At 36.3% G+C, this 72,089-nt stretch overlaps 2 protein-coding genes across 4 annotated transcripts; both read right to left on the bottom strand.

The window, feature by feature from the left end:
- Positions 1 to 7,466: 7,466 nt before the first annotated feature.
- Positions 7,467 to 11,202, bottom strand: LRL3 (LJRHL1-like 3). 2 transcript variants are annotated; one of them, XM_010277464.3, is made up of 8 exons: positions 10,939 to 11,202; positions 10,086 to 10,786; positions 9,899 to 9,997; positions 9,649 to 9,810; positions 9,413 to 9,478; positions 8,805 to 8,870; positions 8,542 to 8,610; positions 7,467 to 8,188 (listed from the first exon to the last, which is right to left on the bottom strand). In XM_010277464.3, the coding sequence occupies exons 2-8, from the start codon at positions 10,776 to 10,778 to the stop codon at positions 7,820 to 7,822; spliced, it is 1,524 nt and encodes a 507-aa protein (XP_010275766.1). In that variant the 5' UTR covers positions 10,779 to 10,786; positions 10,939 to 11,202; the 3' UTR covers positions 7,467 to 7,819. The 2 variants fall into 2 exon arrangements, with proteins under 2 accessions (XP_010275766.1, XP_019055536.1); XM_019199991.2 differs by having other exon boundaries at positions 10,086 to 10,847; positions 10,939 to 11,150.
- Positions 11,203 to 34,884: 23,682 nt separating this feature from the next.
- On the bottom strand, positions 34,885 to 62,658 carry LOC104610712 (sister chromatid cohesion protein PDS5 homolog C-like). Of its 2 annotated transcripts, XM_088892793.1 has the most exons (16): positions 62,503 to 62,643; positions 62,138 to 62,302; positions 61,807 to 61,980; positions 59,338 to 59,541; positions 58,972 to 59,153; positions 52,283 to 52,409; positions 51,984 to 52,181; positions 44,185 to 44,239; positions 43,091 to 44,076; positions 42,805 to 42,918; positions 39,119 to 39,204; positions 38,070 to 38,121; positions 37,904 to 37,987; positions 37,778 to 37,818; positions 35,808 to 35,882; positions 34,885 to 35,724 (listed from the first exon to the last, which is right to left on the bottom strand). In XM_088892793.1, exons 3-16 carry the CDS (start codon positions 61,906 to 61,908, stop codon positions 35,259 to 35,261), a joined length of 2,772 nt encoding a protein of 923 aa, XP_088748919.1. In that variant the 5' UTR covers positions 61,909 to 61,980; positions 62,138 to 62,302; positions 62,503 to 62,643; the 3' UTR covers positions 34,885 to 35,258. The 2 variants fall into 2 exon arrangements, with proteins under 2 accessions (XP_088748919.1, XP_088748920.1); XM_088892794.1 differs by having other exon boundaries at positions 62,138 to 62,658.
- Positions 62,659 to 72,089: the final 9,431 nt, after the last annotated feature.

Raw genomic sequence — 72,089 nt, 5'->3', positions numbered from 1 at the left:
ACTGCAATCAAATAAAATAAGATAAAATTTGAAACAAAATCAAAATCTGCACTCAAATCTTTTGCACTACCATAATTGTGCATTGGTGCAAATAAATTTGCATTGCACACAAACACAGCTTACGGCTCAATTTGGAATGAGTACAAATACCAATATGTACAGTATAAATGCATGCAAAATAAAATAAAATATAAGACTTTGCACTGTATTGTTTGTATTTGTACTCTTTCCCAAAACAAAATATGATTGAACTAGAAAATTTGTAAGGGGGAATATAAACCAGCAGAGTGGGCAAGCATGATTTGACGGAACGCATGTTCAATTTTTAGACTTGTGCATTCTCCGGCCCATATCAGTCCCAGAATTGGCCCAGCCCAAGGAGTATGGATCTATAATACATAAATCTAATATACAAACGACTGGTCAAGTAGTCATTAGTGTTGGCCCAAATAAGACGTTCATACTTCATACCTCTAGGTTTAGTTCTACTTCAAAACCGACCATCACTGGGATTCCTTCGGCCACTCTTTTGCCTTTTGAGTACTGTGGCTAGGATATAATTCAGTCTCAGAGTGCGGATCTGCTACCCACATGACACCAGAATCAGTGATGATTTAGTCTTGAGTCGCTACCTGCAAGATGCTATCAGCCGCACATCTAGAATCAGTCCCATCAATCAAAATGAATCGGGATCACCTTTAGACTCAGTTTGGGAAAAAATATAAATAGAAAGAAAGGTCTAAAAATACATTATACAAAATTTTGTATTGTACATATTTATATTTGTATTTATGTTGCTAACTGCCACCTTTCATGTAGTGAATATTAGAACAACGACAATCCCAGTTCAAGTCTCAGATAAGTAACTACCAGTAAATAATGAATAAAGCTCAGTTTAGAAGAAGTACAAAAGTAAATATGTAGAGTGCAAAATCTTATATATTGTATTATTTTACATATGTTTATACTGTATATATTTGCTTTTGTACTCTTTCCTGAGCCTTCAGTAACCACGAGGAATACATTATTAGAAGTTAGAAGCAAATTGGGCTACTTTTTTTAAATTGTACTTATTATTACTGTTTATCATTATTTTGTAATATATATATATATATATATATATATATATATATATATATATATATATTACTATTTTCATAAAAGGCACCCAATGCATGAGACTCTTGCCAATGTGGGTGTCTAGGGAGGGATAGATGTACATAGCCTTACCCTGCATATGTAGGGAGGTTGTTTTTAAAACTTCAAAAAATTCCGAGAGATTTTCAATATAAATTAATACCCGTTTTGGAGGGCTTTCACGCAGCAGCTTATGGCTTTGCTAAATGGGTTCTCTAAGAAAAAGCCTATTAGCTATGTTTGATGAAAAACTAGAAGTGTCCAAGTACTATTGGGTTAAGAAAATGAGTTTTCCGTTAAGCTAGTTTTACTAGTTTCTTCAAGGCAGCTTAATGAAAGCAGTTCAACCGAAGCTTAAGCCCTCCCAAACGAGCATAGTTCTTTTGCAAGTAAGAACTTTGCTCACATAGCATCCAACCACACATTGGGATTATCTCCCATACATTTATGTTAAATTCATCTGGAGATGTTCCCAATGTATGGTTGGGTTCCCATGTTTAAGAGTTTGTACAGAAATTTTGCCTACAAGGAATTCTGTCACCTCCCAAATGAGTTCAAGCTTAATTCCAATAGACAATTGAGTAAGGTGAATTCGATTTAGTTCTAAGGCAGAAGTTGCACCTACCTTTGTAGGGGTCAATTCTAGGTTTTTGGAACCAAAACCTATGGAACATATTCTTTCTTTATCACTACCCCCCTAACTATTAGTATTACTCAAGGTTCAAATATCGATACGCTTGATACGTTGGTAGGGGCGTATCAGGTGATATCTGTACTTTTTTTCTTTTTTTCAAAACTGGTTTAGGGGGCCGATTTAAGGCTCCTCCACCCCCTGAACCGGTTGAACCTTGACACACCCACTGTAGGGGTGTATCGGGGAGGTCCTGGAACAATACATATCAGCCGATACGTGTCGATACATTGAACCTTGGTATTACTACAACAACAATATGGTTCAAAACTTGTCAGAATAATTTAAATTTTGTAAATTTTACCTGTCAGAATAATATTACTACAACAACAATCATATTACTAAGACCGATGGTCAAACGATACATCGTCATTATAATCATAAGTGCTTGGATTCAAATTTTTACATCACCAAAATATTTTAAGAATTATTTCAAGATAATTTTTCCCAGACCCATTCAACCATGGCCAATTCCACTAAGACCGAAGAAGATTGATTCTCGAATCAATTTGGGTAAAATTAATCCCTAGGCCCTGAAACTAATGATCAAAATTTTGTTACCTATCGATCGATATGTATCATATTGAAACCTTCCCGTTATACTTTTATAAAGAATTTTTCAGATCACCAAGTGGTTCAAAGAATAAACCGGTCTTAAACCAATCCCTCTGAATCAGTTTCGAAAAATAAAAATATAAAAACAATACCGATACAAGAATCGATTATCCAAACCCTACACTACGTGGTTCGGTATCAGTTTCATTCGATTGCGGGTAGAATCTATTCTTTTACTCATCCCAGCAATTCGAGGGACAGTCCAAAACCTAATCCAATTATAATGTTTGCATGCACACGTTGAAGTTGAATGGTGCATAGTGCATACGATAGGTTGACGAGACGCTGGCGTCATGCGAAGAACATATAACCAAAAGGATACAATGCCCACCTCAATTACTCAATCTATCCAATCTGCTCCCGACCCCACTCTTCAGTAACCAGTGTACTTCCCGTAGTGGGACCCCTTGAAACTCTGTACATACAAAAAAAAAAAGAAAAAAACAAAACAATAGATATGATGCTTCCTGTCTCATCATGCCTTAACCTACTCAGATTTCAGAAATCGATTTAGAATATATTGATACTAGCGGAGAGGGCCTGATTCGTAGATGCTGGAATGGAACCGTCGACCTGTTGATTCGTTGATTTAGTCTCTGTTAAAAAATTGTTGAATTGGTTAATGATTAATTGACTTGAGTGGTGGAATCGTTAACTTGTTTAATGATTTTTGGCTATTTTTATATTTTTTTAATTGGGAATCATCTAGACAATCGGTTCTATTTTATCCTAATCTTAGTCCATGGCCAAAAATTGTTGAATCAGTCAATAATCCATTGACCTAGACGATTGAACCGTTGATTCGTTTAATGGTTTTTTCTTATTTTTTTATTTTTTTAATTTTTGTTGCTAGAACGGGCCATCTGTTCGAACCGAGCAATCAAATTGTCAACCCGAAAACAGGTGATAGGAACGGTTCCGTTTTCAAGTCATATGAGTCACACGCTCGAATGACATAACATGTATGGTATTGCTTAATGGACCTCATACACTCAATTTTTTGTTTGTACTTCTTTTTGTTAGAACAGGTTGTTCGTTTTTTATTTTTTAATTGAGAACCGTCTAGGCAATTAGTTCCATTTTACCCCAATCCCAGTCCCTGGCCAAAAACCATTGAATCGATCAATGACCCATTGACCCGAGTGATCGAATCGTTAACTTGTTGACCCGTTCAATGGTTTTTGGCTTTTTTTATTTTTTTTTATTTTTTTATTTTTGTTGTCAGAACGGGCCGTCCATTCGAAACGGACAGTTGAACCGTCAACCTGAAAACCGATGGTCGGAACAATTCCATTTTCAGGTTGTATGACTCACACGCTCGAATGGCATAACACGTATGGTACTACTTAATGGACCTCACATGCTCAATTTTTTCTTGTAATTTTTGTTGTCATAATGGGTTGTCCGTTCGAACCGGACGATTGAACTGTCGACCCGAAAACCGGTGGCCAGAATGGTTCTGTAATTTTTTGCTTGTAATTTTTTGTTATCAGAACAGGCTGTCCGTTCGAACCGAATGGTCGAACCGTTGACCCAAAAATCAGTGGCCAGAACAGTTCCATTTTTAGGTCGTATGACTCATGCTCGAATGACATAACACGTATAATACTACTTAATGGACCTCACAAACTCAATTTTTTGCCTATAATTTTTGTTGTCAGAACAAACCGTCCATTTGAATCGGACGATCAAACTGTCGACCCAAAAATCGGTGGCCAAAATGGTTCCGTAACTTTTTTGCTTGTAATTTTTGTTGTCAACATGGGCCATCCGTTCAAACCGGACGGTCGAACCGTTGGTTGTCAAAATGTTATTAGCAACAATTATCAATAATAGTAAGTAATTATAGTATTTAATTAAATAATCATTAATGATAGTTTTAATAATATTATTTAGTTATTTTTAATATAATAATAAATATTAAATTTATGAATAGGATTTATTAACATTAACAATATTCATTAAATTAATAATTACCAAAATTAAATTAAATTAACAATATTTATCAATAATAGTCAGTAATTATAATATTTTATTAAATAATCAATAACAATACTTTTAATAAAATTTTTAATTATTTTTAATATAACAATAATTACTAAATTTATTAATAACAATATTTATAATTTTAATTTTAAGTAAAATTAATGCAAATATCTATTTATTAACAACATTTATAATAATAGTAATTATTAATTATAATCATAATTATATATTTATTAAACTACTGTAATAATAAATAATTTATTAATATTTATAATTTTAAAATAAATATCTAGTTATTAACAATATTTATAATAACAGTAATTATTAATTTTAATCACTAATTATATATTTATTAAATTACTGTAATAATCAATAGATCTATTAATTGCTGTAATTAATAACAGGGTTGCTCTTATCTTAATCTTATATATATAGATAAGATAAGATTGTTTTATTTGGATTATACTGATTATATATATATATAGATAAGATTGTTTTATTTGGATTATACTGATTTCGGCGTATAAGTTGAATTAAAATCTACCGAATTTAGCAACTACTTTGTCTGGACTCTGGGAAAGATTATTGGAGCTGGAGAAATGTATCATGGGTTTTAGGTTTTTCCACAGAAATATCAGTACATGACTTAGCCTCTCTCTCTGTTTGGGGTGCCTGTATTTTAATGATTATTGAAAAAAGTGTTTATTTTAAGCTGAAACTACGATGCAACACTGATAAATACTTATATGAATTTAGCCCAAATAAGCACTTATTCAAGAAGTAAGCCCGGTTTGAATAAATTGAAGTTTTTGGTTTTTATTCAAAAAGAGGTTATTATGTTTTTAGTCCATCTTAGCCCGCGATATTATAAAAGTAATAAACAATCACGTTTTGATTTTCATCAAATTAATAAGTGTTGTGATTAACCAAAACATTTCTGGTATCATGTTTTTCGGGCATTATAGATTTTCTCCCATTTAGAAGAAATGCTTAATGATTTTTCACCAAACACTCATAAGCACTTATTAGGATAAGTACTTATTTATTCAATTAGTATTTCCAAATGGAGCTTAGAGAACATGTCATCAACAGTTTTTAATCTGATCTTTTTTTTTTTTCAAATCTCAAACTAACTTCCCACATGAATAATCTAAGTTTATATTTGGCATTCCTTATTTTAAGGACTTATCTACATTTTGCAATTAAAAATTAAGTTTTCATAGGAGCATTTTAACAGAAAAAAGAAAGGGTTCGACTATGATATGGAAAAGATATGATATAGGAAAAATAACTTACCAATAAACTGAAACCACAAATGTAAGAGCAAATAAGATGTTATTTATCAAAATTCATAGATGACTTTTGATTGGTCAAAACTCTTTTCATACCATATCTTTTCTGCATCGTAGATTTTCCCAAAAAAAAGATAAATCCTTACAATAAAGAATGCCAAATGCAGCCTAAATACAACCTAAGTAAAGGGATGCCAATCGACCGGACTAATCTCAGTCCAACCCGACCCAACCTGAAACGGGACTTGGGATCATGGAATGTCAAACCCAACTCATCAATAGACAGGGTTTAGCACGGGTCCACTTCAACTCAAACGCGACTATAACCTCCTGATAAGATCGGGTCAGTGTGGATTTACCACTTAATCCGACCCACTGACATCTCTATTTTGGAAAGCTCATTATTCATTACACAACTCCACCAGCAGACTTTTCCCAATATAATTAAAAGCAAAAGCCACAGGAATGCATGACTAATTGATGCACCAGAGGACCAGATCTGGTTCACTACACACGGGCCTCGTTGGCATGGGCCAGATGAAATTGATATAATGATTTAAAAATAAGTTTTCTAGCTAGGTTTTTCCAAATGGGTATTGGTTCAACAAGTTGCAGTTGGTTAAGGGGACCACGAGAAGAGACTTGTTAAAAAAAGAAGGCCAATATCTGAAATTGGTCCAATTCATCTGGGGTCTTAGGAGGGCTAGACCAGATGTGAACTTGATTTTTGGCATTTTTCACCGTCCACAGTCGACACAAAGTGACCCTTTTCACACTCGTATTTGTCAGCCCAAGATTGTACTATTATATCAAACAATTAATAGTAAAAATTCATTATTAGTTACAGTAAATATGCTAATTAAGTGGCACAGCAAAGAAAAAGAAAGGGTAAAGATGCAAAATATGGAATCAGGGTAGGGCTTCCAATAAGAAGCTCCCAACAAGCCATTGCACCCGTACATTAGGAGCATCTCCATCTCGCCATGTCATGTCATGGGGGAGATGTTCCCAATGTGCGGCTGCAGTGGCCGGTTGGGACATGTTGGCAGAGATGAAATCATCATCGAATACTGGTGGGCAATGGATTTTCATGAAGCAGCACATCCTCCTAACAAGTCTCAACAACATACTCTTTCTTAGGAGTTTTCTTTACCCTCAAGTCAAATGCAAGAAACGCGTTGACGTTATCCACCGCCCATTACCATCTTTAGATCTTCAGATCTTGTTACCACATTAATGCCCCAGGATGACCCCAAGTGTGTCAACGTCTTTGCTCCCAAATCTCAATTGCTCAACCACACCACCAAATACTAGTTTTTCAATTTTTTTTTTTTTCTGCTTAGATTGCACATGTTCTCCGCCGCATGCCCCGCATCATGCTTCTCCCACGACCAACCAACCAATCTTTTCCCCTTGGCAAAGGCCCAAAGGCCAATGCATCGGCACTGCAACAATAACAGTAACATATGGGATGGGCCGACGGGCCGGGCCCCCATTCACCGTCCTCATAACAGCAGGTTCCACCACGAAAATAGGACCCACACACATCATTGCCATGGCCCACGCGATGCGGCTAAAAGGGGTACTATCGTAGACGGCCCGTGCAGGGCACCCTTTCCCCATTTGGCCAACGCTCCCACCCCACTACGCATTATTTTATAGGTTTTCCACAGTTCTGGCAAGTACTGCACACCAGACACCACTTTCTTTAGCCCCCAACAACTCTTTTTCTAGTCATCATTATCTAATTTTAATCATCGCCATAATTATCATTTTATTTAGATTAAACATTTCACTTCATAATAAAACGACAAAATTAAAATAAACAAAAATAAATTAATAAACAACTGAAGAAGCAGTAAGCAGAGAGAGAAGGATTAAAAATGGTTCTCGGGTTTGGGTGGAAGTTGTACTACAAAGCCAAGTCTATGTAAATACGGCGTCAAACACCAGAGACCACCTTATTTTAGTAGACTTGACGCCCCCCTTCAAACTTCCCTTTCCTTTTTCTCAACCTTTCTTTTTCTTTTCCCTTGGTTGTTCAGCACACGTTTCTCTCCTTCTGTGTCTGTCGGCCAGTCTTCTTTCCTTGTTCTTCTCACGGTTTTGAAACGGAGGTGGCGTCTTTAACGGAAGCCTCTCCCCCTCCGTTCCCCATAGTCGCCGACTGCACAGTCAGAACGGACAAGCTGGGTGACGAAGGGCCCTCGGCGTTGGAGGAGAGAAGAGGGTTGTTGCCATTGGTCGGGTTCCTGGTGTGACACGTGGCGGTTGAGATGGCGGTGGCAAGGGAGATTGGCATGAGACAGAGGCCTTTCCCTTGCAAGTATTGCATCGCCGACCCCATGTCCTCCTCCATTAGCTTCGCCACCTGATGCTCCGTCATCGTTAGGCTGTCGTTCGACGACGCCGTCTGGTTGCCGTTACCGCTCCGTCCTCCACTCGCCTGAATACAGTCACCTCCTCCCTACGACACAAAGAAAAATCAACATATATTAATATTTCCATTTCTACATATAAAAAATAAAAAATAAAAAACTATTTTTACGTTGAAAAGGAAGAGAAGAGGAGTAGAGGACAAAAGAGGAGGAAGGTTAGGGGCATTTTCGGAATCTGAAAAGCGTGCACGCACGCGTGCTCCTTTTCGTTTCGTCGTCTTCCTGAGTCCTGATTGAGAATTTGAGATGGGACCGACTCCTTGCTTTCTTACGAAAAAACGGAGAGATCATTGAATTCTTTCTGATTTTCCAGCATTGGTTTTAGACTTTAGAGCTCGAATTAGTTTAGTGGTAGTGGTGGTGGTGGAGACTGGAGTCTTACATCGGAGGAAATATCAGCCACGAGGGGAGCAACAGCTGCTGCACCGCCCAATCTGCTCATGCTCAGAACCTGCAAATCTCGAAGAAAAAATAAAAGAGAGGACGAACCCCAGAATCAGAGAAGCCCATAAAAACTGAAAGAATCAGAGAAGCAAAGGTGTCAGAGGGAATCTTTTCTGCTTTGAGAAAGAGAAAGGGAAGCCTAATGGAATCAAATTATAAGCTTTTAATTTCTCTGGGGTTTCGTTTAATATATATATTCACCTTGACTTGAAGCTGGAGGAATTTCACGTAGTCGATGATCTCGTCCAGCATCGATGCCTTGTCAGTCTGTCAACCCCCCACCATCACAGAGAAAATAATTTTAAAAATTAACGCGTAAAGACAAGCAAAAACATTAACGAGGACAGAAGAGAAATAATAATTAATAACTTGAACTCGAGCCAATGAAAAGACGAAAACAACCCTGCGGGTTTTAAGAATAGTACACGCTTGCTGGTATAAAGGATAGGGACGTTTTTGGCTTTCAAGTACGCACGGAAGAAAAGATGGACACCGAACGCTACCCTCTTTTCCCGGCGATACCTCTCGAATAAATGCATCTTTAAGGTTTCTTTATGACCAAAATAACCCTACCCATTTAGCCTTCAATATAAAATGGAAGATACAAATATTAAAGGAATTGACAGACATGCCCTCTTTGCGTATTAATTATCATTAAGAGGGGTATTTTGGTCTGTGCACAGGAAATTCATCAACCGGGAAACCTTGTTCCTGTGGTGACCAAATTACCCATTCCATTACGACTTGTCTTCATATAACATGGTAATTTCATTAATAAAAAAACGAGAGAAAAATAAAAAATGGAATACCTTATTGGCATTGGGCACAAGTTCCTGCAGAGCTTTCATTCTTTCTGCGATTCTCTCCCTCCGTAACTGCCACAAGCCACGCCCGCGTCCGAGTTCAGAAGAAGCGAATAGAAGCAAAAATAACGACACGGAAGAAAAAACCAAACACACCCTCCACTACCTGACTCCTGACATCCCCATTTATATATTTCTTATTTAAAAATAAACAAAATTTTGTTTTATTTTAATTAGCTTACTCTTTCGGCGATGCTGTGTGGGTCGGTAGCCTGGCCTCTCCTCGCCCTAACTCTCTGCCGCTGGGGAGCGGCGCCACCTGCTGGCGCCCCCGCCGCTGGCGGTGCTTGGTTCATTCCCGTCGCTGCCGGTGCACCGAAATTTTGTGTTGACATCGATCCGGTCTACATGAACTAAAAGAGTCAATTGAATATTTAACCAAACCGAGAAAGTAAAATTAAGTAAACAAGTGAATGAGTGCGTAGTGCAGACCTGAAGATGGTGGAAATGCTGCTGGTTTGGTGTCTGACCGGTTCGAGGCAGAGATCCGGCGAATCCGTTATAGAGCCCTTGAACAGAAGCCTCTCCGTTCTGAAATTCAAAGAAAAAAATTAAGAAAAAGAAAGAAATAGGCAGTTTTGTTCCATTTTTTTTCGAGTAGGGTTTTTGAGGGACTTACGGGGTTTGGTGATTTAAAGGAAGCATCGACAACATCGTCGCGGGATCGGTCGACGAGGAGGCGGGAATCAGAGGAATCAGCACTGCCTAAGCTTAATGGAAGCTGCAGAAGCCCCGACTCGGCGCCGAGAGAGGCAGCTCCGGGAACAGACGTCGGCAATCTCGGCATTCCAGCGCCACCGCCAACACCCCTCGAAAGAAGTAACTGTTGCTGAAAAGCCATCGATTTGGCTGCCGGAGAATTCCCGCTTATCTGGTGCTGACGGAGACGTGACGCGAGGAGCGTGGAGTCGTCGAAACCGTAGTGAAGGCTTTCCGGTTGCGACGACGACTGGTCTTCGGTTAAGTCTCTGGGTTTCCCGTTTGAAGCGCCGATTGGGATGTTAAAGAGCTTCTGATTGGTGGCAGTGTTATTGGTGCCGTTATTGTTGGGTGCGGCGTTGCCGTTAGGGTTTTGAGGGTTAAGGTCCCAGGGAGATTTAGGGTTTCCAGGAAGGTCAGTCCAAGGGAGATTAGAGAGCATTTGCTCGAGAAAATCATCGTGAGAGGAGTGATCGAAGTGGGAACCTTGAACCTGGTGCATCTGCTGCGGGTTGGGCATCTGCTGCTGCTGTTGCTGACCATTTTGGAGCTCCTGAAGAGCCATTTGAGATAGGGAAGCCATTCCTTGCATTTCTCTACTGCAAGGCTGCATGATCAAGTCTAAACAAAACCCAAAACACAAAATCCGATATCGATTCAATTCCTCTTCTCTACGTTCCTACTGCAATATGCGAATTGAAACGACACACAGAGATCATGAATTTCGTCTAGTACGTATAACTTTGAAAGCCAGTAAAAAATGGAGATCTCACCTAAAGTCTGCGTGAGATTAAGATGGATCTCTTCTTTCTTTCCTTCCTTTTCGAATTCAAACTTGGTAACAGATCTCGAATCTCCAAACCAGAGCTCTCATGGAGATTACAACTTACCAACAAGAAGAGCGACAAGATATCATCTCGTTCGATATTTTTATAGGCTCTACTCCACACAACACAATAAATAGCAAAAGCAAAGCTTCTCTCCTTCTCTCTCTCCCTTGATTGATTGATTAAATACTCTCTCTCTCTCTCTCTCTCAGAATGAGTGGACGCAGCCCTGGTTAAGACATCGACCTGACTATGGTTAACTCAAGGAGTTCGATTGGTCGGCCAGGCATGTTAGGTTTCGCTATCATTCCATTCTTCGTACAATGTCCGAAATACCCTGGGTAAGGAATCAATGCGATCCCTCTCGTCTAGTCCTTTTCTGTAATTTTCAGCATAGCTGCAACCTCAGCACTCACCTTGCTTTATCTTGGCCTTTTTCCCTTTATTAACGAAAATTGTTTTTTTTCCTTTTTATTTTTTTTTCCGTATGTGCGATATGGCGATGAGTATGACGATCGCAGGAGTTCGCGAATCGGGAGGCAGAGAGAGAAAAGAGTTTGAATTTCGAATTTCGAAGAAAAACAGAATTATTAGTACGTTATTTGCCAACCATAAAAGTCAACCTAGATAAGATAGATTATAGATAAACTTTTCCCTCCTCTTCTTTCACATTGAAAATCCACCGAATGCGGCGCATCGTTGACCGATGCTGATCGAACGCTTGTAGTTTGCGACAGATTTGCGAGAGGAGGAGGTGCTGCCCTTCGGAGATGTACCGTATAAATGCCTCGCCGATCCACGTGTGACTTGATCAAGCTGTCCTTTGGAGTCACGATCTTAGATCTGGGAGACTGGGGCCCACCACATTGCAGAAGTGGGTAAGCCTGAATTGGTATGATCAGATGATTACAACTATATGATATAATCATATGTTTGTGGGGAGGGGAGGTGGGGCCTATTTAATGATGAGGTATAAAAACTCCGGATGATGTGGCAAGATCCAGGCCGTTCGTTGGAATAGGCCATGGGCCAGATGGGTTTTGTTAAGAAGTGGCAAGGGAAGGGGAGGGAGTTGGGTCAGACTCTTGAAATGAAAGGCTAAAAGCAAAGCAACCCAAAGGCTAAAGCAGCTTTATGTGTTTGTCTTTCTTGTTTAAAGCTGGATTAGGAAAGCAAGCTCTACGGTTGAGGAGTTGTTTAATGTAGGAGTACCTAATACAGAATGAAAAGGGGGAAAAAAAATAAAAGAAAAAGAGAAACGTCGATGACCAGGCTTTGACTGGTGCCGTGAGCTTTAATCAGATCAACTAGAACAAAAGAGATAAAGATCACCATACTGTCTGTATGGATAGAAAAAACACTGCTCAAAGTGGTTTTATATGTAAACAGCAAAAAGGTTCCACGTCAGCCATATGGATTGCCCACATGGTCAATCCCAAAATCCACATCAGCCAATGGCCGACGTTGTATTGGTGCTTTTCACAACTAATATTAGTCATCAGCCAATGGCCGACGTTGCCCACACTGCTCAAATTTCTTTTTTTTTTTTTCCCCCATAAATAGAAGGTGAAAAGAGAGATTTAGACAATGGATATGGTATTGACAGAATGGGAATTACGGAATGACGCAATGGAATTCATATAACCAATCCCCATAGCCCATAGGAGCTCCAAATTAATTTTCCACATATAAACAACCCACTAGCAAACCACATTTATTTACAAGAGGTTAATAATCACTTTATTATGGCTAGCTTGTGAAACATTACAAGAAAATTTGGATAAAATATTAAACAGTACAATTCATATTTGTTTGGTTCTAAATATCTAACACATATTTTATCAACCTTGGCTCCATGGAATAGTGCAGATACAAATATATATAGTAATGTCCATATTGAGACATGACTAATATACTATTGCACTGCATTTTTCAATGATTAAAGAAATTTGTGGCTAGAGTATTTGTATTTATTATTCATTTTAATTCGTGACTAACCACAAATTTGTAGCTATAGAGTATTTGTATTTAATAGAAGAAATGAACCCTCCTCCGTTCTGGCATTTTCATGACTTTTTGCATCGTTTGCAGAGATTACTCAAGTTATTCTCTCCCGGTGTTCATGGTTCTTTTATGCAAGACTAGTCTGATTTATAATTTTGTATTTTTTAACATTTCTTGCTATATGATTTCTCTGGGTTGTAATCTGTGCATTTATTATATAATGAATTCTGCCTTATGGCTTAAAAAAAAACAAAAATAGAAGACTTCATGGAGTAGGCAATTGATATATGAGCAAAGAATGAATCTTATGTAAAAACTATTGAATTGAACACAATTTTTTTTTTTTTATTTTACTTTATTTTTTCTATATATAGAGAATGAAGCTACTTTTAAGGTCGTGTAGCTCTTACCTGAATAAGCTGCAAAAGCTATGTAAGTAGAGGTGTCAATTGGACTGGATTTGGTCCAATGTGAGTCCATTATAAATGGACCAGGTCCAATTCAATCTAATGAATGTTTTGAACCAATTTGGACTGCTCCAATTCAATGTCTGAACCATCCAATCTGTTCAAATTCATTTTAATTTAGATTGGTTTCAACCCCAACATCGGTCCATTCACAGGAAATCAGCACTTTGGCTTCCTTCTCTACAGTCTTTCTGAAATCTCCATTAGAGCTGCTGTCGCCTGGTTCCAAATTGAAATTATATATCTAATCAAGATTCAAGAGACAGATAGGAGTAAGACAAACAATGACATATTCATCTGGACCACAACAAAAGAAGACAATATTGCAATTGTTCTAGATTCTACATATATTCTCTGATCTCCAAGGAAATAATAGTTGAGAGCAATTATTTGGGCTTAAAACATTAAATAACCTAATTAACACATAGATATATAAATCGTATCAAGTTAAACCCATGAAAATCAAACAAATTTTCAATGTAATAGATAGAAAAAATTAATAAAATTACTAAAAAATATTGAAAAAAAAAAGTTAGAGGTTATATTTCAGTGAGGTGCGGCTAACTGCTGATGGACCAAAATGGGGTGCAATTTGTAATATTTTTTGAGCTATTGGAAAGTTTAGAAATTCTAAAAATCAAGAAGTATGAAAGCCAAGGTTTTCATTAAACCATGGTTCCATGCATCCGGATTATCCATATTCAATAAAGTGGCTATGGGTTTTTATCTCATTTTCACATTTTAATGGCCATAGATTTAGCAGAAATATCTCTTAAACATCTTTTTAGAAGTGTATAATATAAGATAAACAAATTACAAAGTTCGAACAATTGGGATGAATCTAAAGATCGATTCCCATTTAATTTGAAGAATAAAAATTGAGGTGAACAAAAAAAAAAAAAAGAAAAACTTAATTTCTAGACATTGTGATTCAGGTTTTGGGACTAAAGGGGTCCACATGTTTGGTCAGTCAATTAACCACCTGTCTACCTCTTCACTGACCAAATCTCATGTTGTGGGACCTCCTGGACATGACAAGAGAAGGGTCCCATCTCTCCCTGCTTTTTTTATTTCAAAGGAAACAAATTAACAGAATAAAAACACAAAACCCATTTGTCATTTAGATAGGACAACTTGAATACATGATAACCTGATAAGTTATGAAGCTGACTACTTGGTGAGAGCGAGAATGACCCAATAGACAAATCCGGAGTGTCTGGTAATGATAATTAATTTGATTGGCCACAGACAACCATAATGAAGAAAAACTTCGATTTTAGTGAGAGTTGAAGACAATTTCATCCAAAGAAAAGACATTTTCCCTTTCAATTTTGAAAAACTGCCACCAATAAAATAATGGAGATGATTGGTTGAAAAGAATACGTTATTGTTTGATACATAAAGAGGGACTGAGGGAGTACTTAACTAATGGACCTACTCGTGCAGAACCCTTGAATTATGAGGATAATATAGTCTCTAGACTAACTAGTCAATATAGCTTCTTTGATTTACTTTGACTCTTATATATTATTTCTCTTCCTAGACAAAATTAGGTAATAGCTAGGGTTTGATTCCTTAAATGACGTATGCCTTTCATTCAGGCCAAATCGTATGTATGGTCACTGAACCCACACAGAGAATAAATAGACCTCTACACCAAATTTTTGCTATAACAGAATAAATAGACCTCTTCTATACTAGTTTTATTGAATTTTCTGGCCCTCCAAATTGAAGAAATCAACGAGTTGGGAAGTCAAATAATTGGGTTATTGTTCTCATGGTAGCCCGGCAAATCTCATGCATGGGGCCTGGATATTTGCACTCTTTTGTGCTGTAATTTGCTAAGCTTTTGCACTCTTAATGTACCCATGTGCGCCCAAACAAGTATTGCTCAGATTTATTGCTGCTTCGTTCAGAGTGAACCAGCTTTGATGCCCTTAAAAAATACACAACCCAAGAGCTTCAGACATTCAATCTTGCTATTGATGATTTTATACCTGGAACAAAAAACCCAACTTGAAAATTGTGCTTCCGACAAGACCATTTTGTTATGTGAAATGATTCCTGCTTTTACTATTTTGAGAGGAGAGCTGGAGAATTGAATTAGATCTCCCTTTGAGTCTGCAGGTTCTTCCCTCATTTTGATTAAAAATTCAAGGCTGAAGCTACCCTCATATCATGTCACGATACCTATGTCTTAATTAATTAAGACCTAAAAATATGCAATGTATCTGAGCAGATTGAAAAGGGTCAGGTAGGAGATGGCCTAAACCGGATATGATCCAACCCGGAAAAGAATCATGGTTACAGGTAGACTTGTTCATGGGCCGGGTAGCCCGACGGCCCGGCCAGGCTTGGTCATATAATTAGGCCCGCGGGCCTGACCTCGGGCTTAACACAGTAAGCCCGACTGTGTTTCGGGCCGGGCTCGGGATTTGTCAAAAAATCCCGGCCCGGCCCGACTCAGTATTATATATTTTATAAAATATATAATATGTATTTTATATATTATATAAAATATATAAATAATATAATATTTATTAAAATATATATTTATAATTTAATATATATATATATATATATATATTATTCTTTTCTTTATAATTTCAATATATCTCTCTCTTTATTCAGCTGCTTCAACATTAATAATAATAATAATAATAATAATAATAATATAGGCTAAATTTCGGGCCCGGGCCCAGGCTCGGGCTTCAGGCTTTTTATGTGGGCCGGGCTCGGGCTCGGGCCTTAAAAAAATTTGTTAATACACAGTAAAAGCCCGGCCCGGCCCATGAACAGGTCTGGTTACAGGTCAGAAAATGTTTATCCAAACATGGCCCAACTTAAAGAGGATGTAAATGAACCAACCCATATCCAGATAAAACATTCGGATTGACTGGTCAAGAATGGCTACTACTTTTTCCAACTCTTTAGAGTTTGTCATGAAATGACCAGAGCATTATATATATGTTTTGACTGATATTTACGGTTAGAATATGACTGATAGTATGTTGGGGTTTCAACCAAAGAATGATTTGATGCAGTGATTCTAAAACTTTAAATTTCTTTCCAGTTTTTTCTTCCTGGGTGATCAGAATGAGATTTCATTTTTTTTCTTTAAATTTATTTTCAAGTTGTTTATGGTCTTGGTAGAAAGATGGAATTAACGCGCTCCAAATTGATGTATGCTTTTCTGCTTTGACTTAATTCTTTGAGAGTGTGGAGTTGTATTGTCTAATTCAAGTAGGGCCAGTATTGTTGTTTGGTATAATTTGAATTATAAGTCATCATTTTTGGGGTCTATTCATTCCATTATATGGAAAATGGAAAAACTAAAAGGAGTTTGAATTGTTATTTTATTGGGTTCTTTGGGAAGGTTCCTCTATCTTGTGAGAGGGTTTCATTATTTTTTCTGTAGAATTAATCTTTCTGAGTAATTTGAGGTTCCATTAAATCTAGATCTTGTTCAACTGGTAATTTTGTCTAATCTAGAGTAGGGGTCCTCAAATGACATGATGTTGATGATGACAATGATGATGTAGACAACCATGATGACAATGGCCATATTCTTGTCTATTCAGGTTCAGTTTAAAGCAAAAACTGAATTGAACCAAAGATTCTAGACCTTGTTCAAGGCTGGAAATTGATGGCTGGTATGGGTTTTCATTAGGTCAAGTTTCAAACATTTATTGGCTGGATGTGTATTTATCTGTTGTTGATGGGTCCTTACTCCTTAGTCCCTAGGTTGCACTTGCACCATAAGATTATCTAGATATCTGACTTCTACAAAGTGATCTCCTATATCAATTATCAATTTCTTATGATGGGTTTTCATTTGTTCTGTGTCAATTTTATCTTTGCAGTTTTGTGCCTAAATGCTTTTGCTTTATATAATAGTAGTTTGCTAATTGCTACTTCTGTTTTGGCTTGGTTTGTACTTGTACTAAATTTCTATGATAATCAATGAATCTTTCTCCATCTTTCATGAATAATTAGAGAATGATCCCCCCTATTAAGTATGGGGCCAATACTCTGATATTTTTTATTTATGTATTTTAATAAATTTTGTTTGACACTCATGGTGGCTGGATAAATAAGACTAACTTTAAGTCATGTAGTAATAAGATCCACTAGAACCATGATTTTAGCACTTTCTTACAACCACCCAATAAAGCACAGATATGCTAGTGATGAAATTCAAAAAATAAAATAAACCAATTGAAGCTTTGAATTTAAAACCATTTTCATGTTTAATTAGCATTGCAACAACCGGACTTGAAACCGGTTCAAATGAAACCAATTTACAAATTTGATATATTTGGAGCAGATTAGGTGATTAACTGATTATGCATTTAGGTTCAGTTTGGGAGGAGTGCAAATATAAATACCTACAATACAAATACAGATTTAGCAATACAAAATACAAGACTTTGTACTGTACATATTTGTATTTGCACTCCTCCCAAACTGAGACTTGCTCCATTTGGAAGGAGTGCAAATACAAATATGTAGAATGCAAAACCTTGTATTTTTGTATTATTTTGTATATATTTGCACTGTACATATTTGTATTTGTACTCTTTCCAAACTGAGCCTTAATTACACCTTATGGTGATTTCAAAAGCTATACACGCCCAAATAACCCTTTACCCAACCCATGGTTTGCTGAAATTTTACACCTAATGGTAAGGTGGGCTTGGACTGTGAAGCCCAGCCCAAAGAAGTTAGCTTAGGTTTGGTATTGATGATCCAACACTTGAGATTCCGGATGAGCTGCACTTGATGGCTTTCTTGGAAGCTGTTTAACCAATAATAAGGCCCCACGGATTGGAGTTGTATGGGGTATATATATACACTTGATGGATGACGTGGGGAGTTATTATTGGTTATAACAACCCCCAATTCAGCCATCTAAGTTTAGCTTATCCAGATTCCAGTAACATTATATTATAAATAAATAAATTGGTTTGGTGACCAAAGAATTTTAATGTGAACCATACAACTCTCTCTCTCTCTCTCTCAAATTGGTTTTTCATTCAGTCCATCATAATAATTATCAAACCAGATAAGCCAATAGATTCTTGAGATGTCCCAGAGTCTAATCTTGATTAATTGCACCATTCACTTTCGAAGCGACAATATAGAAATTGCATCAAGCAACAGCTTCATATCAGCATAAAGAAATGAAGTGGTTGCAGTCAACCACCATGGATTATAAGCATGGAGGATAAAAGATAAAAAGGATAGAGCATCTTTCTCTCTTATCCATTAATGCAAACATGTTTCGACAACATGTTTGCGAGGACAAAAAGACGATCTGAATCAATGAACTTTTCAGGACAACCCACATGATACATAACTGCAAATGGAGGAAGAGAGAGACCGATGCGCTGCAAATAGCAGTCTTTCATGGAGGTAGCCATGAGAGGAGATCCGGATCCTGTTGGAAATCTCCAAGTATGCTTTAAACTCGTTATCATTTGGTTTGATAATCAGTTTGAAGATCCAAACGGGTCAGGTTAGTAGGGTTAATGAGTCATCTCATGGATTCCTACTTCTAGACTCCTAGTTCACAGAATTTACCAGGAACTAGTAATGGCGGTGGTGTGATGAGAATGAGAGGAACTTGTAGCCATTATGGGATACTCACTGGAAGGGTCCATGATAGAAGAGTCGAGCGAAGGCGTGAGAGTAGTCAGTCACGAAGGAAATGATCTTAGAGAGAGTAAAGCCACTTGGTAGTGTTAGTGATAGGTGACGATGATGTAGATAGATCCTCCTATATTGTTTTAAGCTTAATGAGTTAACATTAAGGCTGTGTTTGGTTTGAAAGAAAAGATAGAGGAAGGAATAGGGATGGCAATTTCTATCCTATCTGGTGGGGTATCTGTCCCAATGGGTGGGTTTTTTTTGCTTGAAGGATGGGCTTTGGGATTCTACTCGGTGGGTACCCACCCCAACCCATATATTATTGGAAAGCATATAAACTTTATGTATTAGGTATTAAATTTAATAATATATGTTTTGAATTTTATGTGAAGGATAATTGATGGTTTATGTGTTTTTTACGTGTCTTAATGAAATAATTGAAAATTTTTTTGCTTGTTTGTGTTATTTTACTTGTTTATTGTTTATATATAACAAGAAATAATAGAAAATTAGATGTGGGTTCTGAACCTAAATCACCCTACCCTTGAATGCAAGGAGAGTAGGGTTAGGGGAGGGATTTGCAATTTCATGTGCAGGGAGCTAGGGTTTGTATTTTCAAAATCCAACCTGCTGCAAGTTTCGGGGCAGGTATGGGTTAGAAGGTTTAGGGAGGCGAATAAGGTTTAGAATTTACAAAACCCTCCCCATTGCCATCCCTTGGAAGAAAAAGGTAGGAAACCCTGTACAAGGGTTTGTGTAGAAAACTCTGAGCTCCTATACTTAGATGTCATTTTGACTTTAATCCAACCCAACTATAATTTTATCAAGTAGGCCAAGCTATTTCAAATCCAACCCAACCATAATTTTATCAACTTTTAAATGGGATTTAAATTATTTTTTATTATTTATATTATTTTTACATAGTTTTCTTAATTTATAATTTTCATGGCATACAATATCAATGCCATTTTTACTTGATGCCATTAAGAATAGATAACATTTTGACCAATTTTACTTTATTTTATTAATATCATTCATTAACCTATTGCAATCCAAATTCCATTATATTCTGATAAAGATTCAATTCGAATTTAGATATTCATAAACCAAATTTGCATCTAGGCCAATCCATTTGCAACCCTAAAAATTAGGAATGGGAATTAATTGCCACATGCATGATGAGTAAACAAATTCAATACTTTTATTCTGGTTAGAAGGATCATCTGGGGACTTAAGTTACATAAACAAGGGAAATGGGCAAAACAAGAGGATTTAATTCACCAAAGTTTGCACTACTGCTTTTGTCTATTTTCCTAGGTGCAATGACCAAGACAAGACATCCTCCCCTGGATTCTAATTCCAAACACTACATGCCTAACTCAAAGAAACAACCCTTCTCCCAACTGTTCAGTCTGGCCAAGCCATTCCACTCTGTCTTAGACTCTTAGCCCATCTTGTACAAGCAAATAGAAATCCACTGTCATGAGGTTGGGAAAGAATTTCACAATCCATGTCGACTGGCTGCCGGCCTGAGCAATCTCTCTTCATTCCAAGCCAGGGACAGCCCATGTAAGACAAGCTCAACCATGCCGGAGTTTTGCTCGAAGAATTTCCTTGTGATGACTACGAGACAGATGGTAGTAGTTGGACATAATCATAGCCAAGAAGATGAGCTTTCTAATATCATTATCTAACAAACACATCCACCAAATAAAGGACTCTCTGGGGGTAAACAATGACAAAAATGTAGTTAAACTTGGTCCAACATGAATGCCCAAGTCCCAAAGCATGATTTGAGTCCCCATTGTACGAGTGTAAGACTGATGGGCTACATGGACAGTACAGAATATTCTTTGTTCTCCCATAGAAACTCAGAGAGAGAGAGAGAGGAGAGAGAAGCAAAGAAGGGCTGAGTCAGTTGGGAGTTGGGTGTAAAGGAAAGGGATTGCAAAGGCTAAAATAAAAGAATAGGAAAGCTTATAGTCATGGCCAAAGATGTAGGTAAATGTCTTTGTCCTGTACCAATCACATCTCCACTTTTGTTCAGGTGACAGACACTCTTTACAACTCATCCACCCATTGCCCATGCCAAAGCCTTAAACAAAATATCAGCTTCATCATCTTCTTTTGTCATTAAACGGCTACTTTATGGGGACATCCTTTCTCTATTTTCTTCTCCTTCTCTTCTTTATCTTCATTTCTTTTAAGTAATCCTAGCTACTCTAGATAGCCATGGAAATTTATAGGGGCCACAGTATAGGCCTTGCTTACTGGCTTAACTCATAACTGCAACTTAATTAGTTCAACTGCTCCTCATCTCATCTAACAAATCTGCTTTTTTACTTCACAACTGTCCATTAGTAGGGCAAAATTGCTTCCTACTGATTCAATTCAAAATCAATTTTGGTTGGTGACGCATGGTCGGTGGTGCTATTTATCTGATTAAACTAATGGTCTGACTTAGCTTGAGCAACAGTTTTTACACTTTTACTAATTGTAGTGCCAATTTAGCCCTTCCTAATGGTCGGTTCAATCATTTGGCTCAACTGTTTAGAACGGGTGTTTCATAGCCAGTACCACTAATAGACCTGTTCACGAATAGGAGTGCAACTTGGGTGGGCCCAATCCGAGCCCAGACCAATCTACCTCAAAATTTTACACAGCCTGCGCTTATATTTTTTTATTCTTGGGCTGAGATTGGACCCAAGACTGCGAACTTTTTTATTTTTTGGGCTGGGCCCAGTCTTAATCCTCAAGTAGACCGAATCCACCTAAGCTCAGCCTGATCTTGTCCGGATTCAAACTTGACCCAACTATATACATTCATACACATATATATATTTACAGAAATGCATACATACATGTATAATTTTAAAGTAGATTCATTAACCATCCCGAACTTCAAGTCTGACCCAACCCCAATGCATCAAATTACAATATGGGATGACCTTAGATTGGAAAGATCGGGCTCAGTCCAGTCCCCTGTCTTAGAGCCAAATCTCATGAGACTTCAGCTCAGTTTTATACTGTTTCGGATTGGGCCCATTCAAAATTTACCAAAAGATTGGAAAGATGAATAACAAGGTTCTTTTGGCCGAGAAAACTTTTGACTCTTGGGGGTGAACAGCCTGCACTGTTGGAAACGTTCTTGGGCATGACACACTAATAATTGCACTTAATATTCTTTTGACTGAAAGCAAGAAACTGAATGGGTTGATGTATCATGCTCAAAAACGTTTCCAACAGCTAAAGTTTTTTCCTTTTGGCCAATCTATGATTCTTACCACGTGGCAAATTTATTAGACAACACCACCAATTTCTGCTTTGTTGGATATATAGGGTTCCCCCTGTGAATGGTCAACGTGTTTACTTTCCCACTCAAAATCAGCCATATATTCATTGGCAGTTGTTTTTCATTTTTTATTAAAAAAAAACAAAATCATGCATATTGATGAATAAACACCCATGTAATATTCTAATTTTGAAAATCACTGTAGAGAAAAAATTTTATTTGCTATTCTGAATAGGCTTTTGCTTTTGAGCTTTGGGTCCTAGAAAATAAAGTTGAGCCAAAAAGTGTTTTAAAAGCATCCGGTAACAGTTACTTTTAGAAGCATAGCAATATAAAGTCAAAACATTTTTAAGCCACAGAGCACAAAAGCCTGAACAAAATCCTGAAGCTTATCCAAATACAACATTAGTTTAGTAACATTGAAATTGGAAAGGGAGTTTTAAGCTGAAACCTTCATGAATAGCGTTTTCATAAAAAAAAAAAATGCAAAAGCAAAAGCAAAAGAAATCTATATATTTTCAATATCAGGTCATCAATTTGCTTCCTATGCAGTTTAATTACCTACTTTACTTTCAGCGCATTGGATACCATTGGACTATGTTTGGTTTGAAGGAAAATGTAAGGATAGGAAGGCAAAGATAAGGAAACTTTTACGACCCTTTATTAATTTTCGTGTCTTTCCCTTCATTTCCCTACCTTTTCCTTCATACCAAACATAGCCTTATTGTTTCTACCTCCATTGTTTATACCTGAAACGTCCATACAAATTGCTGAGAGATTAGTATTTTCACATCATATATTATGATAGTTACTTCAGCTAGATCTATTAAACTTCACCCCTCCCCAACTGCAGCAATAAAAATCAATTTCACAGTTCTATAAACGGCCTCTCATAATGCTTTTAAGGTGTTTCTGTTTCAACTATAAACGACCTCAAATAACAGTTGAATGTTAATTTATATTAATCAATCCAAAACATTATGCTCAGTTTAGAAAGAATACAAATGCAAATATGTATAGTCCAAAACATTAAGCTCAGTTGGGAAAGAGTTCAAATGCAAATATGTATAGTATAAATACATACAAAATGATATAAAATACAAGGTTTTACACTCTACATATTTGTCTTTATACTCTTTCCAAACTGAGACTTAACGTTTCGCATAGAAAAAATAATGATATCAAACACTTTCTTTATTTTTCCTATTTAAAAGGACGATATCACCATTCTATACTAATGAAACAAACAATCAAATTAAAAAAAAAAAAAAAAGAGGACCTTTTAAATAGAAATGTCAATGGAGAAGGTTAATCAATCAAATTCAAAAAAAGGGCCTTTTGAATGGGGATATCAATGGAGAAATTAATTAATCAGGACTCCCTTACCCCATTGGGACGGGTTTGATATGAACCTAATCGGGCTAAAGGTTGAGTTCCGGTTATGAAATTGCAACTTGTCAAAGGGTTTGGATTGTGATGTCCACTAAGCGCTTTTATATTTTCTCCTTTATTACTGTTTTATTAATATTTTCTTCTTTCCTCTCACCTTTGCCTTGCTGGGCCCCAGAACCACCCTAGCCAAGTCTATTCACGGCCGGGTTCAGGTCAAGTCGGGTCAGGTTCGGGTTAGACCCAATTCCTACTCAACCTGACCCTTTGCTTTCCTACTTTTAATTGTTTACCTCCTTTACCCCATAATGATATTAATGGTTCAATGGTATGCTATTAGTTCTTCTTTCCCTCGTGAGACCGGATCTACTCCTCACATATGGCGCCTCACACCAACCTCACAGGTACATTCCACCATTCATTAGAAAAATTTCCCATACTTAAGTATTATTATTTACGGGAGATGTTCCCATCTAGATCACAGTGGGATATACCTGTGCATTGGGAGATGTTCCCATTGCATGGTGGGATATGCCTGTGAAGTCGTTTTGAGACTCCCTGTGTGAGGAGCAGATCCCAAGTACATCTGCCTGAGTATATCCTCATCCATATCACATCACAGACCATTGAGATATCCCACATCAAAGGGTGGTCCAAGTCAGATCAAGAGGGAAATTTAATGCTCAACAGAAAATGAGTCCTCCATCAAGTTGGAGCAGACAGCAATTCCAACTTTGACGGAGGATTTTATTTATGATTCTTAGTTAAGTTTCTCTCCTTATCTGACATGGGCTGTCCTTCCATGTGGGATCATTTCATTGGTGGGTGGAGGAAGTTAAGATAAATAGAACGGTGATCTACTAGTTTCCTCTTCCCAGGTCAAAGAATATCATATCATTTAGGCCCCGTTCATTTTTCGGTAAGTTGTTTACTCGGGTAAATGCAATTTACCTGAGTTAGTTTTTCCTGGGAAATATTTATCCGGGTAAATGCATTTACCCATATTCTTTTATTTTCTAGGTAAATAAGGTAATGACCATTTTAGCCTTAAAAATCCATTATTAAAAGAGTCATTTTTTGTCTTATTCAAGTGTTAGCAACTTTCCCCCTAGGAGATGGGTATCAATAAACTTTCCCTGTTCCTCGCTTAAATCTGAAAAATGAACATGGAATTCTTGGTCAATGGGAACCAAAATCCCATTGATCAACTTTCCCCCCTCTCAAAATCCAAAAAAAAAGAACACCCCCTTAAGGATATTCTTGATTTCACAGAAAATAAGATAAACAGAAATTTGATGGTCTCTTATATTAAAGGAAAGCTCTCACACAAAAGAAGAGTTTCTCCCTCATAAAGGCTCCTTCCTCAGAAGTAGTTATTCCAACTTTCAAATAAAAGCCTTCTTTCAAAAAAAAAAGTATGAATTCAAAAGTTAGTTACCCCTACTTTAAAAAAGTTCAATGATAATTACCTCCATTAGAAAGAAAGAAAGAAAAAAAAAAAAACTCATTTTAAATAATGTAGGATCCACAAAGTGGGTAACTACTTAGAAATAACATTTGAATTAATCTCTTAAATTAAATAACAAATTTATATATCAAATAAAATAAAAAGTTAAAATTACAACAAAAAAAATGGGTGTCAAACAAATACATGAATAAAAAAATATTAAAATACTAGCCCCATATTTAGTATGAGGTCATTTAGTGTTCCTTCTAGCCAAAAACAGCCTTAGGAAACCTGTTTCCATATTTAATTATAGGGGCCCTCTAGGGTGGTGTTTTACAACAATAATACGTTTGTTTACATTTGTTTTTGAAATCGCCACATAAGGAAAAAATATTATGTTTTGATACCAATAAAAGGATGGTTTACGAAATATGATAAGGGATTATCAAAAAGAAAACATGTTTTTCAAACGAGAAATAACAGTTTTTTTGGGGGGTGGGGGTGGGGGTTGAAAGCAAAAAGAAAAAAAAAATGTATACAACCAATTAAGAATATGATTTTTGTATTTTTTTTTAATTAAGAACCAATTTGTTTTCAAAACAGATGGTTTTGATTTATTTTTGGATGCATAATAAGAAAAACAATTCACTTTGATAACACCCCCTATGTTGGTCATGTCTTCACACATTTCCATGCCAACTATATATCTCAATAAGTGTTTCTTCTTTCTTGAGATCATATTAATTAACCCTTAAAAATTTAAAATTTTTGGCATTGGGTCACACCTAAAATGAAGGATGATTTTCACAGAAAAGGCTATTTCTGGTATTTGGTTGCATGCAACATTACCCAAACCATCTAGATCTGTTTTCCAAGTTAAGCCTAACAGCAGTAATATTAGAAAAATATTTCATTTTCTACTCAATATTTTTTTCTTTGTGTTTTATGGTACTACAGAGCTGACAGTATAGGGGAGTTAGAGACCTGATCATCTGCTCTTCACACAGGGCACCTCACACCAGCCACACAGTACATCCTACCATGTATTGAGAATATTTCCTGTACTTATAAATTATTATTCATGAGAGATGTTCTTAATGCACGGTGGATGTGCATGTGAGGCGCCCATGTGTGAAGAGCAGATAAGTGTGAATACAAATATGTATAGTGTAAAATAGTTCATACAAATTGTAAAGTTGGATTAGTTTTTCATTAATAAATTTACCTTTTTACCAAATAGACTTGTAGCTGTAATGGATACAAACACAAATTTCAATAAAATATGTCCTTTTTTTACCAAAAGCCCACTTAAATGCAAATTTACTTCTTTTTTATTAATGTACTTTTACATCTTATTATCAATGTAAATATGCATTGGTCTGTCATTCGTCAATGCATAAATGTAACATTGCCAAACACAGGCAAAAGTGAAGCAGAGTGCAAATTTACTCTGTACCAAGATTTACACTCTATTTGCATCGTTTCCAAACGCAGCATAAGGAAAAAGTGAACAAACCAAGCTGACCCTACCATTTAGTATAAAATGTTTAAAAGTTTCATGCTCAACTAGGGCGACAATGTTGAGACAACACACCCAGTGGGAGCCCAAAGATCAAAGTAGAATTTTTTTTTCTATTTTAATTTTTCTAGCTGAATCCATTTAGACTCTCTAATGGAGGTCGGCCATAAAAATGGAAATTTTCATTTATCTGTCATTTTATATTTAGAAGGAAGACAACCAAAAGGTACGCATGCCTTTCATCAGTGAGATTATTCTAAACCATGGTAAACTCTTAAACTATTAAAAACAAAACAATAGAAAATCCTGGGGACCTAAAACCTAGATTCAAATAGTAGTATTAACTGAAGCTTAGGCCTTTAGAACACATCTAAGTGTAATTTAACCAATTTAAGAGGTTTTTATAACAGATCTGCTACACAAAAATTAGACCAATCAGATCATGTTTGGTTCCTACTTCAACCAAACCTAGCCTCTTTTCTTTTTCTCTGTTTCTTTGGAACAGTTAGAAATTAATCTATGACTGGAATGGTTAAAAGCATTCAATAATGATAAAGATAAGGTCAAGGAGATATTCTACATGGAGTTCACAGATTGGATACACAACTTAAAAAAAAAAAATTAAAAAAGAAAAAGAAACTATTAACTGTTACAAGCGTGAAAGATAAGTAGCATTAATGAATTTGGAGATTAGAGAAGCTTTAGACTAGATGACAATTGGGGGCTAATAATGGATTACCCAAATAAAAGAAAACAATAGCCAACAACTTTAGATTAGAAAAAGGACATGAAGAATATAGAAGGCAATTAACCAATTGTGAAGGATTTTAGTGAAGTTGGTGTAGTAAGAATATATTAAGTGAAAAATAATCTTAATTAATAACAAGCATACAAGAATAGATGTCAAATTCTATTACCTACTCACATATTTTATGTGCAGAGGAACGAAGATCATAATGCTCTTATAACCTATTGCACCATGATGTAATGAGGTTCTAGTACGGATTACATAAAATCCTTCATTCAAAAGTAACAAATCCTTTCCTAAAATCCAAGTAGTAATTGTTTATAATTTAAATTGCCTAAGCCAAACCTACTAGAGAGTTTTGTTAAAAATAAATGCGAACCACTTGTTGGAGAGAAAATATAATAATATTGATCCAAGGTTTAAAATATCAATATAACATATTCTTTTTTTCATTTTTTTATTTGACATTTTCATGATTTTGAAAATCGGATGGTTAGACCAGTTTATCCAGAAACCGTCTAGGTAATTGGTTCTGTTTTACCCTAAAACCATTGACTTGATCAGCGACTCACTGACCTGTGCGATCAAACCGTCAACCCATCAATCTGGAAAATGTTTTTTGGTCATTTTTCTTTTTAAATCAGAACGGGTCATCTATTCAAACCATACGGTCAAACTATTTGACCCCAAGAACTGGTGGTCAAAACGGTTCCATGTCTAATCCAATTTTTAAAACATTGGATATTTCACAGATAATTATGTTGGAAATGGGCATCAACATTTAAAATTATTAAAATGTCCATATTTATCATTTTGATGACCCTCGATATCTATCTATCTTGCATTCTCCTTGACTCTTTCTCCTCTCCCCCTCCCACCACTCTCAATCTTCCAAGTCATCACTCTATACCCTCATTCCTCTCCTTTCCTTTTCCAATTGCCTAAAATTACTCCTAAAGTCTATCTCTTCCAAAACTTTCCATATTTATCACCACCACCCAATTTATTATTATTTTTTTATACGAAAAGGTGGGGGGCTACACATGATGGGGGTGTAGCCCTTCCCCAGGAATAAAAATATATATATAAGATCTTTTGGGACAAAACCTAAACTAGATGGATGATAGGAAGGAGTGTTGCGTGCTAGACAATCAACCACCTGGTTTGTCTCACGATAGATATGCTGAAAGGTGATGCTTGAACCAACCCAGTCTTGAGGAAGATACACTCACTGAAGATGCTTTCCAATCTCCACAAGGGCTTTACTCTCTCCTTGAGGCAGTCAACCATGAGCTTCGAGTCTCCTTCAATAACGATAGGGAAATCCTTAAAATTCAGAGCAATATTGATGCCTCGCTAGCAGCCCAGGCCTCAGCCTGCTTAATTGAAGATACCCCAATACAATAGGCTTTGAGGTCCAAAATAAAACCCATATGGCCCCTAGCAATGCACTATATAGAGACCAACTATCCAACCTGCATAATGCGTCAAAGTTAACCTTGATGGTCCCAAGATTGGTATTGTGCCATCCTATAAAATTCCACTCTTTAGAAGTCTCATTGGGACCAGAAGAAAATTAAGACTTGACTTTTCCCCAATAAGCAGTGATGCCAACTTTTCTTGTCATTTCTATTCTTACAAATAAATCAAAGCAACACTACCAACTTTTCTTTAACAAACTGCTCACTAATAGTACTTTGGTTTCTCAAAGCATTAGACCACCAGTCATTGATCAAATTATCGTTAGAACTTGGGATCAGCAACAAGGATCCCACCCTCAACAAAATTTGCCTAGTATAAGGGCACAGAATAAACAAATGCTCAGATGTTTCATTTTGATTACAGAATTAACATTTGGGACTCAAATTCATTCCTCTGAAAATGAGCTTACGTTTAGTTGGAATCTTGTCATTGAACATGAGGAATAAGAATAATTTTTGAAGGAATCTTAAGATTCCAAAAAGACATTTGACAACTAGCAACAAAACCACTTTCACTATTCCGACAACACTCTTCATTGTAGGCCTTTTTTATAGAAAAATTGTCATTCGTAGCGAGTCTTCAAACAATTCTATCCTCAAGGGAATCACGATTGGTTTGATGCAATGCCAAATCCTATCAGGAACAAGATTCCTAATAAGGTTCTCCTTCCAAATCTTTCTGTCAATAACATTGTTTGCACAAAAATCCAAATTTGACACAACTCTGGATTAACAATCTCAAGGAAAGGGGAATTATCAGCCCAAGTGTCCCTCCAGAAATTGGCATAGTTTCCATTACCTATCTTTCAATTGATACTTCTCCTAAGAAGATCTCTAGAAGCAAAAACACATCTCCAAGCCCAAGAGATACCATTCTTAGACTCCACCTCCATAAAGTCTAAGTTATTTAAATACTTGGCTTTGATTATACCCATAAATTCTCATTGTTTGTAATAATCTTCCACCCTAGTTTAGCAAGGAGAGCCTTGTTAATCCATTTCACATTCTCTTCCAGTTAACAAGATGAATAAGATTTTGACTTTTAGAATTAGACCAAATAAAATCCCTTTGAGCTTTTCCCAACTCACTAATAACATTATTTGGAATTTTGAAGGATTGCATTACAGATTGGGGGATCATAGAGGCATCAGAATTGATCAGAGTAAACTTGCCTACAAGGGAAAGAGTATTTTCTTCCAACCAGCAAGTTTACAAGCCATTTTCTTGCTAAGAGATTTAAATACCTCTTTCAAGACTCTCCCATTAATAACAGGTGCACCCAATTTATCTATAAGTATAAAGCAAGATGGACCAACTAGGTCATAACGTAGGATTACCTCTCTTATTACATCTCTATTAGAATTTTTTTCTCAAATTAAGAACCATTTTTCTTTCATGCTTTGATTGTCTCTCATGCTAATCAAATTTAAATTAATTAATTAATTATGTTAAGTGTAATTTAATTATAGTAATCAAATTTCTATTTAATTATATATTTTTATTATGTTAGTTTTAATTAATTACTTATATTTAGACAACTTTAGTTAAACTTAAGTAAAATTAAGGTACTTATTAAAGAAGAAATCCACATATCCATTGTTCATTGTTCACGAAGTAAAAGAAGAAACTCCATGTCTATTAATTATTTAATTTAAATTAATAGATAAAATACTTAAATTTGGATAATTGCTGATCTTGGTTATTAATTTAGTTACAAATTATAGTACTATTAATTATTAACAAAATTATATTTAATAGAAATTATTGTTACTTTTGTTCACAAAAATTATAAATTACAACTATACAAAATTATTTCACGTAAATTATAATTTAAAAAAAAAATTACCGTTAATTATAGTTAACAGTAATTACTATCACTTACTGTTAAAAGAAATTATAAATTATTGTTTGAAAATGATGGTCGTGATCCTTCTTAGCCATTTGCATGTTGTAAAAATGGGGAAAACATGCTTTGATCTATGGGACTATGGGTTATAAGGCTATTCCTTGCAGTTTATGACCCATCTCCCCAACTGGATACCCATGCAACCAACCTCCCTTATGGTTGGACCTTGCAAAAACCTCCCTAGACAAAAATGCCCTTACTAATTATTAAATTAATTTAATTAACTTACTAATAGTTTAATAAAATACCTTACTTTTTGGTAAATAAAGATTCAAAGTTTTAAATCACTGCAACCAGGAAATCATACAACTTTCAAATGAAACTTGAGAGTTGGATGGGTCTACGTCTATCGACACTCTCTACTAACCTATACCTGGGAATTAATTTAGATGTCGTTTGGCAAGTTTTTTTTTGAAAGATCTTCTAGAAGTTCTGATAGTCAAAAGACATAAAGATCCTAGCAACCCATAAATCATTTAATTGGAGACACATCTTTCTGCCTAAAGACGAAACGAAAAAAAGCCGAAAAGCTTCAATTGGAGCTTTCCAAATTTAGCCCAAAATGGGCTTCTCGCATCTTTTCGGGATGTGATCTTTTGGCAGTTAGGTCTTCTCCCAACAAAATGAGAAAAGTCCAAAACGCAAGCTACTGGACTTTTAAACAGTCAACAGCCCATGCAGAAAGACGTGCCAAACAGAGCTTTAGATTAATGGGTAAATTATTTAAACCTCCCCTATAATTTGACGTGTGCAACCCCCCCCCCCCACCCCCCTTCCCTGATATTTTCTGTAAAATTATTATAATGTCTATATTAATTATTAAATCAATTTAATTATCTTATTACCATAAATGCCTATATGTTTTTTGGTAGAGTAATGGCCTTATTAAGGCTAAGTTTGGTAGTACCTAAAAATAAGCATTTATTCTAGGCTGGGAATACACCAATATGCACTTATTTAACTTTGGAAAATAAGCCCGAAAAACGGAAAAAGAATAAAAACTTAGCTTTGGACTTTTGGACCTATCTTGGCCTATCGCATCATTTTGAAATTAGTGCTTTTTCACCAAATTCTTATGAACACTTACAGACTTACTAAGCACTTATTTTTCAAATAAACACTCCCAAATTTCATTTAAGGCTTTAATTGGAGTAAGAATGACTACCAAATCCAAATGTCTAATAACTTTTCATATATACAATATGATACTAGTATGATATTATACAATATCATATCGATACTTTGGATGTTATACAGACTCAAGTTGGTTCTCACGATATCTGATGTCAAGAGCCTGGTCTGACTCTGCCCAGATTGTCTTCAACCAAATCATCTTCTTTTGGCATCATTGACCAGTTTGATTTTCAAAGTATTGCCTGTGCTCGGATTATATGAACCCAAAATAAATTTTCCCACTCCATCACACCCCCCGAAGATATTAAGCCTCAATCTCTTGTTTCATCCATGGCTGCTAATTAATCCTCTACGTTATATATTCATCAATTTTCATGGTAGTTTTTCTTTTCGAAAATTCAATTATGATATCTTAACTAATCATATTAAAAACATCATATGATATGTTTTTATCAATAAATATCACTCCATTAAGATTCCATCACGTTTATCTAGGTTCAAAGTTCATACTTCTTTAATTTACAATAAAACCAGATCCGTCCCACAACTGTTAATTTACAATACGTTTATCCACGTAGCATCGTAGTCACACATGAAAAACATCTCATCCTCATACGTAGTATTATATAGGGGGATATATTCCCAATTTACGATGGTAGTATATTATAGACATGGATAGAGTTCTCATGAACACGGGTGAAGCCACCATTAGTTTTAAGTGGCCCTCCCCTTTTAATCCTAATTGGCATATTGATTGAGCTAAGAAAAATCCGTGTGTTGTGTCATCTTGGCAACACACGTCAGCCCTATATCCATCCCCACGGCCCCCATCTTGGATCAGCACCCAACTAGCAGAAAAGAGTGTATGTAATCTAGGCATCTTGACTGCAAAATATCTGGGACTGGGATAATCACAAGCTCTTTGCTCTTTAGAAACTTTGACTTCATATCAACCCTTTTTATTTTACTTTTCTACTTTCTTTCCAGCTCTCATTGTCATCCAGAGGACATAGATGTTGGCCTTTGTAAGCACTGTGTCACCAATTCACCGTACTCCCATCTTCCAAAAAGTAAAATTCTTTGCCATGCTTTTCTCAGCCTTGCTTATTCTTGTCTCATCATCCCTCCTCGGGATTGAAATAGGATTTGGTCCCGTGTTCCTACAGTCCAGTCTTGCATTGAAATATTTCTTCGTGAAAACAAATATACAAGTATAGAAATATTCTCAATACACGGCTGAAGAAGAAGGCTGTGAGAATGGTATAAGCATAGTCTTATGAAGACAGAATCCCATCTATCCTCGTTTTTTCTCAATATGCCTCTAATTTAAAACGAAACCAAAAGGCAGATGGCGTTCAGTTTTCTACCAAAAAAACCATGGCGTTCAGTTGCCATGGAACCACCACCAGATGTCTCCCAAACGCATACGTGATTGATTGTACGAGAACGCAAAGACTAACAGCTTTTACCAGGACCTTTATGTGACACCCCAGGATAAGAACCCCCCCAAATGTCCATCAAACCAAAGGAGATTCCATGTGCATCTGAAGCCCCTAAAGAGTCAAGACCCCTTTTCTCGTTGATTATTTATGCTTGTCATCTTTATTTTCCTGCTTTTAATCTCCTTTCTTACCCTGACACAATCAATCTCATGCTCAGAATCCCGACAGCAGGATCAAAATGTTGGATTGAGTCTTTCCCACTGAAATGCCTGAGAATATGCTAGCAGTGTTGCTCAAATGACCATGGCAGTCTGAGCTTATATTTTACGGTTAAGGGCTCCGTTAAATTGACAGCTTGCACTAAAACTTTTGCCAAATTCTGATAATCATCGATTTTGATTTTGATTAAGTGTCCATGATTGAACAATCAATAATCAGTTCCAAGTAAAAGAGTATTATTAAAGGAGCAATTTTATCCATGGTTTTTAAAACCGGACCGGACCAAACGATCAGACCAGAAAAACCGGGAACCGGTCAGGTGACCAGTTCTATTTCCACCAAAACCAGATTTTTCCTCCAAAACCGTTAATTTTAGTCAGCAAACTGCTGAACCAGGCAGTTAACCGTCCGAACCATTCGAACGGTTTTGACCATTTTTTATTATTTTAAACTTTTCTTAAATTTTTTATTTTTATTTTGTCAGAACAGGTCAACCGTTCGGGTCGAATGGTCAGACCATTTGACCCGATAACCAGACCACTGACCGGTTCAGTCACCAGGTCATGGTTTTTATCTTTTATTCAAGTATTGGCAACTTTTTCTTGATAAAAAAGTTATCCACTTGAGAGATAAGTATCATTTACCCACGTAAGTGATACACAAGAAAAATAAATTTTTCATAAACCCCACATAAATCAACATAGGTATCTGTCAATAAAAACTGAAATCCCATTAACCAAAGCTTTACCCCTCAAAATCCAAAAACGTGCCACGAATAATGGATGAGGCCCATGCACCCGCAGCACTAGCATTCCCCTTGCTGTTATCGGATTATCTTCGATGATGACAGGGCAGTGTATTCAAGCTTTCTTTTCTGCGTTTTTGAGTGTCAAAAACAGTTTTTTGATGGGATATTTCCAAGCAATTCACGACAGGAACGGAATTAATTCGCATTCCCGCCCCGCAATCCCGACACAACCTAATTAAATCCAAAACCCCGAAGGCTCTCAATACTAATACAGCATTCAATATCACACAACTCAGACTCCTTGGGAGAAACATGCAAACAATTGGCTCCAAAGGCATCTTAGTCACTAAAAAGTAAAAACCCTCCTATCATCAGCTTTTATGAACATATGCTGGTTTCTCCTCAAACATTTAAGAAAACCAGAAAAAAGAAATTTTAGGATCACAGTTGATTAAACTATTTCACTATCTATAAAAATAGATGAACAGAAGAGCCCCAAGTTAATTGTGAAACCGCGCAAAAGATTTTTTCCATCTAGAAACAAGAAAGGCTGAGACTATTACAAGACCTCCCTCCCCATCGCCAATAATAACCCTCCTAAGTCCTAACCTTGATTCTACAAACTAGCCACGTCTGGAGAAATTCCAAACCACATTGGGCACCATGAAGTACATTGCAGTGCAGTGTATGCAGCAACAGACAATGTATTCCTCCAAGAGAGAATAAAGTAAATAAGATTATATTTACCATCAGGAACCCAGGTGACAAGATTAAAAAAAAACGCTTGATTTACGAGGAAGAATCAGCTCTGAGTTACATCATCATCCATTGACCTTCCTCGGCCGCTTTTTCCCACTCTTTGTTTCATTTTCTTGTGCTTTGGCTGAATCTGACAATTTCCCTTTAGACGACTCTTCACTTTCATGCACCTTTGATGAACCAGATTTTCCTTTACTGGAGCTTCCATTGGCATTGGACTTGCTTCCAGTTTTGGGAGTTTCACCCTTGGACTTGCTACTGCTAATCTTAGGTGTCTCATCCTTGGACTTCGTGCTCACCTTCTGATTGTCGTCCTTGGATTTTCCAGCCGTTTTTTGGGTCTCATCTTTCAGTTTGCTACTAGCTTTAGGAGTATCATCCTTGGATTTTCCACCACCATCCTTTGACTTTCCAACTGCCTTGGGGGTGTCTTCTTTGGATTTGCCATTTACTTTACCATCATCCCTGGATTTACTACCAGATTTTCTCGCTTCAACTTTCGATTTGCTGGCTGAAGTACCTCCACCCCTAGAATCCCATATTTTGAACTTTCAATCTTCAAAATTAATGGACTAACCACCAAAAATAAATGAGAGAAGATATCTACTCACCGTTTTGAGGAAGCATCAGACCTTGCTTGCTTGGTTGAAGAATCTAAATTTGTTTTTGTTTTCTTCTTCTGGTGCCTGGTCAAATAACCAATCACAATACGATAATCATTAAAATAAAATATGGACATAAACATAACCAGAAATAGTGACCAGTTGTAGAGCAAGAATATGCAAAATGCCACTCAACTTTTAGTAATGCCTGGGTTTCTTATAATTTCCTTCTTCCCAATGTACAAACTTCTTAATTCACCACATTCACATGACATGGGAAAAAGGAGAAAAGTAGAAGACTGACAAAAACCACCAACTTCATAAAAGACGACCAAAAACAATGCCCAACAAATCCAATTCTCTGGCCTTATGTATGACAGAAGACATGCATATACAAGATGCCTTGAAAAATTGCAAAAAGCCAAACAAAAATACATTGCCCACGTCAAAGAGTCTAGCGATGCCTAAGTAAATTGACCTCATGTATGACAGAGGACACCCACACTGAAAGCAAGAAAAAAAAGAATGTGCTAGGAAAATTAGGAACTCTTAACAGTTTAAACAAACTACCAAATATCATACTGTGACACCCATTAGTAGTGTTCACGTAATTTATTACCACATCTTCAAAGTTCAAACCATACACCTTGTGCAATAAGATGGAAATGTAAGCATTCTATGAAACTAATACCATAAAAAGTGAAAATTATGGAGAATGATGTTGAGATTGGCAAAAGTCTTGGCTTGTTCTTTTGGTTTTTTGGAGGTGAGGAGTTTGCTAAGAATGCCTTTGAGGAGTTCAAGAGGAAGAGGAAGGAAAGAGAGTTTGAAGAAAGTGGTAATTGGGAAGGGAGAGACATAGGATGAGGATGATGATAGGCAGGAGGAAGTGTTCGAGGGAGAGGATTAAGGAAATGAATGTCTGGGTCTTGAATAGTCTTGGAGTTCATAGAGACAGGTGAAGGACTACAAGTGTCTGGAAATGGTGCTTTTGGTTCATTTTGATTGTCTTGTAATCTGGTGTCAATGGTTATAAGCAGTGTTTTAAAAGCGCAAGGTGCAAAAAAGGTGCAGGGGTCAATTTGCGCCTTTTTAAGCAAGGCGCAAAAATAAAAAACAAAGGGCTATAAAACAAAAAAAAATCCAAAAACGTTCAAAAAATGCAAAAAATTAAAAATATATATATATTAAACATAATATTAATAAAAATATAAACTTTAGTTTTAAAAATGTTTTAAAAACCTATTATCTAATATTAAAATACATAAAGATAACATGTAAAGCATATTCAAATGAGCATTCATAAAAAAAAAAGCATATTCAAATGAGAATTTAAAAATAAAATCAAATATATAAAACATTTTCAAGCATATAAAACCCACAATCTCTTTTTTCCTCAATTGCATTTACTCAAGTAGCTAATGTGATGTAAAACATATTACATTCCTGATTCTACAAGCCGCCTTTGTACCACACCCCTCGAGGCAAGTCCAAACAAGTCCACATTAGGTCTTAAATTCTTAGTTCTCACACAAAAAGTAATGATTTTATAGTTTTAATTGCTTTTTAAGAAGACATTTTATTAGGATGAATGAATGGACAGCATTACCAAATAGGGGGTTCTCGAAGCAAAAAGCATCAAAGTTTCAAAAGGTGCATGCCTGGGCTGAGGTGCAAGGCACACCAAGTGTGCGCCTTTTGAAAGGGCTGTACCTAGGACCTGGGTGAGGCACCTACCCTGAAATGTTCCTAGGCGTGCCTTTTAAAACACTGGTTATAAGTTTGTATTAGTGTCTGTTTTCTTTCTCTCGGATGATTTCTTATCACCTTCCTTTTGTATTGTCTTTTTCTTTCAATGAATTTCTCTTTATTCTTCAAAAAGAAAGAAATTAATACCACAATTCAGACTCTAGCAGAGATTCCATGCATAATTTAGCATGCTTCTAAACAGAGTTCAATATCAGCCAACAGATACTTACATTTCAGAAGCATCAGGACTTGAAAGGTCAGCTTCTTGATCCTGTCAAGAAAAACATATCATATACAACTACATACCAAAATCAGATATAATAAATTCCTAATACAGAATTAGGAATCACACCCACCCCATCTGACACTTTATCTCCAATAAATTCCCATCGCTCCTTACGGAGATTCAATATCTCCTCATCACCATCATCATATAAAACCTGCACCAAGTAGAAATGCATAAAATAATGCAGAAGGTTGAGAAGATATGTATAAGCATGTGGACCATGAGAACCAGTTCACCTTGTGCTTCTTTTTAACAGGATTGAAAGAATCAATAACACCTTTATAAAACCTGCAAAATAACAATTTGGATAAAATACATGAGAGTTGCTATATCAAAACTTTGACCAATACCAGACCTATGTAGTTCATTTAAGTAACCAGCAAAACAAGCCAGACAGAATATAAAATGGACCCCATTCATGTACCAAATAAAGACCCCCAAACAAGAAATATTGGAATATGTAACTCACTGAAAAGCAATAACGCCATCACATAAGACTCATGAAAAACACCAAACAAGGTCTAAAAGCTTTTGCTATTTCAGCAAAAGCTGACCAAGACAGTGAACATTACATTATATTGATGTAATTAGACTAAAGGAATACTGCAAAAGGAACTTCCTACTACAACATGGTTTAGAACTCAAGTGAAAAAGTTGGTTGGCCCATCTAGCCATTTCATTTTATGACTGTATTGCAGATTTAGGTCAAGGCAAATCTCATACATAAAACTCAACAATGGAACCATCCTTACAAAGTATGTCCACAATGCATAGAATGATCAAGCTACAGGTATCACAAAGGTACTCTCCACAAGCCAGGAGATTGTAACTTGAATACTCCCAAGGGAAAAGGAATTCACTCAACACTTTGTATCTTCTATTCTTGTCAGGTGTGTTGATGGGTATCTAATAGTTGCTCATAAAAGAGATAATCAGCTGGTTAACTGCAAAACGATGATAACATGAATTGACCTTAGGCATACCTTCTTGAACAATACAACAGGGTCAGAGGAGAAGACAGCTGTTGAAAAAAGAAAAGGAAAAATAGCTTATAATTCACTATGTGCCTACATCATCATATAAGCCTTGTCCCAGCTATATGGGGTCAGCTACATGAGTCCTGTCTCACCATTCTGTCTTGTTTGCCATATCCATCATTGAATAATGGGTGCTTAAATTATTCCTTATTACAATTCACTATGTGCCTACAAAGTATAAAGATCAAAAGAAAAAGTATGCACAACTGCACTTATTACAAAATGGGAATGACAAAAGCACAACTTACTGATGATCTATTGGCCACCAAACCTTGATCTTTGCACCGACCAAGTTCTCACCATGACCCTTGACACTAAGTGGTGTTTCAGCAGCCTGAAAAAAAATGGTTATTAATCCTCGTTAATATGTACAGTTACAAAGAAGGATAGAACATTGACATCTATGTAAAGACGAAGCAAAGGTTCTAACTGAAAATTAAGCAGAATTAATTAGGTTTCCCCTTTTCCTCTTAAAATATTTATCAATGAAGATATCAGCAGGCACAGTATGAGATTGACCACAGGTCACTACTAAATAACAGCAAGAGAAACAGATAACACTGGCAATATCAACCCCCTGAACACATAATTTTGACATTGTAAAACATTCCTAGTAGATTCAAGAATTACAATTCAATAAGAAAACTATCAACTATATTCAGTACATAATCAGCTCTACCACTAGATACATCCAATTCAAGAAAATGAAATTACACATTACAACACTAACACAACTATAAAATGGCATCAGAGAAAGGATCTCTGTTTGGCTATCACATGCCCCCCCCCAAAAAAAAATAAATTTAAAAAAAACCCTCCACTGAGAATTCCCAAGTCCTATTACAAGTTCGATTTAAGAATCTCCAAATATGCTTGTTGACATTTTAGGGTTAAGTTTGTAGAAATAATATTAATGATAATAATACTTTTGATGTTTAAAAACATTCTTAGTAGATTCAAGAATAACAATTCAATAAGCAAACTATCAACTATGAACAAAGTACATAATCAGCTCCATCACTAAATACATCCAATTCAAGAAAATGAAATTTCAAATTACAACACTAAGAACACTAACTCCTACAAAATGGCATCAGTGCAAGGATCCTTGTATGGCCGTACATGCCAAAAACAAAACATCCAGAGAATTCCAAAGTCCTATTACAAGTTCAACTTAATCTCTTAAGTTTTTTCTTGAAGGAAACGGTGACAAGTACAGCTGTCAACCCATAAACAGGTGTTGGGCCGCCAGTAATCTTTCTTACAGAACTGCCCAGAACACTCTCTCCCACAGTCCCTTGTTTAGCCAACGTGTCAGCTAAACCATTAGCTGATCTCCTTGTCCATTTGAAGCACACACCAATCTCCCCTGTTGTGTTAAGGATTTCCCTTATGTGCTGTCTATAAATCCTGGCTCCCAACTTACCAAATTGCAGCCACTCAATCAACGACTTAGAGTCTCCCTCTATCTCAATCCGGTGTAACCCAACTGTTTGGCATCTGTTTGGCATATCTTACACCTTGAAGCAAGGACATCACCTCTGCTCTCAATGAGTCTCCTATTGGTCCTGAAAACATAGCCACAATTCTGACATTTTCATCTCTTAATCTCTAAATATGTTTGTTGATATTTTAGGGTTAAGTTTGTAGAGAAGAGTTCCCCTCGTTAGGCTCCCCTTAATGCTAAATAAATGCGATTGCTAAACAGCCCCTAAATGCATAATAGACCATCTCAATACTCCCTCCAAAGCTAAGCCTAGATATTAAACATGCACAGCTAGATAAGATTGCCTACTAACTTGGATTTAAAGACACTTTCATTTTTATTTTTTGATAAGCATCAATGAACAATTCATTAAAGAACAGAAACCACACCGCAAGGTGGCCTAAAATACAAACAGCCTTTGAATCAAACCAAAAGAGACCAACAAGACCAAAAACAGCAAAAGAAATACCTCTTACAGGTTACAACCCGGCCCTGGGCAACCCCAACCCAGCAAAAGAAATACCTCTTACAAGTGGTACTGAATATAGAGTGAGCATCCCATTAGCCTTTGGAGAATAATCTTCGCCAAGTATCGGTCCAGTATCATGAATTAGGACCCAGGAGTAACCAGTACACCATACAAGTATGCAGTATGGAGAGGTATACAGAAGCATCACAATGGCTTCAAAAAGGTAATCTAGTATGAGGTGGGAAAAGGAGCTGGGATAAAGTTTTGGCAGGACACATGGTGTGGAGATCAGACACTGAAAGAGGCATATCCAACATATAAGATTGCCCAGAAGAGCCAGAACAAAGAAGGCATGTTTGCAGATGTTTTTTTCTTTTGAGAGAGAGAATCAAGTGATGCCCCATATTTAGAAGAAATTTAAATGATCGGGAGGTAGGGCCATGGATGGAACTAAAGCAGGGAATTAACTCAATAAGGATGAATAGAGCAAGAAGAGAGAGAGAAGAATATGACATTGGGACAGATCAGGAAACTTCACAGTGAAGTCTTTCTATAAAAATCTAGCTGTTGCTGAGACACTGAGATTCCTTGAGGCTAGAGTTTGGAAAACAGAAGCTCACCCAAAAGTAGTCTTTATGGTATGGACAGCTACATTGTTTGAATGCTTAACAGCGGATAACCTAGCAAGGAGAGGAATCAAGGTGAAGAGGAAATAGAAGAAGTGTATCATTTATTCATTCACTGCAAGTTTCCAAGGTGTTTGTGGCAATAAGTTAGGAGTTATTGGAGCACAATTATAGTTCCAATTTCCAAAGGACTTTGGAAGCATTGTTATGGAGCTGGTAATTGAAAGGATTAAGCAAAAGGGGAAAATCATAAGGGAGGTAATGTCTTTGGGAGTGGAATGGACCATATGGACAAAGAGAAATTTGGAGCCTTTTGAGAACAAAGCCAATATAGAAGATTCAATGGTGAAGATTTTATGGAGCAAGATATATTCATAGGTGGCAATTGCTTCGAGGACATACCACTATAGTTCTTTTTTCGAATATACTTTTTGTATCTAATCAAACAAAGTAGATGCTGTACAAAATAATTGTCATTCTTGCACATTGCCTTATTGTGCAGGCATACATTTTAAAAATATTGATTATGAATTAATGCAATACTTTTACCCTTTCTCAAAATTAAAAGAAAAAGTTCTGGGGACAGATGGCATTATCACCTGGTCTAATCATCCCATCTAGTTTAATGTGGTTCTTAGATACTACTTTTTCCTTCACCATATCCCCATCGTTTCTAATTGCCCAGTGTCTGCTATCAATATTGATCTTATACTTATTCTCCCTCATGTTGGAACAAAACTTAGAGATTTTATTTGCCATTAATACCACCCCAGCTACCTATGGAATTCCCAAAACATAAAAGAAACATAATCCTTAGCTGGAAAAATCATTGAAGACATTGCGTTCACAACCAAGGCAATGAAGGAAAAGAAAAGGTTAAGAGTATATTGGGAGCAACGGTAAGCTAGTCCCAATCTTGAACATCTAAACCATTCAAGGCGTGCTTCAGCATTCACATGTCATAGACACAACTCCCTAGGCATGTTTAGGGACCAACCAAGTATTTGAAATCTACTCTTTTAAAACTAAATTCAAGTCTTTCTCCAATTTAATATTTAAATTCTATTTCCCTAATAACAAATTGACAATACTAGGCATAATGTACTATCATGGAATAAAATGCTTGACCAAGATAAGCAATCCTCATTATTTAACTACATGTTTTTACATGGAAAAAGTTCCAATTTGGTATGCAGACTTACATCATCACAAGATTCCATCAATTTTAGATTCATCATACATGTAAGTTCTAAGAAGTACAAATAACAATCCCAACAACTTTCAGCTAAAGTTTATGCAAATGCAGAAAGAAAAGCCTAAAAGGGCCCAAAAACCACAATCAGATGCCCATACCTCCTCCTTCCCTGGAGTGCGCTTCCTCTTTGACTTGGTCACTGAGGTTTCTTCAGGTTGAGCTTGATCTCTTTTTGATGTCTTGGCTGCAGCCCTAGGTGAAGAAACTATTTTCTGTACAATTCATAACAACACGAATTTATCAGCCTAGAGGTTGGAAAAATAATTTTACCACCATGTGTTATCCACTTAGAGACAACTTCTCAAAAGAAACACATGATTGGAAAAGAACAACCAAGACCAGCAAAACTGTAAAACAACAATCACCAAACCCTCAAAATAGTACCTTGTTACTGGCTTCTTCAACCACATCCTTTTCAGAAACAGATTTGCCCTTACCCTGCTTTTTTTTTCCTTCTTGCTCCTTTCCTGATGATTCATCTTCATGTGCATTTTTCTCATCTACTTTTTTATTAGACTTCCTCTGAGATTTTGCTTCTGAATCACTTGTACGCACAGACTCCTTGGCAATATCCACAGGAGCAGGAGTTTTATCACTAGCATTCCCAGATGATGCTTTTTTACCTGAGCGTCTATGTGGTTTTGCTTCAGAATCACTTGTAGCCTCAGACTCCTTTTTTGAGATTGCAGCAGTAGAAGGTTTTGCTTCATCCTCATCATGATCACTTGGCAAAACTTCCTTTGGAACAGAAGGTGATCCTGGGTCAGCTTCCTGACTTGTGCTCTCTTTCTTCTTTGGACCTCGCCGGCCCCTTTTGGAGCGACTTCCATCAGTAAGGTTCTGGCTTGGGGGTGAAGCAACATTTGCAACCTCACCCTGTGATCCTGTCGGAGAGGATAACTGCACCTGAGTTTCCTTTTCCTGTCCAGATGGCACAGCTTCATCCTTAGTAGATGGGCCTTCTGAAGGCACATTGTCAGTTTCCTTACTGTGACCCTTTTCACGATCAAGCATCTGCACAGCTTCTTTCTCACCGTCAGTCCGAGAAGGATCAGAGGCCTCTGCCGGAGCCATCAAAGTATTAGGTTTTCGACCCCTTGTTTTCTTAGTAATCTGATCAGATTTTGTTTCTGATTTAACAACCTTCTGAGATTCTAAACCATCAGTCTCAGCTTTTGGTGCTCCATCACTACTTTTAGATTGATTAACACGATGACAACGATCAAGCTTCTTTTTAGGGGATTGTGGCTCTGCTGTAGAGTCGTCTGTCACAGCCCGAGCAGTTCCATTGCTCATCACTGATTTTGGTGCTTTCTCCATGCCAGAATCAGATGTTCCAGGACAAGCCACTTCTTGTGAAACCTCTTTAGCTACCTGATGAATGACCAATTGAGTTTTAAATGGTTTTTCCAAATAAACACGATATGATTGAAAGCAAAGAAAAAGGAAATAATGCTTGTACTATCCAATAAAGTTACATGCCTGCTGTGGCTCATCTGAAACATTCCTTTCTGACAGTTTGCTCTCATCTGCCTGAATCAAGTTAATGATGCAATCGGTCAGACGAACCAACTACAACAGCTAGATATGACAAAACTAATAATGGAAAAAATATATCAATTCTCAAATCATTCAACAAATGTTATGCCACAAAAAGAATATAAGTTAAGAGAGATCAAATAGTGTTTACCCACTTGCAGTTCACAAAATGATATCATTACATTCTGTGAAGAAAGAAAGGAAGAACAGGAATTTAGAGCACCTTATTAAGTGCTCCAAATGTATCTCAAACATGAAGGTCAATTTTGGCAAAGCTGTATTTCTGGAATGAACTTTATTTGGGTATCACTCACATACTACACATTACATGGGACTCGGAGGTGCGATAGAGCAGGGTGCATGCAGGCCCGCTGGCCAACCATGAAGAGCCTGTGATTCTGTGGGTTATGTCCCATGCCTCCAAATTAGAGGAGATGCCTAAGTGACCATTTCAATTACTGGCTCATCAGCAGTGGAGTGGCCATCACATTATTAAGGACTCTCATTAGGAGATAACACCAGATCTACTGTTTTTCCATTCTACATTTCATTGGGGGGAAGAATCACTTTAACTAAATCAGCCTTTGCCAATATTCACATATACTATCTCTTGTGACATTTGTGGACTTATATGGATCTATAGATCTTTGGGGAATATTGGCAAAGGCTGATTTAATACATCTGAATGGGTGGTTAAAAAGGCTGGGATAGGGTTATAATTGGGAGCCCCACCATAAATCTGTCCAAAATATAATTCTATTCCCAATGCCAACACTGAATCTCAAAAAAGAAGGAAAAAGGTATTATCTCAAAGGCTAGACAGAGGAAACTCTGTACAAATTCAGCTTGTTGTCCCACCCATTTAGATGTATTCCCTATTTGCTTCAAACGATGGAAGTCCAAAGCTTAATTAATTGTTCAGGGGGAACCGTCAATAAGTGCGAGGTTTCTTTCCAAAATATGCCCAATCCCCAAACCTCCTTCCTTCTCGGGTTTTCAAACAACCTTCCAACTAACTAGGTGTTCCCTTTTGCTTGAACTTTCCCAAAGAAAACCTCTCTGCAGCTTCTCAATTGGGAAGGAGGTAATACTTGGGAGGGCTTGGGCAGGGGTTTAGTCAAAATTTAAATAGGCCCGGCCCAGAAACCGGGCCCAATGCAGTGTAAAATATTAAAGCCGGGTATCCAATTTCCCCTACTCTTGATAGGCACTCCACCGTATGATTTCTCCAAGTTAATAAAGACCAAGTGGAGATTTCTTCTCTTCTCTCTAAGCTTCCCCATCAATTGTCTTAGTAAGAAGATAGCTTCAATGGTTATGGTTCATCTTCCAGGAATGAAGCTGAACTGGTTCTCTGAAACCCTAGTTTCTTGTCTTGCTCTTTGCTCCTTCACTCCAAAAATGTTTTATAGTATAACTCAACAATTTAATCCCTTAATAGTTTTTTCTATTTTTTTTTCTTTTGACAAAGGCTAACAATTTCATTCATCAAAAAGAGAAAGTACATGAGAGTATGTACACACAAAAAACACAGGGTTTAACAAAAGAAAACAAAAGCCCTTTCAAACATCAGGAAACTTTCAATACTACACAAGAACGTCCTCTCAGAACCTGACTTAGCTAAATAATCAGCTCTTTGATTAATCCCTTCACGCTTATTGCAATTTTTTGTCTCCTTTACTGTATATAGGCACCATGGTACTTTTCATCCATTTGCTTGGCATTTTCTGTCTTTCCAATTTTGATGAAACATTTATGTTGAAGGGCACCCACAAATTTACAAAACTCTATAGGTAGTTAGGTACACCATCTAGATCCAAGGACTTCGGCTCGGCTCGCCAAAAAAGTGTTAGGTTCAAGCTTGAGCTCGAGCTCGATTCAAGCTAGAGACTTGAGCTCGAATTTGGCTCGACTCAAAGCTTGGATGTTTGAGCTCAATTGAGCTCAGATGCTCTATAAAAAAATAAAAATTATTTTTATTAAAATTTATTTATTATTATATATAAAAAACAAAACTATTATTATACATATAATACATATATGTATATATGTATTAGGCTTAATTAGGCTCGCGAACCTAATCAGCCAAGCTTCATTGGGCTCGAGCTCGGCTCAATTAGCAAACAAACCTATATATTGAGTTCGAGCCCGGTTTAAACCGAGCCAAATCGATCTTTTCACGAGTCAAGCTCGAATAGCTCGTGAAAAGCTCAATTCATTACCACCCCTAAGATTCAAGGGTATTTCATGGTCAGCACCCAAATGGTATACTAGCAGGCACTTAGACGAGACATGCTTGGACCCTGACTAAAAAGATTTCATGTCCTCTTGCTAATAGAACTATCTCCCCCCCCCCAATCCTTTCCAACAAGCAATTTGGATAGGACCTACACCTCTCATAATAAGGGTTTTTTGTTGGAATTTGAAAAGTGGATCATCAAAAGATCAGTATCAAAGTAATGTTTTAAAAGCGCAAGGGGAAATTTGTGCCTGAGGTGCACACCCTTTTGTTAGCAAAACGAATGAAAAAAAAAATCAAAAATGTCAGAAATTTTCAAAAAAAATGCAAAAAAATAAAAATATTAAACATAAAATTAATAAAAATATAAACTTAAATTTTAAAATATATGTTTTAAAAAACCTATTATCTAAAATTAAAATACATAAACATAACGTGTAAACTATATTCAAATGAAAATTTAAAAATAAAATCAAACATATAAAACATTTTTTTGATAAATAAATGAACTTTTTATTAATTTGGAAAAATTAGCACATACAAGCAAGCCCATGGAGAGGCATGAGCTGCAATCTCTCCACTAAAGAAGAAAACAAAAGTAATAAGTTACAGTTGTGCCCAATACAAAACTTCCCTAGCTGCCCCTTGCTTGGCTAGACAGCCCGCCATAGCATTTGCTGATCTCCCCACCCATTGTATTCTTAGGTCCATGTTTCTTGTCAGCACCATAAAATTTTTAATTTCATTCCTGAAGCACCAACTTACTGACTCTGGGTCTTGCAACCAGCTTATTACAACCTTTGAGTCACCTTCAACTATAAGCTGGTTCACCCCTAATTGAGCTGCAAACTTTACACCTTGCAGGGCAGCAAATATTTCTACTCTAGTAGAGTCTCCCACTCCTAACGGACCTGAGAAGATAAATATCACATTCCCGACTTCATTCCTCAACACCCCACCTACAAAAGAAGGACCTGGGTTTCCTAGACTGCTTCCGTCAAAATTCAACTTCAAGAAGCCTGCAGGAGGTAATGACCAGCTTGTTCTCACTTTAATCTTGGAAGAGGAACAACTTACCACTGCTGCCCGATTCTTCCAGATGTCATTAAAGGAGAATTGGTGAAAAAAACATAAAAAACATTTTCAAGCATGTAAAACCCACAATCTCTTTTTTTCCTCAATTTGATTACTTCAAATAGCTAATGGTTTTTTTAAAGAGTAAGGTATCACTAAAAGAAAAAGAGCATAAGCTGTATACAACCAAAGGTGCTAAGAAGACACCCAAAAACATTAGAGAACCCAGATCGACTACATGTAAGAGACAGATTTGGCACAAAACTAGAGACAAATAGCTAATGTGATGTAAAACATTTTGCATTCCTGTTTCCTGATTCTACGAGCCACCTTTGTACCAAGCCCCTCGAGGCAAGCCCAAACAAGTCCATGTTAGGGTCTTAAATTCTTAATCCTCACACAAAAAAATGATTTTATAATTTTAATTGCCTTTTAAGAAGATATTTTGTTAGGACGAATGAATGAACAACATTAGCAAGGCACACCAGACACACGACTTTTGAAAATGTCGTGCCTAGGGCCTAGGCGAGACGCATACCTTAAAATTTAGGGGTGTTTAAGCTAATTTGGTTCAGTTATAATTCAGATATCGGTTCAGTTTGGTTTTTATTTTCTAAAAAATTGGTTCAGTTTCAGTTCGGTTTGATTGAGATTTTCAACCGAACCAAACCGAAAACTGAATTAGTGGCTGTATTTAATTAAGTATATTAAATATATAATATTTTATTCAATACTTTATACTCATTAATTAATAATTATTATCTTTTCCAATGGGCAATGATCAATTCACAATTCCCCATTGTGCTTTGGGCGGTTGGGCCTATAAAAAGCTTTTAATTAATATAATAGTTAATTAAATAACCTAGAGACTCTAAACAACTAGAGTATTAAAATCTAGACTAATTATTAATTATTCATTAATTGTTTGTGAAGAATGAGTGCAGTTGCTTTAATAATTAGTCATTCAATTGCTCATTAAATGACAGTAGTTGTATTAATTGTTCATTAAAACCTAGACTAAAGATTAATAGCTAATTGTTCGATAATTATTAAACCAAACAAAAAACCGAACCGAACTGAATTTGGTTAGGGTCGGTCTGGTTCTAAATTATAGTCTGGTTCAGTTCGATTGGGTGAGATGGTCAAACCAAATAGTCAGTTAGGTCTTTGGTTCCAACCGAACCGACCGATTGTACACCCCTATTAAAAGGTGCCACGCCTGAGTGCCTAGGCACGTCTGAGGTGCACCTTTTAAATCGCTGTACCTGAGTGTGAGAGCATAGACATGCACAACACCACCCACAAACATCAGTAGGTATGCAAATCGCACAGTTCAAGCTGGATAGACTTGTGAAACACCATTTACAAAACCTAGAACAAAACTCAAGTATGAAAGTGAAATGAGTTCCGCACACCCCCTCAACACCAAGCGCATAAAGAGGCACACACGAGACTAGGAAAGGTATGTGTCATAGTACTACCATGTCCCATGGGAATTAAATCATAACCAACCAGGCTGACATGGCATAACTGATTAGCATGCCGCCTAACAAGAGATACAGCTCCTAACAAACGTAAATGTCGTGCCCTTAATAAAAAAAAAGATATTTCGAGATATTTGAAGACATTTATGAGAAGAAAACAAAGAAGAATAAAGAAAAAGAGCAATTCTAGAAAGGTCCAAGCACAACAGACCAAGAGTGACGATAAAAAGGGGAACAGATCCCCAAGACAAACAAGTTTTTCTAGGCAACAGAATACCTAGCTCAGTCTTGGTCTCAGTCCCCTCTTTTCAAAGTCTTCAACCAGCCCTAACTTCGGTTACTAGTTGTAGCCTTCGGCCCCACCTCTAGCCCACCATTACAAGGGTTGGCCCAACCCCCAGCTCATCAGACCAAGACAAACCAACCCAAGCACATCTCACCACCACTTTTAGGGATTCCAGACTGCCTTAACCTACCTAATCCCCCTACACTGGAAGTCCTACAAAGAAGAAGGCTGAAGTGGGTATTATCACCTCATATGTTTTTCTTCTATTAGACAAGCAGTGGAACAATTTTCCACTTACTAATCTTCTATGTATATGGCAAAACTTTCTTGAGAAATAAATGCAAGGATTTTATGGAGGTCAACAAGAGCTGCAATTTTATGGCCTATATGGAAAGAAATAAACGCAAGGGTTTATATAGAGAAACGTCAGACTCTAGAAGATCTAATCAATTTGATCAAGATAAGAATTATTCATTAGACAAAAAAGCTCTGAAGACCTGTCATGTTTCTCATCTGATGACATTTCAAGAGGTTGGTTGATGGTAGCAAGGAAGCTGAACTTTGATAGCTGCAGTACTGGCAATCCAGCGCCATCAGGCATTGGCAGAATTATAAGAAAACATCTTGGGGATATTGTTACAGCCTTTGTCATGACCTATTGGAAATGCAAATTCTATAGATGCAGAGCTACAAGCGGTGGCACAAGGGCTAAAACTAGCCATGCTTGCAGCACAAAGCCAGGATATGATAGTGGAAAGAGACTCAAAAACAATAGTAGCATGGCTGAAGCAATGTTTTAAAACGTGAAGGTGTAATGCAAGGTGTTCCACTACCTAGAGGTGTAAGCCGTAGTTTTGAACTTAAGAGCTGTAAGCCTCCTGAACACAAGGAGGCTTAAGCCTCTTTAATAGGAAGGGGATGACGAAGAAAAAATAGGAGAGGACGAAGAAGAAGAAGAGGGAGGATCTCATCTTTTTTTTTGTTTTTTTTTTATGAAAAGTGTCTTCTATTAAGAAGAATGAAGATGCATAACACCAGCTGAAGGGGGGGTCTTGTTGAAGCAGAGCCCCTCGCCCAAACTTTCTTTCCTTCCCCTTCCCTTGTATGCTTTTTCTCTTTTTTTCCTTCTCTTTCTTTCTTTACTTTTCATTTCTTTTCCATTCCTTTCTTTTCTATTTTCTTTCTTTTTATCTTTTTGAATGGGGTGTGCATGAGGTGCATGAGACATATGACTCATGCAAGACATATGATGCATGCATCTGGGCCTCCAGGTGTACACCTCCCACACCTTTTGAAACATTGGGCTAAAGAGAGACATGGATAGCCCCTGAGACCTGAACTTAAAATAATGGAATCAAGATCAATGTCTAAGACTACAACCAAAAATCTGTTGGGTGCCTAAATCAGCAAACTCACTGGCTGATACCCTGGCATGTGGAGGAGTAAATAGGCAGGATTTAAGGTAGGGAAAGTACCCTCTGGAGTAACCTGTAACTGTAAGTTGTCTGAGGTGGGACTTTAAATGGAGAAACACATATTTGTTTTGTATGAGGTAACAAACTATCATGAGGCAAGAGACTCTGGAACATTTATTGATCATTTGCCTTTTTATTTATTACATTTGGAATTCTGGTTTTTCAATGTTTAGTCTGTACCAGGTGATGAAAGGAAGCTTCAGTGGCATGATGTCTACTTGGGCATGCCTATACAGTCTTAAGCAAAAGATGCCTTTTCTGGCAGATTGAGGACAAGAGATCTCATGATACTGCAAGGAAGCTAAGATGAAATAATCTAAAATCAACCTTAAACCTTTAAATTGTATAAAATACAATATACAAACATGAAGAGAGTATGCATGCAATAAAATATTTTCCAAACAGAGAGGTCAGCTTTCGACCAAGTTAACAGGTTTCATGCTTCTCTCAGGTGATTCCTTATCACTTTCCTTGTACTAATTTCTTTTAAAGAATTTTCTTTTACCTTCAAAAAAATGTAAACAGGTTTGAGGCAATTATTGGGACATGCCAGTACATCCTCACTTCCAAAGCTCAACTGATCAAAAATGAAATTTGTTTCACCATAATAAGGGAAGCACCATCCAACATCCAATTACCTAATTCACTCCCAAACCTGGGGAAAATTCCTTGCAATTAGGAGTACAGTGGGTGTGCACTTCCACTTTTTAATTCTACCATCCTAGTAAGGGTTTACTTGGTTTCACAAAAAACAAAAAGATATTTTTATTATTGGAGAGTCCAAATGGTATAAGCGTGATAATATTAACAATGTACAGAGGAAATAACATAATTTGAATTTGATTACTCATCAAAAAACATAATTTGATTTTTGAAGAGAACCATTTAATTGGTTTGGTTTCCATCTAGAAAATATTTTCAACCATATATAGGCATAGCTACTAGGCATTAGAAACAAAGGACCACCTAATCTCACCTAGGTAAATTATCTTCCAATAACAAGGCATTCAAAAATCAAGGTACAAAATAGGAAAATGGTGCCAATTAAGGCGGGTAAATAAGATTGCTGTCAGTGTTCATAACCCAAAAAGAAAGAACTGATAGGCAAGAGGGGATTAACAATTTCATTATCACCAACTATGCTGATTAAGAACTATATAGAAAGGAGCTAGATGCCTACCAATTGTTCACCAGAAGCATTGGTATCATTATGCTCAACAGTATCAGATGTCTCTTGGCATATAGATGTGACAATTTTACTGTAATCGTTCAAAGAATTGCCCATAGATTGCACTGCTTGCATCATATATGGTCTAAGTTTGGCAGCACAGTTTTCCATTACTTTTTCCCCCAGCTTCCTTGCAATAGGAAGAACATCCTGAAATAGGAAAAAAACATTATCAATAAAACAAGACACAAAAAGAGAAAAGAAAAACTGAAACACACAGAATAGAATATCATGTAAAACAATGAGTAGACCTGATTTTCCTTCTTCACGCTAGCTAAGAGAGGAGAGAGAAGCTCAGGTGAGATATCTTCACTTTCCTCTAACACCAAGCTCATTATTGTCTCCATGGAAGAAAATACATTTTCTGGATGGTCCTCCCTGAAAGTTGCACAAAAAAGAGGTCACCCAGGTCACTTAGAGAGCATATAGAAGAAAATAAGTGCAATGAAAACACACTGCAATTATGTCACCCAGATATGGTGTCAATATAGCTAGACGAGATTACAAGAAGTCATCACTATGCCAAGTTTACACTAAAAAAATGAAGCTATCAACATAATATGACACTCTTTTACAGGCATGTAGATGTAACAGCAATGCAGTACAGACACCAAATTCATTTTCTTGTACATTGCATCTTATACCAGACATCTGGAACATTTTGCCAGTTCAAGTGGTTCTCCCAATACTGGGCCCACTGCATTACATTCCAGGTGCTTTGCACATGATGGACACTCATGCCTGGGGGAAAAAGAAACTCCATCTTTAACATTACTTGTTGACTAAAAACTAAAAATAAGGCATAGTTCCACCCAAGTGAACCCTCAGCAGCATGCCCAACTTTTGTGTATCAAACAAAAGGGATGGCAACAGAGGAGTGGTATTAAGCATCTGCATAAGGAATTGAGCCATGTGTCCTTAAACTAATAAAATTATATTTGTTGAGAAATGCTGAAAACTTGACAAGAAGAATAACGTAATAATGGGGAGAAAATCAAAACTCTACCCTTCTGTTAGACACATATTTGTAGTTTCCAAAGTCCAATGACTTTCTTTTGAAAGGAACAATAAAATTTCATTGGATCTAACATCCACAATGATCAAAAAATAAAGCAGCAGGGTTAAGCTGATACAAATGAGATTAATGATAGTACAATACTAGCTCCTATTTTCATGGAGCCCTAATTACAGAAATTAATGGATATTACAGATTGCAACCCAGCCCTGGACATCCCCATTCAACAAACTCATTCCTTGCCAGCCCTGCCCTGGCTAGAGTCTGCTGTTCAACTAGCACCTCATGGCACCTAGTTAAATGACCTATTCAATATGGTGCTCAAGGACTGTGCCTGTCTCACCATCAGCCTGACTTACCAAGGAATCGTATCTTGTTTTCTCATCCAAAGGCTCAAACTCCACATTCTTCATTCCTTCCATATTCTCAGTTTTAACCCATGAATCAAAGCATGCAGTTCAGCCCTAGAGAATTTCCAACATCAATGGACCCAGGAAAGCTAAGTACCATGTGTCCATTGTGGTTCCCTGATTATACTCCCAATACCTGAATCTCCTGGATTCCCAAGGCCCATCAAAATTGAATTTTGAGTTTGCCCATTACTGCTACATTCCTTTCTGATACAGATCATGAACCTCAAGGGTGTTGACACAGAACTTACGTCCAATTTCTTTTCAGAAAAATAAATGCACAGCACTACAGCTATTATTTGAATCTTACTACTTGATTCAAATCTTATGACTTGTCTAATTCACATGATTCTAATCAATTCAACTAGGATTTTTTTTCTTACAAATCAACCAGAACAAAGTTCCATACATTGGCATTTCTTATATTTTTTTAATGGCACTTTGTTTTAAAACTACTATATTAGAATTATTTAGGTTATTTAAAACCAATTTAAAGATGCTTTGAGTTTATTTTTCATGATTCCATTATATGTATTGTAGGTTAAAGAGCATGACTAGCTGTATAAGTGGGTTAATTGGCTTTTCCAACTGATATAATTTGAATAAAATCAACTACGACTTTTTCATAACAAAAGACAAATTTATTAAAATAAAAAGATAAAACATTGTTTTAAAGCCACTAAAGGACTATACTTATTTAGGTTATTGAAAACCCATTTAAAGACATTTGTGAGTTTACTTTCCATGATTCCAAGGCTAAAGACCTTATATAACTGTATAAATGCATTAAATAACAAGTCGATGGCTTTTCCAACTGATATAATTTGAATAAAATCAACTACGACTTTTTCATAACAAAAGACAAATTTATTAAAATAAAAAGATAAAACATTGTTTTAAAGCCACTGAAGGACTATAATTATTTAGGTTATTGAAAACCCATTTAAAGACATTTGTGAGTTTACTTTCCATGACTCCAAGGCTAAAGACCTTATATAACTGTATAAATGCATTAAATAACAAGTCAATCCTGATCATATCATCCCAAGCTTCTCGTGTATAAGTGGTAAACTAAGGTGTATTAAATACATATAGGGTGATTATGGATTATTAAAGATATAAAAAAAACTCTTTTCTCTGTATATTTAAGCTTTAGTGACAGGTTTTTAATATTTCTAAAAAATAAAAATAGTCTTACAATTTACACTATGATTCATGATTCAATTCAATTTAATCTTCTCTAAACTTTAGAATATGACTATAATTTTCAGAACAATGCACCTATCCCACAGCTATGGCTTAGGATACAATCAGCTGTCTTTTTTTTTATCAATAACTTTGAAACTTTTATTGATTAAAATACTTTAAGATACAACAATAAGTTACAAAAGAAATCAGCATAGTAAGCTGACCCAGTACAGAATTATAAATGTGCCCAAAACATACATGTTCTTTGAACCCCTTGCTTTGCTAAGCTATCGGCCAAACTGTTGGCAGATCTCCTTACCCATCCCACCTGAATTGACATGTTCCTTGACATCTATTTAAATCTTCTGAAATCATTCTTCAACTGCCATCTCACCCCTTCCCCTTTCTGCAACCATCTTATCACAGTTTTTGAATCTCCCTCGATGATCAGTCTAATGATCCCCAACTCTTTAGCCTTCTCAACCCCATATACTGCTTCTTTGAACCCCTTGTTTTGCTAAGCTATCGGCCAAACTGTTGCAGATCTCCTTACCCATCCCACCTGAATTGACATGTTCCTTGACATCTATTTAAATCTTCTGAAATCATTCTTCAACTGCCATCTCACCCCTTCCCCTTTCTGCAACCATCTTATCACAGTTTTTGAATCTCCCTCGATGATCAGTCTAATGATCCCCAACTATTTAGCCTTCTCAACCCCATATACTGCAGCTAGAAACTCTGCCCTTGTCACATCACCTACCTCCACAGGATCAGAGTACAGGGCAATGATGGAACCATTTTCGTCTCTAATGGCGCCCCCAATACCTGAAGGGCCTGGGTTACCCACAACTCCCATCAAAGTTTAGCTTCTTCAAACCATCTGTTGGAGGGGACCAAGTCTCAACAAACTGTCGCCTCATAGATGATGAAGCAGCAATAAGTCCCCAAACCCTGAATAAATCTTCAACCTTAAAGGTTGAAAACAGCTTCAAACTTTTTACCCAATGAGCCACCCTCAATGTTATTGTTTCAACTAAAGCTACCTTGCATTTCTCTTTACTTTCAAATATCCTATTATTTCTTTCCTCCCAGATGGTCCAAAGTATTGCTGCTCTAGTACACCTCCAAAGAATCCTTCCCCTCCTTGTCTTACCACTGATACCATTAGGGTTGAATAAGCCTTCCACCCTGTCAGGAGAGGACCACCTGCACCCAAAAAGGGAAGTAAACCAATTCCAAATAAAACTGACTAAAGGGCAAAACATAAGAAAGTGGAAAACAGTCTCACCATTCAATTTACACAGGACACACCAGTTAGGAGACAAAAACCAATTTGGTCTTTTCCTTTAAAGTATATCAAAGGTATTAATACAACCATGAAAAACTTCCCAACAAAAAGCACTGATTTTAGGGGGATAGAAGGGCACCAAATTTCTTTGATTGGAAAATGAAAATAAGATTGTGTGGCAACCATCGAGCGTAGAAAGGATTTACAAGAAAAGGACCCTTCGACATTGGGACCCCAAATTCTAGAATCTGACCCACCTTCCCCCAAAAAAACTGAACTCAACAATCCTAGCAGCTCGGACACTGCAAGAAGTTCAAACTCTCTAAGGTTACTGTTAAATCCAAAGTTCCAATTCAACCCTGGAAGGTGAGATGGTTGACTTAGGAACTCTGAAATAGGCTTACCCTTGAACCTGGACAGGTCATAAAGAGAAGGAAATTTCTCACCTAAAGGAATATCCCCGATCCACACATCCTCCCAAAATCTGATTTTTCTACCAGAAGACAAGTCATACCTGATAAAATTTAGGAATGTAGGGAGAACATCATGGATGGCCTTCTAGGGAGCAGCCAAGTTAGCCCTACAAAGACATCTAGCATCCCATCCATTGCTTGACATGCCATAAATGCTTGCAACCACTCTGTGCCATAATTTCTCATTTTCATTTGGAAACCTCCAAAGCCATTTGCTAAGCAAAGCCTGATTCTTGAGTCTAACATTCCCTATTCCCAAACCCCCTTCCTCTTTCAATTTCCTCACATTTTCCCATCTAACCAAATGATACTTCTTTTTTCCCCAAGCTCCCAGAGAAAATCCCTCATGATTTTTTCAATTTTCCTCACTATCCCTTGTGGCATCCTAAACACTGACATGTAGTACACTAGGAGATTTGCTAAAGTGGATTTAATTAGGGTTATTATCCCCCCCTCAATGAGATTATAGTTCCTTTTCCATGCCGCCAAACGTTTCTCTACCCTTTCCACTACCGGAGACCAAAAGCTAGCGGATCTAGGGTTATCTCCAAGGGGTAAACCCAAATATTTCATTGGCTACTCACCTTTCTCGCAACCTAGGGAATTTGCTAGAACTCTCACTTCATCCTCTTTGATATTGATTCCAACCAATAAACGCTTTGCCCAATTAATCCTCAAATTAGACATCATCTCGAAGAGTTTCACAACCAACCTCAAATTTTCCACTCCCTCCCTGTTTTCTCCATCACAAAAAATAAGAATATCATCTGCGAACTATAAATGAGTGACTAACACATTATCCCTCCCAACTAACCAACCCCTGAATAATTGCACACCATTTGATTTTGAAATCAATTTGCTTAGGGTTTCAACAAACAGAGTAAATAGAAAAGGAGAAAGAGGGTCACCCTACCTAAGTCCACGAAATCCTCAAAGAAATCATACATTGTCCCATTAACTATTATTGAAAAGTGACTAGTTTGTAGGCATCCCATGATCCATTTACACCACAAATTTCCAAATCTACATTTCTTCATAATTTCAATCAAGAAGTTCCAATCCACTAAGTCATAGGCTTTTTCCAGATCCAGTTTGATAGCCACTCCCTTTCTCTTTAATCTCTTTTGAGCCTCCATGCATTCATTGGCAATTAAGATTTGATCAATAATCTATCTATCCTGCACAAAGGCCCCTTGAGCTTGAGAAACGATTGGGGAGATCACCTTTGTAATCCTCAGAGACAACACCTTTGCTATCACCTTATAAATACTAGTGACTAGACTTATTGGCCTGAAATCCCCTGGTTGGTTGTATTAGTCTTCTTTGGGATTAGAGTTAAAAAAGTAGAATTCATTCCCAGACTTATCACCCCTCTCCTATGGAATTCATTAAATACTCTAATCAGATCTCCTTTAACTATGTCACAACAATCTTGATAAAATGCCATTGTGAAACCATCTGGTCCTGGTGATTTTGATCTATTCATAGAAAAGATTGCTTCCTTAATCTCTCCATCTTCAAACTTTTTTTTCCAAAAATTGGACTTCAAACTCCTCCAAAGTCTCCCAAACAAAGCCTTCAATCCTCCACCTTTCAATTAAGGGTCTTCTGTAAATAGAACTAAAATGCTCCGAGAATGTTTTAGCAATCTCCTCTTGGTCCGTGATCTCGTTTTCTCCCACCACTAAAAAAGTAATCATGCACTTCCTTCTCCTTCCATTTGCAATGGCATGGAAAAATTTTGTATTTCCAATTCCTTCTTTGATCCATCCCTCTCTTGACATTTGCTTCCAGCATATCTCCTCTCTCAATAAGGTCTCCCCTAGCTTTCTTCAAGTTCCATCTAAGCTCCTTTTCACCTTCAACTAGAGTTCCTTCTACCTCTTTTCTATCTAATGCCTCTATATGAGAAATCAAATCAACTAACTTCTCCTTCAATCTCCCAAACCTCTCCCTATTCCACTCCTTAATCTCCTTTTTCAACAATTGAAGCTTCTTTAGGAACTTTTGTCCTTCCCACATTGCAGGTACAGCCATACTATTCCACCAAACCTTGACTTTCTCTTTAAATTCCGGATGAGTGAGCCACATATTTTCAAATCTGAATGGAGTTGGGCCACCATCATTGATTCTCTCAAACAAACAGATAGGCCAATGATCTGAGGTGATTATTGGTAAATTTCTCCCAATTATCCCTGGCCAATGCTCTTTCCAGTCAGGTGAAACTAAAAATCTATCAAGCTTGGAAAGAATAGGGGATAAGATAATGCCCACTCTATAGTCGCTTCAACATCCAAGACTTAGATTATGCCCACTCTGTAAGTGGCATAAGTTTCTTGTGTATATTAATGCAATAAACAGGCTAAGTTATCCCAGTTTTGTGAAGAATTTCAACTTGCAATTAAAACAGACTGTAACAATACAAGACTCCAGAACAAAACACAAGACAAAACAAACAAAGTAACCCAGCATATACATGATAGTCAGTAGAAAGGTTTCTTCTCACATTAAGATTAAATGATCAACAGAAAATACAATGAGCAACAAAATACTATATTCTTACCTAATAGCTTTCAAAAAATGTTGGAACATCTCAAGAATCAATGAATCACATTCAAGGTCCAGCATCACAACACATGACCGAACCTTTGCCACAGTCTCAAGTATGGAAACCCTCTTTGAATATGAACGACCTGACATCTCAAACAGTTTCTCAAATGATGCAACAATCAGTTGAAAGATTTCCTGCAGAGGAAAGAATAATGAGGAGAAGAAGATTTTAATTCAGAATGCGCAGATGGATAGTACAAAATAAAAAGGAAAGGGAAAAAACTAAACCAAAAATTGCAGAATACATAGCTGCAATGCAAACCACTAAAAATAGGGCACACAAATTAAATCACGTCACTCAATAAGATAGTCCTATTACCTTCATTTGATCATCATCATAGGGAGCATCTGGAGCTGTTATTCTTGTGATCTCACTGATACAAGATGCCACTGCCACTTTCACATCCATGTCTGAATGCCTCAGGAGCTCAATAGCAACCAGCGCCTTCAATGAGGGACAAAGTGCAGCTTGCATTGACTTGGATGGTGATTGTTCCACCCTTGACAAATAATTCTCAACTTGCTAAAAGAAATGCACATGATAGCAGTTTGAAGAAGAGAGAACAGACACGTTAGCCATTGAAACAAAAAAAAAAAGGATCTATACTCATATGTACATACAGACGGATATATGTACATATGTATTGATTGATTGATAACCTGGAAAAATAATTATTTTGGATATTGATCAAAATATTTACTCAATAACTTTTCCCCTGGTTATCAATCCAATTATATATACATACGAGCAAGAGAGGAAGATGACAAGGAAAGGCCGCACAATAAGTTCAGCAAACTTGCCAAGTTCCCTAATGAAGAGGATTGAACATTCATAATCAACATGAAAATTTAACATCAACACAAGAAAAAAAAATAGAAAGTTAAAAACTTCAGACTAGAATTTCATATTAAAACAATATCCTTGAATGCTCAAAGGTTATTGCAGTGGTGACAAAATTTTAGCAAAAACATAAAAAAGACAAGAAAATAGAAGCATTGTAACTGATCCAATGCACCAAAAGAAGAAAGAGAAAATAGAGCAACAGCAACCAACCATGCATATTAGAAACAAAAAAAAAGGCAAGGAAAATGTGAATCTAGCCTATATTCTTCCTGATAGGCTGACATGAGATGAGAAAGGTCACAATTATAACTGAAAGTGAGTATACAGCATTTCTTATCAACTATTTTCCATGTCAAAGCAAACAGATAAGAATTATTGACACATTGGTGGCTTCTCATGACCTTTCATTTCACAGATCACAGCCACCATAATTAAGAGTTCTTTCCTCTCCACTTTGTATTGTTTGTGGTTAATTTCCTCAGACACCAAACATGAAACCATTAGTAAAAAATAACTAAGCACTTTTCCAGTTTGCACAGTGATTGTTTTTCTATTTTCTTTGTGAAAAGAAAATTAATTCATCAAAACGATGAGACTGTAAGTGAGTGCAGCAAAACTGACCAAAGTAAGAAAAAATTTTACCAGAACTCAATTCACATGAATGACAATTTTGATTAGACCCCTCCCGAGAAAGATAGAAACAAACAAGTCTGTTGCTTTTAACCATGTCCTTCAACGGTTTATCAACATACCCAAAAAGAAACCAGTGGAAATGTTAAACAGAAGCAACCAACAAATAGGTTGAATTTTCAGGCTTCAAACCATTCACAAAAGTCCTTCCAAATTGGAATTGACTGAACTATGACCTCCTTTTTTCTATTGGCAAACTAAGACTTCCTTTTAAATCAGCAGCATATCCTAGCATGAAAGAAAAGAAAATCATAATGTTAAAAGAGATGCAAGAGGCCCCCTACTGACTAAAGATATCACACTAAGTCCCTTCTTACATAACCTATAAACCATGCCTGTTTTTGAGTTCCATCGTAGATGGTAATAAATCAGGTATGATATGCAGTAGCATACTAGTAGCATATGCATGTGAACATATCAGCCTCTTGCCAAGGGAGTAATTTTGGCATGCAATCAGCAGAAGGTTTTGTCATCTCCAAGACCAAACCAGTTAGATTTTGAAACCATAGCATAGATGTGAGGTAAAGGCATGGCACTGAATAGAGAGGAATGGCAAAACAGGATTCATATAGCCAGCCCCATACAGTGGGAACAAGCTTTTGTTGAGTGCAAGTTCAGCTCGGACGTGAGGTGGAGTTTAAGGAAACGGACACGCTATTTTTTGTATAGAAAATGGAGGAGACCACACTTGTATGAATATTAATTGATTGAGGAATGGATTGAAAATCGGGCAGAGATTTTCCTCTGATCTAATCTAGTGTTTAATCAAAAAGCCTAATGCCAAATCCGGATTTAATAAGACTTGAAAAAGTATTAAAAATCAAATTAAAAAAAGTGTTCAATATATCAAGGGCTCAAAACACTTAGCTGTTACACTCTTGAACAAGCGTCTACAACAAAGAAAACCATCAACACGCAATCAATCTCTGATAGAACAGTTCCTTTTATCGTTGTTAAGAACCCATTCGAGAAAACATCATTGAAGTTACATACCTTAAATTTGGTTCATAAGAGAAATCTGACACTTAAATTCAGTTCAGGAAGTAAGAAGAAAATATAATATACGAACCTCTCAGACCGCTCTATTTAATAAAATAAAACTCATCAAATATAGAAATCTCACTGAGACAACCCAGATATCCAAATTATATAAGGAGGTGCAAATTACAAAGAAATCCGTCAAACAACACAACCCTCCGAAGGGATCCAACCTTCAGAATAAGAAACCAGAGAAGATAAGAAACAAGGGCTTACGTCAAGTAGTAGAAGAAGCTCATTGACCGACGAGGGAGGTTTGAGGAGCTTATCCCCAGCTTCCAATAGCATTTCTTCCAACGCCTTCTCCGAGGACGCCATTTCCTGTTCGTTGCAGATCCTCGAAGCTTCGAGCTCCACTGCTACTTACACCATTGAAACCCTAAACAAACCCTATAAACCAAACCATGGATGTGACAACAGCCCGAGCTAGGGCTCAAAACAGAGCCAGGCCAGAACCAAACGAAAATCTAGGGTTTTGCATCAGAGAAAAACGAAAAGAACCAAGAAACCAACACAAGACCATGTTTGGCCGAGTTTCTCATTGTACCTGTTTTTCCCCTGAGAATTTAAATAAAAATGAATTTTCCATTTTCTTTTCTGTTTTTGTTATCCTCTGTTCTTTCCTTCTCTTTCTCTCTCTTCGACAGTTCTTTGATTATTTCTTTCTTCCCTCGTCCGCCCGCTCGCTCGCTCACTCGCTCACTCGCTCTTGCTTTTTGTATACGAAAATGAAAATGAAGTCAGATTACTACGGAAAATAAAAATGAATGAAATGATGAAATATAAGAAATATTAAAAGTATAAGAGAATCCAGGGATCCGCTCCGGATTCTGCCCGGTTTATAGATTTTGGCTAAACTTTGGCTTTCGAATCCGTCGCAATGAACCTCATCGATTTCTCTCTCGTCGTCACCTTTGGGCGGGGGCTTCTATTTTACGTTGAGATCAGGGCCGACTGAGGGGAGTTCGGCTTCCGTCGGGGCAACGCCCGTTCGAGCAGCCTTTACAGCCTTTGCATCGGGAATATCTCCTATTTATGTGTTTTATTTGATAGAGATATTTTGCATTCAACACTGCAAGTACTGTTGAGACGGTGTAAGAACGAAACCGATCATACACTGAGTATGTCTGTCGTATTATCTTTTATTTAATTTCAACAAATATCCCTTCCATTAACATTCAAATGCGGTGTTTGAGAGATGTTTTAAAAAAAAACGGTGTTAGGTCGGATCCATATAGGCATTTCAACAAGCTCATGTATCTCATTGTTTGGTTCAGCTGTTTGGCCCAAAAATCGTTCAGGTAACCAGTTTCGTTTTACCCAATACCTGGTTTTTAGTCAAAATTGTTAAAAAGTCAACAATCCATTGACTCAGGCGATCGAACCATTGATCCATTGACCCCATTAAACGGTTTTTGACTTTTTTTATTTTTTATTTTTTTATTTTTTTAATTTATTTTTCAGAATGGGCCGTCCATTTGAACCAGATGGTCAGACTATCACCCTGAAAACCAGTAGCCAAAACGATTCCATTTCCGAATCGTTTTTCAAAACGTTGGTATAAGTATGCAGTAGGCTGTTTTTCCAAAAAAATATTTTCTGAACTTTGGTACCCTGAACTTTGAGAGTAGTTTTAAGTTGGCACCTGAACTTTTAAATATGTCACTACTTTGAAAAACTGTCAAGTTAGTCCAAAACCATTAACGGCGTTAAATATCATGTAAAAGGACAACAATGCCCTTCACCCATCATCTAATTTTCTTATGATTGATATTCGAATGCCTCTCCGAATTCTCTAGATTCCCTTTTTCTGCAACCGTGCTCAGAATCACCGTCCAACACTGCCAGAAACGGAAACAAATCAAAAGATTTGGGATGCTAATGGTCAGAATCACTAGATTTTTAGATACACCAAAGGTGTAAACCAAGATTTCTCTGCAATTCCTCCGAGTCTGTGAGAACAAAAGGGATAAAAGAGCTTCAAGAAACTCAATTACAATTGCGCCTCCGTAAAGCAACAGCATCAAGGCTGCAACCGGTTATTCTTTGGACAGTCCAGTGTTGGGCTAGCTTGTTGAGTTCACTGAGAAGGAGACGATGAAACCGGCCTGTACTCGTTGTGCTCCGATCAGCTAGTCTTTGGACAGTCTGGTATCGGAAATAACTGGGCCAACGGGCATTACACCAAAGATGTGCAAAATCTTTTTGACAGAGAACTATGATTGCCTACATGGTAATCCTCTTGGCACCGATTTGGTTGCCGCACTGGCCTTCTTAGATGTGCAAAATCTCATGCATTTTGAACCATAAATGGAAGTAGGCGAAGAGATCTATGACGAAACATGAGTTAAAGCTGATTCTTTTAATTCTCTTATCAAAACAGAGCAAACACCAGGGACGGAAAAATAAACAAACCCAATAAATGAACCTTACCTTGGAGAGATCAAGAAGAGCATTTTCTCTGAGATCAGCCCTTGCCTTAATGGAAGAAGCGCTTGGACCGCCATAAGGAGGGTTGAGCAAAGGTGCTGGGGCAGATTCGCCATCAACGGTCGTGTATCGTTTTTGATACTCGAGTTTTTACTCGGAGTCAAAGGAGAGAGAAAGAGGAGAATTACGTATTCTTTTTATTTTACTCTTATGACTCTCGTCTCATGCATCTTTTTTGAAGGATAGTTTTGCAAAAATTTTAAGTTGTACATGTCATCCCGTGATCAAATAACTAAGGGCCGATTAATAGTAGGACCAACTTGACATTTTTTGAAAGTTTGGGTATTGAAAGTTTGGGTACTAACTTGACACTACCCCATAGTTCAGGGTACTAAAGTAGAATTTCCCTTTTTTCTATTTGGTACCATTATTGTTGTAGCTAGAGGTGTAAAACGATCTATGTCGGGCTTTGCCACCCTCCCCTAGGATAACTTGAGGGTTGTCCTGGCACAGCCCACAGCCCAAGCTTGTGTTGACTCATGCTCTAGCATGCTATGCCATAGGCCAGGCTAGTCCTTAGGCTAGGCTGAGCCGTGAACCGGGCCAAAGCTATATTTAAAACAATTGAAAAAAAAAAACTTAAAATTTTAATTTTATATGAATTTTGATGTATACAATTACTTATATATATAATAATTAAATAAATTAGTATAATAAAATTGAAAATAATTGTTTATTTTATTAATATATTATTATATAATTATAATTTATATAAATATATTATATATTATATTATATCTATATCTTTATTATAATATATATATATGGATCGTGTTGGGCTGTGTCGACATGAAGGCTGTGAGCGGCACAGCCCGCTTGGTCATGCTATGCCAGCCCGGCCCGGCCCGCAGACCTAAAACCCCAAGCCCAGCAAGGCCCCGACCATTGTGCCAGGCCAATCCAAAGTCGTGCTGGGTAGTGGTGTTCATGGGTCGAGTTGGGTCAGTTTGAGTCATTTTCTTCAAACGACCTGACCTAATTGGTTTATTTATTGACTAAACCGAAACTGGTTGACCGTAAAGCAAAACCAACCCAAACATGAAAGGTCAATTTGGGTTGGTTTATCAGTTTAGTCGGTTTTTATATATATTAAACTAAAATATCTATTTATATTTAAGTTTATTTCTTTTTAGTTTTTATGAAAAATCAAAATATATATATTTAAATTGATTAGTTTTTTTATGAAAAACTGTTTTTTTTGTCAATATATATTTAAATTTATACAAAACTGAATTAAATATTGTACCATTGTATTATATTTGTATTGATTTTATGTTTTTAGTTTTTATCATAAATAACCATTTTTTTTTCAAAGTTCAAACAAACACAAATAAAATATATCAACTTTTAGCATATAGGGTAGGGACTAATTAATAATTACTTAAACAGTTAAACATATAGGATCGGTTCGGTTCGGTTTGATTTCAATTTTCATGTATGAAAACTAAAACCGAACCGAGTTGACAGTTTATTTTTTCATACAAACCGAAACCGATCGGTGGTTTAAAAAAACCAACCAACTCGGGTTGGATCGGACCAGTTTGGTCAGTTTGACATTCAATGTGAACACCCCTAGTGCCGAGCCGCAGGCGGCATGGCCAGATTTACACCTCTACTTGCAGCCACATAGACATTTTTCAATACCATGTTAATATACATTATTTGCAATAATGGAAAAAACAAAAAGGCATCAAAAAGGTATTTTTTCAAATAAATTATTATATAAGATGGCTAAAAGGTTAATCAAACATAAGACATTTTTCGAAAAACAGATTTTAAATGTAGTGCTGATGTAGCATCAATTTTAAAAAAACGACATTAATGCCAAACACCTACTAACTTTGTGATTGTTTGAACTTTTTTAAATTCCCAAATTATACTTTTTAATCAACAATTTTTTAGCCTTTTTTTTCAAGGTTATTGGCTTAGCTGATATTAATTGCATGTATATTTGTTGCAATTCCAAGTTATCATACAAATTTCTCGACTTTTTTTATGGCAGTTTCCATTTTATAAATATGGGTTCGACTATGATACGGAAAACAGGAAAAGATATGATACCGAAAAACATTTGACCAATAAACTGAAACCATTAACGTGTTGATCAAAACTCTTTCCATATCATATCTTTCCCGGATCATTTGGTTTTTCCTATAAAATTTTTTGTCAAAAGTTCAGGGGTTTGTCCATTTGTCCATTTGTCCCTAACTCTTACCAATGAAAGTTTAGGGGCAATTGTCCATTTGTCCCCAACTCTCAAAGTATAGGAAATCAATCTGTAATTTACCATTTTAATATAAAATTACTGATATGCCCCTGTTAAGATTTTCACGTATTTTAACGTCATTCCTTGCATAAATGCCATTTATAAATGTCAGACTCTGGGCCATCTGTGACGTAATGTTGGAGATGAAATAGTCACAGCTTAGAACTTGGAAGGCAATTTGTATGGTACCATAAAGATGTGGTGGGAAAATCTATGATGCTGGAAAATTATATTGAAAAGGTTTTGATCAATTACAACTTCCCGTGAATTTTGATGAAAAGGTACGTGATTGATTTTTTTTTTTTATAATGTCGATTGATTAGTTGTAAATTTTTTCAATATCATCAGTATCATAATCTAATCCAAAAAAATTACATGATAAATCTCACTTTTTTTTTTTATAAATCTATGATACTAGAAAGGTATGGTTGGTTCTAAGCTACAAGGGATCTGATTGATTATCAAATTTTGATACCAGCTGATTGGTTATAAGTTTTTTGGTATCATGTGTTTCTAGTATCATAGTCAAATCCTATTCCAACTAATTTTGACGAGCAATGGTTGATTAATTACCACTTCTGTGATATTGGTTGATTGGTTCATTAATTTTTTTAGGTATCAATGTATCGTGCCCTTTCAGTATCATATTGGTACCATAAAACAATTTTGAATATTAATTTCCATAGAAATAAAAGACTAATATTAATTTATGTTATTCACTTAATTTCAATTATCTTGAATTTTTTTTCATGTTTTTAAAGTTTAGGGTTATGTAGCATTTTAATGGAATCTTGTGCTATGAATTTATATACTTGGAACATTTGTTATAGAAAGATACTAATAGGGCTCGTGTGATGCATGGGAATACCCTGATATCCAATATGAAAATATAAGGGATTAAAAAGAAATGTAAACATTATATCATTACCCCAGAAGAAAAGTATTTTATGTAATAAAAATATATAAATAGATAATTGATTAATCTAAGGCTTTATTGGCTTGCGGTCTATACCCATAGTCTGTTTGGTCCAAACAAAAATTGGAATGGGAATTGGAGTTAGCTGGAATGGGATTTCATTCCCATGGGAGTGGGAAGGAATGGTCATTCCTCAAATGGGGGGATGTCATTCATTAGGAATGGGATGGGAAGGGATTCTGATTTTGTCCAACAAAACTGTTGGAATCACAATGGTCCATTCTGATTCCAGACCTCTATTCCTGCAAACCAAACAGGCCCTAAGATAGTTAATTAATTAATTTAGTATTAATAGAAATGGATATATATATATATATATATATATATAAACAAAATGGTGCAACTCTATATTAATATCAACGATTTTTTTTTTTTATCTCCAATCACTTCTAATATGAGCTAAATCTAATATATAAATTAAGGGCCTATTTGGCGTGTCTTTTTGGGAAGACCTTCTGGTAGCTCTGACATGCAAAAGACGCGTTGAGCTTTTGCATGAAGATCTAAGCAGCCTAAAGCACGTTTGGTAGATATGCATCTTTCCGCATATCTTTCTACGCGAGATTAAAATGCGAAAGACACGAGAAACTTCATTTGGAGCTTCCCAAAATCAGCCTAAAATGGGCTTCTTGCATCTTTTCAGTGTCCCATCTTTTGACAGCTAACTCTTCCGCGTGCCAAATGGAAATAGACCGAAAATTGGTCTTCCCAACTTGTAAACAGTTGAAAGACCGTGTAGAAAGACGTGCCAAATGGGCCCTAACTTAACCTCGTATAGGTATAATTAATCTAAGTGATTTTTAATTCAATGCAAACTAAATTAGAATAGATGGTTAAGTTGCATTAATTAAATTGACATATCTAATCTAAGAATCTAAGAGGGACCTTGTGTCTATGCACGAGATTTATTAAACAAAATCCAAGTTGAAGGACCCTAATGACATTTTCAATTGGGAAAAAGCCAAATTGATTCCAACCTAAGCATTATTTCAGGGTTATGTATTATTAGATAAACTTGTATTAATATTTCTATTAGTGCTTCTTAATTTTTATTATGGTTAGATAAATTGTTGTTAATTTTTAGTATTAATTGAATTTAAATTAGTTTTATTTTTTTCTTTTTTTGATAGGTAAATTGTTTTTATTTTTACTATTTTTATTAGATCTATTCATTTTTAATGGAATTTAAATATAGGTGTAGTATACAAATAATAATTTTGGATCACATGGCTAATTTAAAGCATCTAACGAAATATTAGGCATATATACTTATTAACTTGTTTGGTTTTATTTATTAATTAATTCATATTTTAATTTTCACGATTTTTCTTAGTACTATTTTATTATGACTAACTTTATTTATTGGTATTATATATTATTAATTATTAACTTTTTTACTTTTACATATCTAATTTAATTAATCTAATATATTGACATAATAGAATTTAAGAGTATCAACGGGGCAGGCTTAGGGACCATACCCCCCATCCTCATCCTCGATCCTTACTGAGGAGAAAAGTGAACCTTCATGCCTGATAGAGACAAGTTCCCCATCAAGGACCCAAATCCCCAAATTGATTTTTAATTAAAAGTTTTCTCTAGGAAAAAGAATTACTTAAAATAAAGAAAAAAATAAAGTCTAAATTGGTTTAACACTTAACTATCATCATTAATCACTATGATAGCATGGAAATTTATCAAAGTGGCATTATTGTACAAATTCCCAATTTGGTCCAATGGGTTCTCTATCAAGATGGAGACTTCACTCTCTATCCTCGGCGCCTTGTCGATCCCCAATCAGGTATCTTGAGTGTTGTTTGGCATATCTGTTTTGGAAGATCTTTTGGAAGATATGACAAGCCAAAAGACAAAATGGGATTCGGTCAGTGTAAAACCCGTTCAAACAACCATCATAACCTTGCATTGGGAATATCTCCTAATGAAATAAAGTGTAGAAGTACGGAGATGTTCTCGATGCAAGGCTGTAAAAGCTGTTCAAACGGGCCTTGCACTAACTGAAGCCGATCTCCCAAAAGACACAATGGGCTTTTATATAAAGATCTTGGCAGCCCACAAACTGTTTGGTTGGAGGTGCGTTTTTCCAAGCGAAGACGAGACAAAAAAAAAACTCGAAAAGCTCCATTTGGAGCTTTCCGAAAATAGTCCAAAACGGACTTCCCATGCTTTTTCAGGATGGAGTTTTTGGCAGCTAGATCTTCCCCCAACCAAATGGAAAAAGACAAAAACGTAGATTGCCAGTTTTCTAAATAGGCAACAACTCACGTGAAAAGATGCACCAAATAGGGCCCTAGTTATTCCCTAACCCTATCAGGTTGGGGAAGCTAGACACCCCGTGCGTATCCCAATTACCTAAATTATTATTTAGTTTCATTTTGTTAGTTAATTCAAATTGACCAAGTTGATTTAATTGATTAAATTATATTTATCAGTCAATTGAGTTAAGTTTAAAAACTAACTTGCCTAATTGAATTGTGTTAAACTAATTTACTTAATTGAATTATATTAAGTAAATTAGGCCCACTCAATATAATAATTAGTTTTGGATACATTACATTTATTTTAAAATAATTAATAAAAGAGAGAGGGGGAGGGAGGGCCGGAGAGAGGGAATGGACTGGTGTAATGAGAGAGAAAATTGGGTATATATTTGTTAAAAAGTAATTAATTTAAAAGAGTAATTTTGGAGATGAGAGTATGATTGTAATGGTGTGAAGAGACAGTTGTAGTAGAAATCGTTTGGGCTAAAAATTAAAAGAGTAATTTTGGAGAAAACATGAGATTTAATTGAAAGCAATAAGTTTATGTATGACACATGTGCTTTAGGAGAGGGAGATATTTTAAGACAGATTTTAGGTAATTGTGTTGGGAATGCTTTTAGATAAGTTTATGCATGACACATGTTACATCTACATTAAGGGGATTAAAAAATAGAAATTAAAAAAAAGGAAAAAAATGGTATGGTGAATGTAGCAAGGAGAGGCCTATTGATGTGGATCAAAGTTTTCTTTTAGTATGTAATATATATTGTTGTTTCTATCCATCAATAATGTTTTAGTATTAGGGATTTTTAGACTGTACTCCATCTCAGAATTCTGATTTGAACTGCAGATCTACAACAATTCAAATTTATGAATACCTCCACCTATAGCACCCATACTCGCCCGTAAATTGGCATCAATTCCAATCTGGCACTTACCCCCAATTATACAGTGAAACTAGGATTTCAGAGATGGACTAAACAGCAAAATCCTCCTAGTATTAAGTATATCTCCTATTTTATAAACTGTTCAAGATTATTACAACTAATGTTGTTATATTGATTTTGCAAATCGATTTAAGACCACAAAGGCAGTAGGTCTATAGTTATTAATAAAAGGTGGCAACTGGCAGTTGATAATGCCTTTGGTTGGTTGTAGTGAAGACTTGAGATTGATTACTGCTTTTACATAGAGAAGGGGGGGGGGGGGGGGGGGGGGGTTATGGGTATGAGGGACAAACTACACCCAATTGTGTAGGTCCACCAAAGCAAAATAAAATGCATAAAGTGTAAACACCTTGGTTTATGTAGTATAGCATTGCAAAAAACACGAGTGGTACAATTGTTTTTCACCTTTTGTCTATATGGTGCCTAATGACGCCTCGCTAACTTGAATAAATAAAAATAATAAAAAATGTGCAAATAATCCAATATCATTTTAATGATTTTCAAGACATACAGCCAAGCATTGCAGCCATTGTTATGTAACTAACTGTTTTCTCCTTTGGTAGAACTCCAAAGCTTGAGAGAATCTTGGTCAACGCAACAACTTCCAATTTGCCATTGTAGCCAACAACAACCTTTGATCTACTTGAAACATTGCTTAAGTCATCAATTGATCTGATTTTGAAGTTATTGTTTTTGAGCTGATTTCTTCTATTGTTTTCATGTCACATACAAAGTGAGAAGTGAGAGTTTTTACAACCTACAAAACTCATAGATTCCTATTGAATGCCCATTGAATGCTTTTACAACCTTTACAAAATTTCCTTCCTCCTCAATCCTTAGTGAATGCTTGATACTATAACCAGTTATGTCATCTTCTTTTGCAAAACTCATAAATTCTTCTTTTTTGTGGTCAAGGTCTTTATTCTATTTTCTAGTGACCTTTTGCACATTATTCAACTTATTGGAGAATCATGGGTCCTTGATAGTATTGTAGGGGTTCAATCAAGCCAATTCGAGCTAAACTTTGGCATGTCTAGGCTTGACTTGACTAAAATACTACTAGGTACGAGTTCGAGCTTGAATTCGAGTTTGATTCAAACTTTATTTTTTGGTTCAAGCTTGATTCGACTAAATATTCGATGAGCTCAAGTTTGGCTTAAAAGCTCAAAATTGAATATTTTTATATTTTAAAAATATATGATATATTTTTATAATATATAGTATATTCTTATATTATATATAAAATATAAAAATATATTTTACATAAAAATTATTTTTTCATAATATATTATAAAATATATTTTTATATTCTATAAACTATAATATATATATATATGTATATATATAATATTAACCGAAATGATCTGATGTAGCAACTATCTTTTTTCCCTTTTTTTCTTCTTTTCTTTTTAAATTTTAGGTAATTCCACATAACCTATATCTATGTATTCTTGCACTCTGGTTTTTAGCCATTTTCCCTTTTTTATATTCTTAAAAAATGGAATGTTTCCCTTTCCTATGCTTAATTAATGCCTATGCAA

Source organism: Nelumbo nucifera, chromosome 8, assembly GCF_055504915.1.
Source record: "Nelumbo nucifera cultivar China Antique chromosome 8, China Antique-T2T, whole genome shotgun sequence".
In the NCBI taxonomy this organism is placed as follows: Eukaryota; Viridiplantae; Streptophyta; class Magnoliopsida; order Proteales; family Nelumbonaceae; genus Nelumbo; species Nelumbo nucifera.
Note: the sequence above shows the minus strand (reverse complement) of the source record. Positions and strands in the feature narration are given on the sequence as shown.

Coding starts and splice junctions, on each gene's coding strand:
- LRL3 (XM_010277464.3), bottom strand. CDS start 10,778: ATGCAGCCTTGCAGTAGAGAAATGCAAGGAATGGCTTCCCTATCTCAA. Junction 9,998..10,085: donor CCTTTAAATCACCAAACCCC/GTAAGTCCCTCA, acceptor TTTGAATTTCAG/AACGGAGAGGCTTCTGTTCA. Junction 8,871..9,412: donor TTGTGCCCAATGCCAATAAG/GTATTCCATTTT, acceptor GGGGGTTGACAG/ACTGACAAGGCATCGATGCT.
- LOC104610712 (XM_088892794.1), bottom strand. CDS start 61,908: ATGGCGTCCTCGGAGAAGGCGTTGGAAGAAATGCTATTGGAAGCTGGG. Junction 38,122..39,118: donor TGGTGGCCAATAGATCATCA/GTAAGTTGTGCT, acceptor GTTATTTTGCAG/GTTTTATAAAGGTGTTATTG. Junction 37,819..37,903: donor GAGATAAAGTGTCAGATGGG/GTGGGTGTGATT, acceptor TTTTCTTGACAG/GATCAAGAAGCTGACCTTTC.